The 72,089-nt window shown below is 45.3% G+C and overlaps 1 protein-coding gene across 1 annotated transcript; it reads right to left on the bottom strand.

The window, feature by feature from the left end:
* Window positions 1-1,736: 1,736 nt before the first annotated feature.
* Window positions 1,737-53,293, bottom strand: LOC137523108 (phospholipase A2 inhibitor and Ly6/PLAUR domain-containing protein-like). The gene is made up of 8 exons (XM_068243326.1): window positions 53,203-53,293; window positions 43,608-43,751; window positions 34,459-34,648; window positions 29,141-29,281; window positions 18,365-18,484; window positions 17,343-17,489; window positions 13,414-13,557; window positions 1,737-2,051 (listed from the first exon to the last, which is right to left on the bottom strand). Exons 3-8 carry the CDS (start codon window positions 34,598-34,600, stop codon window positions 1,855-1,857), a joined length of 891 nt encoding a protein of 296 aa, XP_068099427.1. The 5' UTR covers window positions 34,601-34,648; window positions 43,608-43,751; window positions 53,203-53,293; the 3' UTR covers window positions 1,737-1,854.
* Between the last annotated feature and the right edge of the window lie 18,796 nt (window positions 53,294-72,089).

Raw genomic sequence — 72,089 nt, forward strand, 5'->3', positions numbered from 1 at the left:
TGTATATTCGATGTAACGGATAAGTCAAACAAAAGGATCTATTCGAAACTGATGTATTTGAAAAAAAATATATATATATTGTACCATGTATGGGCACCATAAGCCTATTCTCACGCAGAACCCTCCCCCTGAAGCCTAACCCTAATCACCCCTCCACAAACTACCTACCTGATGCCTAACCCTAAGACAATTACTACCTGATACCTAACCCCAACCCACCGCACAAACTACCTACATGAAGCCTAACCCCCCTTGCACAAACTACCTGCCTGATGTCTAACCCCATCCCTCTCCCCTCACAGACTACCTGCCACCTAACCCTAAACCCCTCCTCACAAACTTCCTTCCTGATGACTAACACACACACACACTTTCTCCACACAAATTACCTGTCTGTGGCTGATGCCTAACCTTAAAGGAGTCATCAGGGAAAAAGTCTAAAATAAGTGGTACTTACCGGGGGCTTCCTCCAGCTCCAAGCTCCCAGAACGTCCCTCGCCGCAACTCTGCCCGCAGCCATTCACCGCAGGTCCGTCCCGGTCCCTGGCGATGACGTCAGAGCGACCTCCAGGTCGCTCTGTACTGCGCCTGCGCGAGCGCCGCTGTGAATCACCGCCATGTGGGGCGGAGCGGACTGCTCAGTACTACTGCGCCTGTGCAGTCTGCTCCGGCCCATGTGACGGCGATTGACAGCGCCGCTCGCACAGGCGCAGTACAGAGCGACCTGGAGGTCGCTCTGACGTCATCGCCGGGGACCGGGACGGACCTGCTGTGAGCGGCTGCGAGCAGAGTTGCGGCGAGGGACATGCTGGGAGCATGGGGCTGGAGGAAGCCCCCGGTAAGTACCACTTATTCTAGACTTTTTCCCCGATGACTCCTTTAAACAGCGCACACACACAGCTGATGCCTAACCTTCCCCCCCCCCTCCTTCTCACCCATACAAAAACTACTGGTTGACACCTAACTGCCTGCCTTGGTGCCTCCCCCTCCCCTGTGGCCAATCACACCACCAGAAAAAAACATTCCCTTGGGCTGGCCCGGATCAGAACTGCATTATGTGGGGGTGGCAACATCAACAAGTACACAATCAAAATTTATAAAAAAAAACCTCCTCTGGCGAGTGGCGACCTGGACCCGACCTGATCCCTCTGAGTCCGACTCCAACTCCAATCAGCCCAGCAGAAGGCTCCCTCTGACAGCCAGGCTTCTCCTCAGCAGATAAGTGAGCTGAGCTGGAATGGCTGAGGCTCCAGGCGGGGCCCGGGGGGCGGAGTCAAGTGAGGTGAAGTCCCGACTCCTAACTCCCGGCCAAATAGCGTGAACACGCTCACGCTGCCTGCACGCAGCCACGCACCAGGGCACACACGCCACGGCCAGGCCGCCTCAGCCCAGCCCCGATTGGATACTTGAATTACAAGGGGAGGAATTAGGATGGGGAGGCAGACTGGATCGCGTGCAAGCCGTGCAACTTTATTCATCAGCCTCTGCTCCGCGGAGCCTCCGCCCACACAGTAAGTCTGGCTGACTATTACAGGGGGTGGGCTGGCTTAGTGAGTGCCTGTGGTAATTGGTAAACATCGCGCGAGGCTGCGTGCGTACAGCTCGCTACTGTAGTCACTGCGGTCTGCACAACTGTCCTGTGTCCGTACGCCGGCCCTAAGGACTTGGTATTTGAACGGCCCGGGGGGCAATTGCCTCCCGTCCCCCCGGGTCAGTCCGCGCCTGCACACCACAACCTTCTCTACAAGCAAGCTTTCATAAGACAGAGAACTGGGACGAGCAGGATGAATAAGCTGTAACTATAGCTATAACTCCATGAAATGTCGCACTATGGCTCACACACCACAACCTTCTCTACAAGCAAGCTTTCATAAGACAGAGAACTGGGACGAGCAGGATGAATAAGCTGTAAATTGCGCTCCTCCATGTGTTTGAACTGTTGCAGGTAATATTGTGTATTATGCTCTTCTTGTAACGTCCTGTTAATTTTACAGTTCTAGAACCCACTTCACAGATCTTCTCCGTAGTGCAGCCGTGCAAGCTCTCTGTCACTGCAAAACATAATATAATAATAATCATAACAAGAATAATAATAATGACTGAGGCTTAAAGAGGAACTCCAGTGAAAATAATGTATTAAAGAAGTGCTTCATTTTCACAATAATTATGTATAAATGATTCAGTCAGTGTTTGCCCATTGTAAATCTTTTAAATTCCTGATTTACATTCTGACATTTATCACATGGTGAAATTTTTACTGCTGGCAGGTGATGTAGATGCTGCTTGCTTTTTTGGCAGTTGGAAACAGCTGTAAACAGCTATTTCCCACAATGCAGCAAGGTTCACAGACAGGAAACTGCCAGGACCATGGTCCTCAAAGTTTCATTCAAAGTTTCACCACAATATCAGCCATACAGAGTCCCCTGATGATCCATTTATAAAAAGGAAAAGATTTCTCATGGGAAAGGGGGTATCAGCTACTGATTGGGATGAAGTTCAATTCTTGGTCACAGTTTCTCTTTAAAGTGACGCTGAACAGAATAATCCTACTAATATAATAAATGGGAAAGTTTGGATGTTTGGATGTTCGGATGTTTGTTACTCGATCACGCAAAAATGGCTGAACGGATTTGAATGAAATTTGGCACACACATAGTACATTACCTGGAATAAAGTATAGGATACTATTTATTCCCATAACCAAAAAGGGGGCGGAGACAAATACACATTTCACTGGAAAATGTAAACTGCAGCCATTCTTACACTGTTACAGGACTTCCGAGGCCAAAATGAAGAAAATCACACGGTACCTTTTTATTAGCAGAATCCACGGAGGACGTCCTGCCCGTCCTCCGCTCCGTTCCGCCATCAATGCAGGTCTTTCCGTTCCCCTATGGCTTGGCCCGACCCCACCGAACAGGTCGCATCGATTCCACCTCTAAGATGGCCGCCCCCAGGCTCCGCGGCTGCGCAGTGCGCTTTGCACTTGGGGAGCATGCCGGGACCTAATACGCGGCGGGAGGCGGGCAATAGGCTGCGCAGTTGCGCTAGCGGCAAAGCGTACTGCGCAGCCGCGGAGCCTGGGGGCGGCCATCTTAGAGGTGGAATCGATGCGACCCGTTCGGTGGGGTCGGGCCAAGCCATAGGGGAACGGAAAGACCTGCATTGATGGCGGAACGGAGCGGAGGATGGGCAGGACGTCCTCTGTGGATTCTGCTAATAAAAAGGTACAGTGTGATTTTCTTCATTTTGGCCTCGGAAGTCCTTTAATGGTAGGGTTCTCAAACTTTGCACAGCTGGTCGCTGGGTGACTGGGATTAATATTCAGAAAAGTGGGTGGAGTCATTAAAAGCCAATCAAAATTAACCTATTGATTTTCAAGGGGAATATTTACATTGCTGCCATTCTTGCACTGTTAATGGCAGAAGCCTCAAACCTGGTACAGTTGATCATTGGGTGACTGGGGTTCAATTTCAGAAAGGGGGTGGAGCCACAAATAGCCAATTAAATTTGTTTCATTTTAATGCAAATTATTGATGCCAAACATCGCAAAATCACAAACTTGGTAATTGATTAATTGTGTGTTAGGGTTAGAAAAGTAGGCACAGCCAACACCAGCCAAATACATAAATGGGCAACGCCGGGTCATAAGTGGGCGGAGACAAATACAAATTTTACTGGGAAATTGTAAACAGCAGCCATTCTTACACTGTTAATGGTAGGGTTCTCAAACTTTGCACAGTTGGTTACTGGGTGACTGGGATTAAAATTAAGAAAAGTGGGTGGAGTCTATAAAAGCCAATCAAAATTAACCTATTGATTTTCAAGGGGAATATTTACATTGCTGCCATTCTTGGACTGTTAATGGCACAAGCCTCAAACCTGATACAGTTGATCATTGGGTGACTAGGGTGCAATTTCAGAAAGGGGGTGGAGCCACAAACAGCCAATTAGATTTGTTATATTCCAATGCAAATTATTGATGTCAAACACCGCAAAGCTCGCAAACTTGGTAATTGAGTAATTGATTAATTGTGCGTTAGGGTTAGAAAAACGGGCACAGCCAACACCAGCCAAATACATAAGTGGGCAACGCTGGGTCATAAGTGGGTGGAGACAAATACAAATTTTACTGGGAAAATGTAAACAGCAGCCATTCTTACACTTTTAATGGTAGGGTTCTCAAACTTTGCACAGTTGGTTACTGGGTGACTTGGGTTAATATTCAGAAAAGTGGGTGGAGCCTACAAAAGGCAATCAAAAATTACCTATTGATTTTTCAGGGGAATATTTCATTGCTGCCATTCTTGCACTGTTAATGGCACAAGCCTCAAACCTGGTACAGTTGATCATTGGGTGACTGGGGTTTAAATTTATAAAAGGGGTGGAGCCACAAACAGCCCATATGAGTTGTTTAATTTTAATGCAGGTTATTGATGCCAAAGACAGCAAAGCTCACAAACTTGGTCATTGAGTAATTGATTAATTGTGTGTTAGGGTTAGGAAAAGTGGGCGCAGCCAGCACCTGCAAAATACATAATCGGGCAATGCTGGGTCATCAGTAGGCGGAGACAAATGCAACTTTCACTGAGAAAATGTAAACTGCAGCAATTCTTACACTTTTAATGGTAGGGTTCTCAAACTTTGCACAATTGGTCACTGGGTGACTGGGATTAATATTCAGAGAAGTGGGTGGAGCCTACAAAAGCCACTCAAAATTCACCTATTGATTTTCAAGAGGGAACATGTAATTGCTACCATTCTTGCACTGTTAACCACCCTGGCGTTCTGATTAAATCGCCAGGGTGGCTGCGGGAGGGTTTTTTTTAAATAAAAAAAAAACTATTTCATGCAGCCTTCCTTGTTTTGCTTATATCGTCGCCATAGCGACGAGCGGAGTGACGTCATCGACGTCAGCCGACGTCCTGACGTCAGCCGCCTCCGATCCAGCCCTTAGCGCTGGCCGGAACTTTTTGTTCCGGCTACGCTGGGCTCAGGCGGCTGGGGGGACCCTCTTTCGCCGCTGCTCGCGGCGGATCGCCGCAGAGCGGCGGCGATCAGGCAGCACACGCGGCTGGCAAAGTGCCGGCTGCGTGTGCTGCTTTTTATTTGATGTAAATCGGCCCAGCAGGGCCTGAGCGGCAGCCTCCGGCGGTGTTGGACGAGCTGAGCTCGTCCAGACCGCTCAGGTGGTTAATGGCACAAGCCTTAAACCTGGTACAGTTGGTCATTGGGTGACTGGGGTTAAATTCAGACAAAGGGGTGGAGCCACAAACAGCCAATCAGATTTGTTTAATCTCAATGCAAATTATTGATGCCAAAAACTGCAAAGCTCACAAACTTGGTTATTGAGTAATTGTGTGTTAGGGTTAGAAATAGTAGGCGGAGCGAACACCAGCCAAATACATACCCGAACAATGTCAGGAAATCAGTGGGTGGAGAAAAATACAAATTTCATTGCGCAAATGTAAACTGCAGCCATTCTTACACTGTTAATGGTAGGGTTCTCAAACTTTGCACAGTTGGGCACTGGGTGACTGGGATTAATATTCAGAAAAGTGGGTGGAGCCTATAAAAAGCCAATCAAAATCTACCTATTGATTTTTAAGGGGAATATTTAATCGCTGCCATTCTTGCACTGTTAATCACCTGTACTTGGTACAGTTGGCCATTGGGTGATTGGGGTTCAAATTCAGAAAAGGGGTGGAGCCACATCCAATCAGATTAATTTTATTTCATTGCAAATTATTGATGCCAAAGACAGCAAAGCTCACATACTTGGTCATTAAGTAATTGTGTGTTAGGGTTAGGAAAAGTGGGTAGAGCCAACACTAGCCAAATACATACCCGGGCAATGCTGGGCGTCCAGCTAGTTAGAAATAAAATAGTGTTTTAGCATTGGCAGTGATGTTGTAACCGGTATGGACTCTTTCCTGCCTGGCCAAGAAGAATCCACCAGACACTGACGTAACGGAAAAATAGCAATAGTTTTATTGTGACCAAAGCAACTGGTCCAAAAGGTAGGTTATCCAACTGAAACAATGAATGCAAGATATGTATTTCTTACACACTAAACATATTTCATAAATCTTCTATTCTTTACAGCCGGTGCACCGGTAAGGCTAATGGTCGCCACTTATGATCCAATCTTTTTCATCCAATCTTACCATTTCTATCTAATATAAAGCCGCATCTACACACGTAGATGCGGCCGCGAAGCTCCTTATCAATCGAGCCGCTGATGCGGCTCGATTGATAAGATCCAACAGGACGGATCCGCGAGGGGACAATGGCAGGGAATCGAGTGGAAGATAAGTAGCGCTGGCGGGGACGAGCGGGGAATCCATTGCGGTGCACACGCGGCGAGCGGGGACGCGGCGGGCACGCGCGGGTACGCCGAAGAGGCGATCCGGCGGCTCGCAGCCTCATCTACGCGTGTAGATGAGGCTTAAGGGAACTGCCTAGTATCCAATTAACATATTCAATCAGTTTACTCTTCTACTACATAGATTTGGTAAGATTGGATGAAAAAGATTGGATCGTTAGTGACCACCCTAAGGAGGAAAGCCAAGTTAAGTACATTTTACAAGCAAGTACTTTAAATGACACTAGTTCTATCGTAAGCAATTAATAACCAATACATTCATGCAATAACTCTATAATCTTTCAGCTGAGGCAATAGGTAAGGATAGGTCTACTGAGCAATTCAGTTCTAACCAGTTTCTGTCCCTTGCTACCAAGTCCAAGCTACAGTGGTGTGAAAAACTATTTGCCCCCTTCCTGATTTCTTATTCTTTTGCATGTTTGTCACACTTAAATGTTTCTGCTCATCAAAAAAAGTTAACTAGCGCATAACAAAGAACCGCTGGTGAATCAGAATTTGTATTCTGATTCACCAGCGGTTCTTTGTTATGCGTTCGTACGTGAGCCGGCTCACCAGCGGCTCCTCAGTGACTCTCTGCTCAATATGAGCCAGCGGCTCTTCAGTGACTGCATGTCAGCATGCCAGAATTCCTCCGAAAAAGGGGGTATAGTAGATGTGCTGGCTGCTCGGCGGGTGTGGGAAGGGAGGCCGCGGCGTGTGAATGGATGATACCGGCAGGGCTGCCTACTATAGCAGCGGCTCCCTCCTAGCAGCGACTCACAGCTGGGGAGGGAGCCGCTATGTGGCGGCCACGAGTGTAACACATTGCTGTTTAAAGCGGCAATTCTTATCTCATCAGTTCAGGCGACCCTGCAGAGGGGCCTGTAATGAATCCTGGATTTAGATAACAGAGCACCTGAAACTGACAGGGGAGGCACTGATCATCTGCCCTGAGGTCTGATATTGCAATAAGGTAACTAACATTTTTTTCTAATATTCGCCTCGTAAGTCCTTTAACTGTGGTTAATCACACCTGAGTTCAATTTCTGTAGTCACCCCCAGGCCTGATTACTGCCACACCTGTTTCAATCAAGAAATCACTTAAATAGGAGCTATCTGACACAGAGAAGTAGACCAAAAGCACCTCCAAAGCTAGACATCATGCCAAGATCCAAAGAAATTCAGGAACAAATGAGAACAAAGTACTGTAATTGAGATCTATCAGTCTGGTAAAGGTTATAAAGCCATTTCTAAAGCTTTGGGACTCCAGTGAACCACAGTGAGAGCCATTATCCACAAATGGCAAAAACATGGAACAGTGATGAACCTTCCCAGGAGTGGCCGGCCGACCAAAATTACCCAAAGAGCGCAGATAAAACTCATCCGAGAGGCCACAAAAGACCCCAGGACAACATCTAAAGAACTGCAGGCCTCACTTGCCTCAGTTAAGGTCATTGTTCACGACTCCACCATAAGAAAGAGACTGGGCAAAAACGGCCTGCATGGCAGATATCCAAGGCACAAACCACTTTTAAGCAAAAAGAACATTAAGGCTCATCTCAATTTTGCTAAAAAAAACATCTCAATGATTGGCAAGACTTTTGGGAAAATACCTTGTGGACCGACGAGACAAAAGTTGAACTTTTTGGAAGGTGCGTGTCCCGTTACATCTGGCGTAGAAGTAAAACAGCATTTCAGCAAAAGAACATCATACCAACAGTAAAATATGGTGGTGGTAGTGTGATGGTCTGGGGTTGTTTTGCTGCTTCAGGACCTGGAAGGCTTGCTGTAATAGATGGAACCATGAATTCTAATCTACTGTCTACCAAAAAATCCTGAAAGAGAATGTCCGGCCATCTGTTTGTCAACTCAAGCTGAAGCGATCTTGGGTGCTGCAGCAGGACAATGACCCAAAACACACCAGCAAATCCACCTCTGAATGTCTGAAGAAAAACAAAATGAAGACTTTGGAGTGGCCTAGTCAAAGTCCTGACCTGAATCCTATTGAGATGTTGTGACATGACCTTAAAAAGGCGGTTCATGCTGGAAAACCCTCAAATAAAGCTGAATTACAACAATTCTGCAAAGATGAGTGGGCCAAAATTCCTCCAGAGCGCTGTAAAAGACTTGTTGCAAGTTATCGCAAACGCTTGATTGCAGTTATTGCTGCTAAGGGTGGCCCAACCAGTTATTAGGTTCAGGGGGCAATTTCTTTTTTCACACAGGGCCATGTAGGTTTTGAGTTATTTTTCTCACTAAATAATAAAAACCATCATTTAAAACTGCATTTTGTGTTCAATTATGTTATCTTTGACTAATAGTTAACGGTTTTTGATGAGCAGAAACATTTAAGTGTGACAAACATGCAAAAGAATAAGAAATCAGGAAGGGGGCAAATAGTTTTTCACACCACTGTATATTGCTCAGCAAAATCCATTTTTGTAGTAATATGTTTTTGGTCATAAACAACTTTCCGTCTGGTTACGGAATATCTCTGACTCCTATTAATTCAGCTGTATTCCTAGTTGGAGATTCTTCAGAAGATGGTGACGTAAAATCAAATAAATAAAAAAGAAAAAAACTAACATAATAAATAAATATAAATAAATAAGCAAAATAAATAAATAATTAATAATAAATATTGTTTGTCGAATAAACACAGCCTCTTGGGTCTGCTTACGGGAGGTAAGTCCACCACTGCCTCCAAAGCATTTTTTTAAATTTTTAATATTTTGATTTTATACTTTTGGCGCCTCTGTCCTATATTCGTTTGAAAATAAATAAATAGAATAGGTTAGGGACAAATTATATCACTGCTCTGGTGACTAACGGCTCCTTCTCTCTTTCCTTAGGTTCAACATACAGTGGCGTTCTACAGAGGTGAGTATGAGAACTGGTTTAAAGGGACTCCGAGCTCAAAATAAAAACAAAATTAGTACTCACCTTGGGCTTTCTGTAGCCCAGTGTAGGTCGGGAGGTCCCCCGGCAACGTCCTGGCTCTTCTCCCAAGGCCTGTGTTGAAATGGCTGCCCGGGTGGCTCCCGGCCGCCAGCCAGGGGTCATGGGCAGACCAGGCCTGATAACAAGACATAGTGATCATTCCAGTTGATGATCATTATGTACAGCGGCCAGCAATCAATAATGCTTGGGCATCAGGGGTCATTAAGGATCCGTCCTGTAAGATCTTTCACGAACCCTGATGCCCGAGCATTACTGATCACAGTGCTCTTTCCCCCCCCACCCGGGACCCATTGAAGACGCTCTGTCATCCACCAATCGTCATTCCTTCACTCTCTCTCCATAGCAACAGAACACATTGCTTGCCTTAAGGCTAGAGATGTGTCTGTACAGCATCATTCCCCGAATTGACGCCCAAGGAATTATTTCCCAATCCTCGATGGCCAACAATTCTTGCATTTGTGTACTTAGTTTGGTGCCTGTACAGCTTATGCTGTAACGCACAATGCATATGGGCACAGACCCCCCATGCATAGGTGCCCGGCGGAGTACACCAAGGCGTCTACAGCTATCCGCTTGTGCCAGCCAGCTTACCTGTACAGGTAATTTACCATGACATGAAGCCTCACATCAACCTCTTAACCTCCCTGGTGTTCTATTAAGATCGCCAGGGAGGCTGCGGGAGGGTTTTTGAACTGAAAGTTGGCTGCATGAAAGCCCACTAGAGGGCGCTCCGGAGGCGTTCTTCCGATCGCCTCCGGCGCCCAGAATAAACAAGGAAGGCCGCAATGAGCAGCCTTCCGTGTTTCGCTTACCTCGTCGCCATAGCGACGAGCGGAGTAACGTCATGGACGTCAGCCGACGTCCTGACGTCAGCCGCCTCCGATCCAGCCCTTAGCGCTGGCCGGAACTTTTGTTCCGGCTGCACAGGGCTCGGGCGGCTGGGGGGGTCCCTCTTTCGCCGCTGCTCACGGCGGATCGCCGCAGAGCAGCGGCGATCAGGCAGCACACGCAGCTGGCAAAGTGCCGGCTGCGTGTGCTGCTTTTTAGTTTGTAAAAATCGGCCCAGCAGGGCCTGAGCGGCGACCTCCGGCGGTGATGGACGTGTATAGTCGTCCATACCGCCGAGGAGGTTAAGGACCACAGGCTTTAACCCCCAGTGACCAGGCTATTTTTTTTTTTTTTAAATCATTGCTCTGCAGGTTTAATGGCTTGCTGCAGAGCCACACATCTGTGGACACAAATTAGTCCCCCCCCCCTTTTCTGCCCACCAACAGACCTTTCTGTTGGTGGGCTCTGATCAAGCAGGGATGCGCGTGAATTTGAAAACAGCTTGGGTAATGTATGTGGTGCACACCAGAGCGGGTCATTTTTCCCCCCAAACACAAACTCGGGGGCTGCAGCATTTTTTAGATTTCTGAGGCATTTCTGCCTCAATGTAAAGTATAGGAAAGTGGAAAACCGCTCTGAGAAACACTAGATCACAGCGGTTTTCCAGGCGTTTTTGTTACAGAAGCTGTTCAGTAACAGCTTTACTGTAACAATATATGAAATCTGCTACACAAAAATGCTCCAAACACCGCTGCCATGATTAGAAAACCTCTCTATGTCTAGAATCGCTCTGAAATCTGCTTCAAAAACCTCTAGCATTTTGCAGATCTGCTAGAGGTTTTTGGTGTGCACTGGCCCAATATCTTGTTTTTTCCGCCACCAATAAGGCTTTCTTTGGGTGGTACATTTTGCTAAGAATTATTTTTCTCTAAATGCATTTTAACGGGAATATTACGAAAAAATGGAAACAATTCATTATTTCTCAGTTTTTCGGCCATTATAGCTTTAAAATAATACATGCTACCATAATTAAAACCCACGTATTTTATTTGCCCAGTTGTCCCGGTTATTATACCATTTAAATTATGTCCTGATCCAAATGTATGGCGCCGATATTTTATTCGGAAATAAAAGGTGCATTTTTTTCCGTTTTGCATCCATCAATATTTACAAGCTCATAATTAAAAAAAAATATACCCTCTTGACATGCATATTAAAAAAGTTCAGACCCTTAGTTAACTATTTATGTTTTCATTTTGTTTTTAATTGTAATTTTTTTAGTTAAACATTTTATTTGTTGTTTTTTTTAAGGTGTGGGAGGTAAACAGTTAATTTTAAATGTAATTGAATGTGTATATTTAAAAAAAATAAATTATGTAGATGTAGTTTTACAATTTGGCCACAAGATGGCCTCAGTCATTTTTTTTTCGTCCTGTAAGCGAGCGCTCTGACTTACAGGAAATGAAGGGAGGACATGAAACTTTTTTTTTTTTACTTTAGAAAGATTGCAGCTACTCATAGAAGCTGTCCGCCTTTCTAACGGGGACTTAGATCAATGAATGGGGACTACATTTTCATTCATTGATCTCCGGGCTAACGGATATGAACGAATAAGAAAAATCGATACTTACCCGGGGCTTCCTCCAGTCCCATAAACACGTGTGAGTCCCTCGCCATCCTCCCACAGTCCTCCGTTCAGCCCCAGTAACAGGCTCAATCGCGGCCTTCTGCGCATGCCTGGGAGCTCCATGCATGCGCAGGCGGCCAAGACTGACGTGACTGAGCCTGTTACTGGGGCTGATTGCCGCTGAACGGCAGACTGCGGGAATATGGCGAGGGACTCAGACGTGCTTATGGAGCTGGAGGAAGCCCCGGGTAAGTATCGATTTTTCATATTCACTCAGCTTTGGTACACTTTAAAGGATACCAGAGCTTAAACGGGGGGAGCCAGCATATATGGGGAAATGTCCTGATGGCCACTGCTCCCCCCATTCTTCTGTGTCCCCCTTCTTTCTTACCTAAAGCCCCCCCCCCCCCCCCCCGGCAGATTGCTAATCGCAATTGCTCCAGTGTAATTTGGCCCAGCCAGTAACATTAGCTGAGCGTTTAGGGAAATCGCTAGCGCTTCTGAATCGCTCCCTAAATGCTCAAAAAAATCACACTAGTGGATTCCAGCCCTGAGAGAGATTTGTCTCAGGGTCGATGTGCCCATACATTACTGGATGTATTAGAACCTTAAAGAGGAACTCCAGTGAAAATAATGTAATAAAAAACGTTCTTCATTTTTACAATAATTATGTATAGATGATTTAGTCAGTGTTTGCCCATTGTAAAATCTTTTAAATCCATGATTTACACTCTGACATTTATCACATGGTGACATTTTTACTGCTGGTAGGTGATGTAGCTGCTGCTTGCTGTTTTGGCCGTTGGAAACAGCTGTAAACCGTTACGTATTTCCCACAATGCAACAAGGTTCACAGTCCGGAAACTGCCAGGAGTACCACGGTCCTCAGAGCTTCTTGTGGGAGGGGTTTCACCACAATATCAGCCATACAGCGCCCCCTGATGATCAGTTTGTGAAAAGGAATAGATTTCTCATGGGAAAGGGGGTATCAGCTACTGATTGGGATGAAGTTCAATTCTTAGTCACGGTTTCGCTTTAAAGAGGAACTCCAGTGAAAATAATGTAATAAAAAAAGTGCTTCATTTTTACAATAATTATGTATAAATGATTTAGTCAGTGTTTGCTCATTGTAAAATCTTTCCTCTGCCTGATTTACATTCTGACATTTATCACATGGTGACATTTTTACTGTGGGCAGGTTATGTAGCTCTTTCTAGCTGTTCTGGCTGTTACAGACAGCTGTAAACAGCCATTTCCTGTCTGTGAACATTGTTACATTGTGGCAGTTTGCCCAGAGTACCGCGGTACCAGAGCTTCTTGTGGGAGTGGTTTCAGCATAAAATCAGTCATACAGCGCCCCCTGATGGTCTGTTTGTGAAATGCAATAGATTTGTCATGTAAAAGGGGGTATCAGCTACTAATTGGGATAAAGTTCAATTCTTGGTCGGAGTTTCTCTTTAAGCGTTCGTAATGGGAATGAAACTCCTAATAACATTATACTGATGACACCGGACGGTCTGGTAAATACATATTTGCCACTTGCATTTGTCACAAACTTGCCACACATTATGACACATCAAACTGCGCCATCACATGACAGTTCTGTTAAACCTCACGCGGCAAATGGACTTACCAAACTTCTCGGTCTTCACATAGCTCATGCAGCGCGTCTCATCGCCCGTACATTTTATATTGTTAAAATGTTTACATCGGTCAGACTTCTTGGCAAAGCAATCCGGACAGATCAGCCCATTGTCCTCATCACTGATAGATGGCACTAGAAGGAAGGGCGAGAAAAGTAACAATTGCTATAATAGGTCTATAATATGTTAAAAAAAAAACTCTAAACATCAATTAACCTCTTTGGCGTTATGATTATTTCTGGATTTTAGGGACTAAAAGAGGTGCAATTTTTACTTGCAAGTTGCACCCTTTCAGACCCTAAAATCTGGAAAAAATCATGCTGCCCGGGAGATCTGCAGCAGTTCCAGTAACCACTCACCTTCCTGGCTCCAACACTGCAGTTTTCCCTCCTTCCTCCTGGTGGCACTGCAACTCTAAAGTTAGCATCCTTATTACTTGTTTACCGGATAAAAATAAGAAGTTTTAAATCAGGATGATACCATTTATTGGCTAACTACAAATGAATAAAAACAAGCAAGCTTTCGGCCTTGCAGCCTTCGTCGGGCTTATATCCTGTTAGTTTGCAGGCACAGGTACAGACAGCTTTATACATGCAACATCAAAATGGAAAACAGATATTTTGTTCAAGCATAAATACATGTCATTAAGATGCCTTAATTCAAACAGACCATCTAAATGGGGTTAGAGGTTGTTAGCTGAGATAAGGATCCTTGTTTACACCATGCTCACAGACCTGGGAGTTGGACTGAGACAGAGGTATCGTAAATTCTTAGTTCACAAGTTCATCTGTAATGGCTTAGAAAGTTCAAATATCATCAGTCTCATACCAATATAGAAAGTTGTTGTCCTTATTCAAACCGTTCTGCACAGCTTTGAACCAATTTATAAATTTTGTTTCTGCTAAGTTTGCAAACTAACAGGATATAAGCCAGACGAAGGCTGCAAGGCCGAAAGCCTGCTTATTTTTATTCATTTTTAGTTAGCCAATAAATGGTATCATCCTGGTTTAAAACTTCTTGCTTTTACTGATGGCTAACACGGTACAATACCCTACTGCTACTACTATGGATAAAAATAAAGAATTGATTTTTTTTTTCTTGCCGAACAGTTACACTTCAAAGTGGTATTGGGTATTAGGTATGTATAAACCCTCCCTCGCCCACCCGCCCGGCTGCTGCACCCTCCCCTCACCCTCCCATCGCTAGACTTGCGTCCCCCGTGGAACGGTCCGATTCTTCACTAGTGTGAAGAAACGTTCCGTTTCCCATTGCCTCCAATGCTGCTGCATTGTTTGTCCTGATCCGTTCCACTGGGCAGAACGGTCCGAAAATTAGGGCCTGCAGCAATTTTTCGATCCGCAGACCGGAATGTACGGAACGTATCCGTACCAACGGACGCATGTAAATGGAACCATAGGTTAACATTGGATCCATTCACATCCGTTCCGTTTGTACAGTATACATTTCGGTTCTTATCTGCAAAAAAACGCTAATGTGAACCAGGCCTCAGACTTTAGCAGATTCAAACACAACAGCATAATTCTAGAAACACAGGTAGAAAACAATAGTAGGCCTAAAGATGGCCGAAATTGCTTCTTACGTCCTTTTTAATACTGCATCCATTTTCCTGTCTAATGAGCCTTTTAGAGTGCCCAGGTCCTCAAATGCTAGCTCGTCATCTTTAAAAAGGTGGGTTTTAAGAATGCTATTAGGACACAGAGGCTAGTTCTGCATACTATTACCAGCCTCTGTGTCTGTATTGTGCCTCCCTGCCCCCCCCCCCCCCCCTGCGTTCTGTGCAGTGGCGTAGCTATGGAGCTATGGGCCCCGGTGCGAGTTTTACATTGGGCCCGCCCAACCACTCTATACATAAAAATTGGTATGGCATACCAAAACCTGCCAAGGTCATCCACAGTATTAGAAGCAAGCCCCCCCACTGTCCTGAATCCTGCGGGACTGTTCCGCTTTGGGGGGGCTCTCCCGTTATCTGGTTATGGCCCCCCAGTGTCCTGGCAGGCTGGGCAGAGGGGGAAAAATTATCGAGGCGCCAATGCGGTATGCGGGATGGGTGGCCACCATTATATTCCTCCCTCCCTTCCTCCTAATGTGCCCCCAGTACCCCCCCTGCTTGCAGAGTATAGTGCGCAGTGGAGCGGGCTGTCATCTAATCTTACCATTGATCCTCGCGTACCGGCATCTGGCTTCACTCTACTTCCTGTGACGTCACAGGAAGCAGAGAAGAGCAAGATGCTGGTAGGCGAGGATGGACGGTAAGATGACAGCCCGTTCTGCTGTGCACTTTACTCTGCAAGCAGGGGGACACTGGGGGGCACATTAGGAGGAAGGGAGGGAGGAATGTAATGCCGACCCGCATCCCACATCGGCGCGGCTAGCACCTTGATCATTTTAATTTCACCTCCTCCCCACCCACAGGCACCCTTACCCTCCTCCCCCCACCCACGGGCACCCTCACCCTCCTCCCCACCCACGGCCACCCTCACCCACCTTCTGACCCACGGGCACCCTCACCCTCCTCCCCACATTAGTTATTTAGTTTGAGGGAGTAATGATTTAAAAAATGTTTCTTAAAAAAATCTTTTTGGTGGGCGTGACTAGGGTGTGTGTTGGGGGTGTGGTTAGGTGTGTGGCCTGTGTCCCGCTTTCTGATGTGAAAAGTTGGGAGGTATGTTAGAAGTGCAAGAAAGGGATGGGGAACAGTTTGTTAATGATTACTACTACTCAAAACATCTACAGAAGTGATTATTACCACCACAGGAAATAAACAGCTAATAATGTGGTTGAGGAAGGGCCCCTCTGTAAAAAGGGTGTATCTAGCCGAGGGCATTTCCCCCAAAACCTAGCTTCATCCTCACCAAAGGAAAATCTTCTCTTCAAACTTCAAACTGTGCACAACAATCGTAATTAATTTTCGTCTGTAATTGTACTCATTCAAAATTTTGTGTAATTTTCTCATAAGCCTTGCATCAAAAAGATCTTGACAATTTTGAGAAAATCGATTTTAAAAAATGCAAAGGAAAAATGGTTTTTAAACTGTCCTTTTTTTTTAGTTTAAAAAATATTTTCCTTCCATTTTTACAATTTACTTTCTCAAAACTAAAAGGCCTTTTTGAAAAATTTGAAGTTTCTTGTTTTGACTTTGACTTTTGACTCACCACTATTTTTCTTAACACATGTAGCAGTTTTGGTGAGAATAGCATGTGTGGGGGCTTTTCTATTCACTCGTAAAAAAATATCTTTTGTCAGTACGTTTTTTATATCTTTCTTAGTAAAAAAATAATGTGAAAGGTTGGCAACACTAGTCTGCCCTGCGCCGCAGACCCAGCGGACCTCCTAGACTAGAGGACCCCTGGGCTACTAACCAAAACCCAGTTACCTCTGGAAATGAATTTGCGTATCCTCCCTTAGCCCGCATAGGAAGTATTTGAACTGAGGTAGGAGTAATGCTGCCCTTTCTTGTATGTGATACAGAAGAATGGAGATGACCGGCACTAGATGCTAGAATGGCAGGCTTTTGGGGGGTAGAGTGATAATCACTCACTGTGGCTCCGGCCAAAGTTCAATTGTGCATAAAGCAGAAAAGGATCCGGGCACCAGATGAGCTGCAAGGTTTCACCGTTTTATTTCATCCCACCACAAACAGATACACACATCAGGCAAAGGCCTGACAGCTGTTTCGCAAGAACAGACGCTTGCTTCCTCAAAGACCAATTCTGATCCCTTTTCTCCTTTATGCGCCCTTTCTTTTATAGAGGAAGAATTGAAATATCACCTGAGTAGGTGGGGGCATCTAGGAGTCTTGTCCCAGAGGATTACTGGATAAAAATATGGTAGTTTGGCTGCAAAGCTGATTCTGAATAATAGACAGATAAAGAAATGAGGTTCTTTAACAGATACGTACAGGTTGTTGCCGGCGGCTCACAGTTACTGCCATAACAGCAGGAGGTGTTCACCAGCATGGTCTTCTCTGTACTTCTTATGCTTCCAACTCGACCACATTCTATAGACTTTCCACATCGCCTGGTGATTTCGGTCACATCCCACCCATCTGTAACAGAAAACTGATGAGCCAAAGTTCATCTAATGACACTATACATATAGGAGGGGGCTATCACTTGACAAAGAACAGTTGATCCGTTCGAAACGGCGACTGTCCGTTGTGTGGGCAGATTGGGCTGCAATGAAGGCGTAACCTATGTCTGAGGAGACCTCCATCCATTTGTATGCAGCAAAGAGCTATTATTACAACTGAGCTATAGTTACATTCTGGAAGTTTCTGGCAATGATTTGTTCACATTTTTGATGAATAAACAATCTGCTTTTTTAAGAAACGGCCAGTGCTGGTCATTTTTTCTTGTGACATTTAAGGTGGGGTGTGTGTGTGTGTGTGTGGGGGGGGGGGGGGGGTCTGTGTTTGGTGGCTCTTGGGCTCTGTGCACAGTCAAATACAAAGAGGCCTAATGCTGCTTCCAGGGGTAGTCAGAAACAAAAGTACCTAATGCTGCTTAACGAGGGTGGAAGGGGAAGTAAGAGGGGCCCCATGTCATTGCTACCCAGGGCCCCATCAAGCCTAGCACTGGCCCTGAAAATAGTGCTATGGTTAAAAGTGTAGGGGCATAACAATAGACCCTGCAAGGGATGCAGCCGCAGGGGGGCCAGAAGCCACAGGGGGTCCCGCCTTGAGAGACTGACAACTAAGGGCAAGGAGAGAAAAATCTTTCTGCTCTATTTACAATTGTTCTAATGACTACATCTGGTCAGCCACTGATAATGAATCATTCAAAGTTTTGTAGACAAAGATTTGTTGACAGTCCCTATTCAGTGTGCAGGGGGAGGTGGCCTCATAAAAAGTTTTGCAAGGGGGGGGGGGGCAGTGATTTCTAGTTATGCCCCTGTAAAAATGTATAATAAAAGCAAACGTACCATGAATAGTCCTTAAATATTCACGAACACAAACATCCTCCCCGGGAGAACACATTATTTCATCGCCCAAGCAGTGATCCTCGGTATAGCTGAAGCAAGTAAGGCACCAGAGGAAATTACCTGAAAGGGAGGAGTTTACACAACAACATTCATCAACCAGTTTAAAACTAGTCCAAAAGAATGGCAAGATAGTACTGCAGTTACCACTTTACATCTGTCTTAGGACTGTCTTAGGCATACATTTGAAATCGGCGCCGGTAGACTTGGGCGCAGGATACAGCCGGTATATGGCTGACCTGCTGCTGCACAAGTCCCGGCTGTATTAAATACTATTCCCCCTCCAGGCCGCCATGGATAGTGGTGAAATTATATCATTCGGCTTCCACCGACTGCTGGAGGCCATATTTTTGTGTTTTAGAAGCAACTTTGGCTCTGTCTTCTGACGGCGCCGACTTTACTCACTGAGCGTCGCTATGGTTGTAATTCCTATTACACTCTATGATCGTGCCAGCTGCGTCCAAATCTACCTGCGCTGAAAAGCGTTGCTCCGTGTCTTAGACCCACTAGGGCGTTTTTTTGAGCGTGTAGGGAGCGCTTTAAATTGCTAGCGATTTCCCTAAACGCTCCCCCAATGTAAATAAATGTAGCAAATTCCACAGTAGCGATTGCGATTAGCAAAATCAAAATCGTAGGACATGCAGCATTTTGGGAGCGTTTGTGCTTAAATGTAAAGTATTGAAGTGCTGGCAAATCGCTCATGAATCGCTACACATTGTGTACGATTTTAAATTACTACAAACTGTAAAATAAATTATAATAAATAGAAAGGACCAATAAAAATTAAAATCGCTAAATCGCAAATCGCTATCAAAATCGCTGGCAAAAAGCTTACACTTTTTAAAATCGCTACCGAAATCGCTGGAAAACGCTCATGAAATTGCTTAAAAACGCTAATTAACCACTTTTGTGCCAGGGGGGTATTTTTCTGATCGGTGCTGCGTGGGCTCGCCAGCCCGCAGCACCGATCAGATAGCAGCCAGGGCGATCAGACTTCCCCCCTTTTTTCCCCACTAGGGGGATGTCCTGCTGGGGGGGTCTGATCGCCGCCGGCTGCTTGCGCTTGCGGGGGGGGGCTCTTCAAAGCCCCCCTCCGCAGCGCTTCCTGGCCTCCTTCCCCTTCCCTCCCTCTCCCTCCCCCTGTGAGCGGCGCAGGACTGATTTCCGTCCTGCGCCTGATGGGATAGGCTTTAGCCTATCAGATGCCGGCGATCTCCGGCCAATCAGAGGCCGGGGATCGCCAATCTCCTCCATGGCGCTGCTGCGCAGCAGCGCCGTATATATGTAAACACCGGGGAAGATCTTCCCCGCGTGTTTACATTTACCCTGCGAGCCGCGATCGGCGGCTCGCAGGGTGTTCACGGAGACACCCTCCGTGAACTGACATGGAACGGCCGCTCGTTCCATGGAATCCACTTCAGGATTCAGGGGCGTACTTAAGCGTACGCAGAATCCTGAAGTGGTTAAAAATGCTAACGATGGCACTAGCGATTTGCGATTTGTAGTGGGTTCCAGGACTCAACCAATGCAGTCACTTGCATACAAATGTGCTTCTATCCTCGATGTCTCCAGCATGTCTATTTCTAAGGGCAGGCGGGGCATGGCCTGGGTCGCAGTGGCATGAGGGGAGGAGCATATGCAGAGAGTGTGCAGCGGGAGCATTTAAGATAACGTACCCAGCTGGGATCCAGCACAGCATCGTCTTCCTGGTCTTCAGTGTTCTGTCACACTGGTAACAGCACGCCCTGTAATGTCATCATTGGGGTGCGCTGCTACCAGAGTAACAGGACGCCGAAGACTAGGCAGGAAGTACTTGCAGCACCTGTGGATCCCGGCTAGGTGAGTTATCCTAACACTCTCATTCTGCACTCTCTGCACATGCCTCCCCCCAGGGCCCACTAGCTATCTTACAGGGGGGCACTCTGGCTACCTACATGGCGGGGGGCTCATAAGCTAGGTTATGGGGGGGCACTCTGGCTACTTTATGGGGGACACTCTAGCTATCTACAGGGTGGAGGGACACTCTGGCTACCTAATACTCTTATACGGAGGGAGGAGGGAATGACTACCTTACATTGGGCACCTGTGGCTAACTGTGCTGGGGGGCTGCATCTGGCTAATTCATACTGGGGCACCTCTGGCTACCTATGCAGGGCGGGGATCTATCTCTGGCTAACTTAAGCTGGCCACTAACGGTCCAATTTCTAGCGAAAAATCGTTCGAGCGATCAGAAATTCTGATCGGATTGGTTGTAAATAATCTCCATTGGTGGACACCATAGATTATGAACGAGTGAAAAAAATGTCGCCCGAATGAATTTTCGTCGAACGAAAATTTGGATTTTCTTGGTGGTCGTGATAGATGGGAAGCAATGATTGGTTAGTTGATGGTGTAGTGAACGATTTTTCGTCCGATCAGAATTTATGATCGCTCGAACGATTTTTTGCTAGAAATTGGACCGTTAGTGGCCAGCTTAATAATGGGGGCTCCTCTGGCTACTGCATCACAATAGTGTGTACATATCTACAGGGGGAGGGGTGCAATTTATAGACTCTCGCCCCTTACCCTGTAAACTACCTTATTCTGCAGCAGTGCTGGGCGTAATGGAAAAAACTACGCTTACGGATCATTACGCGTAATTTTACGCTATTACGCATTACGGAATTACGCTTACGGCGTAGACATTCATTTACGGTACATGTCTGTAATTACGCATAGCCCTTACGCAATTACGCGTAAGAATACCGTAATTCAGGTTGTTACGTTATTGGCTTACGCGTAAAATCCTACTAGCAATTAATGCGTAAGGTCATGCTGCCAAGCGGAAAAGTTGACGCATGGATCAATGTTAGGTAGCCGCCGACTTTAAGGGTTAATAGCAAAGCCCCCTTAAGTGCTAAGAGCCTCAAATTTGGAGCATATATTAAGGAGATCATGAGGAATAAGAGGAAAATTTTTTTTTCAAAAAGACCTTATAGTTTTTGAGAAAATCGATGTTAAAGTTTCAAAGGAAAAATATATACATTTAAAAACCCGCCGACTTTAACGGTTAATAGCAAAGCCTGCTTAAAATTTAGGAACACCAAATTCCCAGGGTATATTAAGGGGATCAGTGGGAATAAGAGGAAACAATTTTTTTCAAAAAGACCTTATAGTTTTTGAGAAAATCGATTTTTAATTTTCAAGGGCAAAAATGTCTTTTAAATGCGGAAAATGTCAGTTTTTTTTGCACAGGTAACAATAGTGTTTTATTTTCATAGATTCCCCCAAGTGGGAAGAGTTTTACTTACTTCGTTCTGAGTGTGGGAAATATTAAAAAAAAACGACGTGGGGTCCCCCCTCCCAGACCTCTTTAACCCCTTGTCCCCCATGCAGACTGGGATAGCCAGAATGCGGAGCACCGGCCGCGTGGGGCTCCGCACCCTGACTATACCAGCCCGCATGGTGCATGGATTGGGGGGTCTCGGAAGGGAAGGAGCAGCCAAGCTTTCCCCTCCCCCTCCGAGCCCTTGTCCAATCCAAGGACAAGGGGCTCTTCTCCACCTCCGATGGGCGGTGGAGGTGGAGGCCGCGATTTCCTGGGGGGGGGTTCATGGTGGCATCTGGGAGTCCCCTTTAAAAAGGGGTCCCCCAGATGCCCACCCCCCCTTCCAGGAGAAATGAGTATAGAGGTACTTGTACCCCTTACCCATTTCCTTTAAGAGTTAAAAGTAAATAAACACACAAACACATAGAAAAAGTATTTTAATTAAACAAAAAACATAACCACGAAAAAAGTCTTTTAATATTCTTAATTAACCATTAATACTTACCTGTCCCTTTAAAAGCCAGTTCCCACGCAATATCCTCGGAAATATACTAATCAGTTACAATGTAACAAAGTTGTTACAATGTAACAACTTTGTTACTTTGTAACTCCACCGCACCCGACGTCACTCGCCGCTCACCCGCCGGCCGCCGCATACACGCTAAGTCCCCGCCGGCTCCCGCCGTCCACTCCGCTCACACCTGTCACCCATATACATGCTGGCACCCATGGGTGCCAGCATGTATATAGGTGACATGTGGGAGAGGCGGGGAGGGCAGCCTTCTGATCTCCTTAATATATGCTCCAAATTTGAGGCTCTTAGCACTTAAGGGGGCTTTGCTATTAACCCTTAAAGTCGGTGGCTTTTTTGTATTATACGGGAGCGTAATATTACGCGATTACGGCAGACTGTGTAATTTCAATGGGAGTTTACTGTCTTACGCGTAATTTGTTACGCGTAATAACGTAACCTACGGTCTACGCGTAATTAATTACGTGTAATACCGTAACCTTACACGTAACGCTTACGGTGCATTTGTAGTGAATTACGATGCGTAATTACGCTAATGCGTAATTTCGGCCCAGCACTGTTCTGCAGTGTTCTCGAATGGTCCTCCAGTGTTTTCCAATGGTCTCAGTATGAGCCTTTTGCTGTTACCCCTCTGTGTTGATCCCTTTTCATTTTGGACTCTCGATTGATCAAAACAACTGATACAAAATGGTAATTTGAGTGACAGCTGGACAATCTATGTGCATATGGCCACTTTGAGGGAGAGATCACACTTGTGTCTACGAGACCGCAGATGAAAAGTAGTGCAGCTTGTACCTTTTTGTGTGTGTGAAAAACAAAAGTAAACCAAAATTGACCATCACAAAGCAATCCTCCAGTTCCCTGCGTGGCCCCGGTCTCGCGCCTCTCGAAAGCACTCTACACTTGCGCAGTATGAAAAAATATCTACTGTGCATGGGAGAGGATCACTTAGTGATAGCGTTGGCACAGGGTGGCCGCAGGGGGCTGGTAGAAGACCCAGGTAAGTTATACTCATTTTTATGCTATACAGCATTGCAGATGGCTCCTGAATACGCAGCAGCCCCATAGGAAAGCATTATTTGCATTTTCATATCTGATTTTCAATATGTGTCCCCTTCCTTAGAGAAGTTGTGATTTTGAAATGCCAGCGCAGACCACCTGGTGAGTAAAATGGGAACTGAGTGCTTAGTTTCTCCCAACCATCTAATGAATACAACATTATTTAAAGGACACCTAAAGAGAAAGATAAACGGATATGTATGGATATATTCCTTTTAAAGGATACCCGAAGTGACATGTGACATGATGAGATAGACATGTGTATGTACAGTGCCAAGCACACAAATAACTATGCTGTGTTCCTTTTTTCTTTCTCTGCCTGAAAGAGTTAAATATCAGGTATGTAAGTGGCTGTCTCAGTCCTGACTCAGACAGGAAGTAACTACAGTGTGACCCTCACTGATAAGAAATTCCAACTACAAAACACTTTCCTAGCAGAAAATGGCTTCTGAGAGCAAGAAAGAGGTAAAAAGGGGAATTTCGTATCAGTGAGGGTCACACTGTAGTCACTTCCTGTCTGAGTCAGGACTGAGTCAGCCACTTACATACCTGATATTTAACTCTTTCAGGCAAAGAAAGAAAAAAGGAACACAGCCTAGTTGTCTGTGTGCTAGGCACTGTACATACACATGTCTATCTCATCATGTCGCATGTCACTTTGGGTATCCATTAAACAATACCAGTTGCTTGGCAGTCCTGCTGATCACTCAGGTATCAGCAGTACACACCTGAAACAAGCATGCCGCTAATCTTTGGATCTGCTGCATGCTTGTCCAGGGTTTTTGGCTAAAAGTACTTGAGGCAGAGGATCAGCAGGACAGCCAGGCAACTGGTATTGTTTAAAATTAAATAAATATGTCAGCCTCCATATCCTGCTCACTTCAGATTCCCTGAAGTTCAAAGCAACTCACTGGTTCTTTAGCCAAACTGTTGCCTAGCTCCTATTACTAAGTTCCAAGGCTCCAGTTTCTGGTTAAAGGGGCATTATGGTGAAAAACTGTAAAATATGTGCAAACATAGACAAATAAGAAGTACATTTTTTTCTAGAGTAAAATAGGCTATAAATTACTTTTCTCCTATGTTGCTGTCACTTACAGTAGCAGAAATCCGACAGAAGTGACAGGTTTTGAACTAGTCCATCTCTTTGTAGGGGATTCTCAGCAAGGCTTTTATTCTTTACTAGCTGATTGCCCGGCGTTGCCCGGGGATGTATTTGGCTGGTGTTGGCTCCACCCACTTTTTCTAACCCTACAATTACTCAGTGACCAAGTTTGTGAGCTTTGGCCTCAACAATTTGCATGAAAATGAAAAAATCTGATTGGCTGTTTGTGGCTCCACCCCCTTTTCTGAATTTGAACCCCAGTCACCCAATGACCAACTGTACCAGGTTTGAGGCTTGTGCCATTAACAGTGCAAGAATGGCAGCTATTTTAATGTGCCCCTTGAAAATCAACAGGTGAATTTTGATTGGCTTTTCTAGGCTCCACCCACTTTTCTGAATATTAATCCCAGTCACCCAGTAACCAGCTGTGCAAAGTTTGAGAACTCTGCCATTAACAGTGAAGAAGGGCTGCAGTTTACAATTCCCCCCCACTTTTTGTAACCTTTAGTCACTACTCAATGACCAAGTTTGTGAGCTTTCGGGTTCCTGGCATCAAAATTGTGCTAATGGAAGCAGTTTATCCAGTTAAGAAATCTGGCTGTTTGTGGCTCTTCCCCTTTAGTGAATTTGAACCCCAAACACTTAACGCCCGACTGTAGCAGGTTTGAGGCCTCTGCCATTAACCGTGTAAGAATGGCAGCAGTTTCAATATTCCCCTTGAAAATCAATAAGTGAATTTTGATTGGCTCTTGTAGGCTCCACCTACTTTTCTGAATATTAATCCCAGTCCCAGGGACCAACTGTGTCAAGTTTGAGAACCCTGCCATTAACAGTGTAAGAATGGCTGCAGTTTATATTTTCCCATGTAAAAAGTTAGTTGTTTTCGGCTCCACCCACTTTTTCTAACCTTGACATACTGTCATTTAATGACCAAGTTTATGAGCTGTGGGGTCTTTGGCATCAATAAGTTGCATTTTACCAAATCTGATTGGCTGTTTTTGGCCCGCTCCCTTTTCAGAATTTAAACCCCAGTTTCCCAGTGACTGACTGTATCAGATTTAAAGGGGTTCTGTAGGGGTTCCAGAGGAGAAAAACTGCCACTTACCTTGGGCTTCTATCAGCCCCGTGCAGCGGTAATGTCCCACGCCGTCCTCCTCCCATCCGCCGTTCCCCGCAGCCGGCACCGGGCTATTATTCGTCTGTCACACAGACGAATAATGCACGTTGCCATGCCTCCGCTCGCGTCATCTGAGGCTTACTGCGCAGGCGCAGTACAACGGAGCCTTGTACTGCGCTTGCGCAGTAAGCTTCCGATGACACAGGCGGAAGCGAGCGGGTGCGCGGCCACTGTAGCGCAGCCGCAGTTCGATCCCATGTCGCTTAGACCGGGGCCGGCGGCGGAGAGCAGCAGATGGGAGGAGGACGGCGTGGGACATTACCGCTGCACGGGGCTGATAGAAGCCCAAGGTAAGGGTCTGTTTTTCTCCTCAGAAACCCCTAACAGAACCCCTTTAAGGCCTCTGCCATTAAGATTGTATGAATGGCAATAATGTAAATATTCCCCTTGAAAAACAAAAGGTGAATTTTGATTGGCTGCTTTAGGCTTCACCCATTTTCCTGAATATTAGTCCCAGTCACCCAGTGGCCAACTGTGTCAAGTTTGAGAACCCTGCCAATAACAGAATGGCTGAAATCAATCTAACAAATCTGATTGGCTGTTTGTGGCTCCACCCCTTTAGTGAATTTGAACCCCAGTCACCCAATGACTGGCTGTATCAGGGTTGAGGCCTCTGCCATTAACAGTGTAAGAATGGTAGCAATGTAAATATTCCCCTTGAAAATCAATTGGTGAATTTTGAGTGGCTGTTGTAGGCTCCACCTACATTTCTGGATATTAATCCCAGTAACCCAGTGGCCAATTGTGTCAAGTTTGAGAACCCTGCCATGTAAAAAATTAAGTTGTTGGCGCTGCCCACTTTTTCTAACCTTGACATACAGTCACTCAGTTATCAAGTTTATCAGCTTTGGGGTCCTTGGTATCAATACTTTGTTTACTCCTATTGTAAAATAAACAAATCTCATTGGCTGTTTGTGGCTCCGCCCCTTTCTGAATTTGAACCCTAGTCCCCCAGTGACCAACTGTACCAGGTTTGAGGCATCTGCTATTAACAGTATAAGAATGGTAGCAGCTTAAATATTCCCTTTGAAAATCAAAAGGTGAATTTTGATTGGCTGTTGTAGGCTGGTTGGTTTTGGCTCCACCCACTTTTTGTTAACTGAACACACAGTCACTCAATGACCAAGTTTGTGAGCTTTCAGGTTCCCGGCATCAAAAAATGTGTGAATGGAAGCAGTTTATGCACCAAGGAAATCTGATTGGCTGTTTGTGGCTCCGCAGCTTTAGTGAATTTGGACCCCAGTCACCCAATGACCGACTGTAGCAAGTTTGAAGCCTCTGCCATTAACAGTGTAAGAATGGCAGCAGTTTAAATATTCCCCTTGAAAATCAACAGGTGAATTTTGATTGGCTATTGTAGGCTCTACCCACTTTCTTAAATCTTAATCTCATTCACCCAGTGACCAAGTGTGGCAAGTTTGAGAACCCTGCCATTAACAGTATGGCCCAGTGCACACCGAGCGGTTTTTGGAGCGATCCGCCGGCCGCATCCGCCTCTAAAAACGCTTGTCTAATGTATTGCAATTGGATGGTGCACACCGGCGGTTTGCGTTTTTTGCCAAGCCGCAAACGCGCCTCCTGCTGCGCGTTTGCGGTTTTCGGAAGCGTTTCGTCCTCAATGTAAAGTATAGGAAAACCGCAAACCGCTCTGAAAAACGCTAGTTCAGAGCGGTTTGCCAGGCATTTTTGTTACAGTAGCTGTTCTGTAACAGCTTTTACTGTAACAATATGTGTAATCTGCTACACAAAAACGCACCAAAAACCGCTAGGTATGTTTAGAAAACCTCTCTAAACATACCTGGAATCGCTCTGAAATCAGCTCCCAAAACCGCTAGCATATTGCGGATCTGCTAGCGGTTTTGGTGTGCACTGGGCCTTAGGCCTGGTGCACACCAGAGGAGTTTTTCTGAGCGTTTTGAGTTTTTAAATCTGCTGCTAATGTTATCCTATGTGTCTATGCACACTGGAGCAATGAGGTTTTGTAAAAAATACCCATAGCATTACATTGGGAAGAGCTTTTGAAACCTCTAAAAGCTCTTCCCAATATAATGCTATGGGGTTTTTTTACAAAACCTCATTGCTCCAGTGTGCACAGACACATAGGATAACATTAGCAGCAGATTTAAAAACTCAAAACGCTCAGAAAAACTCCTCTGGTGTGCACCAGGCCTATAAGAATGGCTGCAGTTTACATTTTTTCATTTAAAATGAATGGCTGAAATTTGATTGGCTGTTTTATGCTCCTCCCACTTTTCCTGGATTTGTAACCTCGCTCACCAAGTGACCAACTGTGCCAAGTGTGGGGACTCTGGCTTGATTACTGTGAGAAGGGCAGCCTTTTCCATTTTTTTCCATTGACTTGAATGGGTGAAATCTGATGGCTCATTTTACTCTGGAAAAAACATACTTCTTATTTGTATATGTTGGCACATATTTAAAATGTTAAAACATTTTCTCCACAGTACACAGCTCTCTGGTGTCTCCCGTCTGACTCAACCATTTGTTCCCCCTTAATTCCTGGTGCTTCACCTTCAGCTCTGCCTGTCACTTTGGTTGTATCCAAGGGCTACAGCCTGGGAGTTTTGCCTAAAAAGTCCATTAGGCCGGTTACACATTAAATGCATACAGGAGAACGGCTCCTGCAGGAGTTGCGGCGTGTCGTCGGGAATCTGCGGTGCGACGCTGAGTTGCGGTGGCAGTAGTTAATTAACCCGAAGGGGAAACGCCGATTCCCGACGATAAAATGCGCCCGGGTGCGTCGTACTGCAACGTATCGAAACGCAGCGTCGAGTGTGAAAGGTAAAATGAAAGTCTATGGACCTTCCTTTTACCTTGGTTAACGCAAAGTATACACTTTGCGTTAAAACGCAGAAAAAGGTCTCTGGTGTGAAAGAGCCCTTATTCCTTGCAGGTAGCAATGAGCTCGCAAGTTTCCCAAACTCAATCTCGTAGTGAACCAGCCCCAATCTTGCTTTCACAAAATCGGCAGTCGAGTTTGCCATATGGGCACCTCAGAAGAGAAAAAAACCTCCCCCTGCTAATGTCCCAGGTGCAGCACAGCAATCATTCTCTCTACTCACCCTGCTGCTCTGCACATTCACTCGCTGCAGGCTCTGTGTAGATAGCGAGGAGACACATTGCCCACGGGACAGGAAGGGGGAGGGGTGCTACATCTAGTGCAGGAAGTAGTACAGTCCCCTGCACTGCCTGCTGCTATTTTGCCCAAACTTTGTTGCCCAAACTTTGCCCAAACTTTGAAAAAAGTCCCAGGTGGAAGAATACAGTGACTAAGCACCACAGCGGCACCCCTAGCCATGGCTTCACCCGGGGCTGTGAGCACCTGCAGCCTTATGGTAGATACACCAGTGCTGTAAACTATCCTTCTAAATTGAAATGCTTCAGCAGGCCCTGACTTTTTGTTTTTGGTGCAATCGAGTCCTCAGTTGCATCTCCAGTATGGAGCCATACACATTGGGAAAGCTTCTTCTATCAGCTTGTCTGTACAATAAGGTCTCGCCATTAAAAACATTAACTTATCTCACCGGGTTTAAGATCTGTGCTGTTCGCTGGAGCGCAGAGTATATTGCTTTCAGAGTACACATTGGGTAAAACGGACATGGATCGAGCTTGACCACACACATTCTTAGTGGCACAACCACTTGAGTAAGATCTAGGAGGTTCATCTGTGATTAAAAATAAAAACAAAAACAGTAGGTAATAAAAAAAAAAACATATGAGGATTCATCAGCATGTCAAAATCATCAAGGATTGGTCTACACAGCTCATTTTTTTACAGGTGTGCGAGAAACAGTGCTCCCTCTATTTACAGGTTAAGAACACCCGTTGCTCATGGACTAAAGTGCTATAGAATGTTATGGAGAGTTATAAGTTCTGCAGGCAAAGACATCATGGGAATTTGGTATGTAGTCTTCACCCACCACGCTCGTAACCCTTGATAACATTCTACATAACGAAACCAGTCGGGTCTGCCTTGCTACTGCATTCAACAACACTTGTGATCTTTGCAGATGAGTGGCAGAGATTACTGGACATCTGATAGTGTAATGGTTAAGGGCTCTGCCTCTGACACAGGAGACCTGGGTTCAAATCTCGGCTCTGCCTGTTCAGTAAACCAGCACCTATTGAGTAAGGAGTTTCTTGGGCAAGTCTTCTTAACACTGCTACTGCCTATAGAGCGCGCCCTAGTGGCTGCCTCGCAAGCGCTTTGAGTCAGACAGGAGAAAGGCGCTATACAAATACTGCAATTATTATATATATATATATATATATCTATATATATATATATATATATATATAATCGGATGTATGTATGTGTGTGTGTGTGTGTGTGTGTGTGTGTGTGTGTGTGTGTGTGTGTGTGTATGTGCCGCGATCACGCGAAAATGGCTTGACCGATTTGAACGAAACTTGGTATACAGATCCCTTACTACCTGGGATGATATGTTCTGGGGGTCTCGGGGCCCCCCTGCATATGTGGGCGGAGTTACAAACAGCCAATAAGATTTTACCCACTCAAGTCAATGGAAAAAATGTAAAAGGCTGCCATTCTCACAGTAACCAAGCCAGAGTAACCACACTTGGCACAGTTGGTCTCTTGGTGACCGAGGTTACAAATCCAGGAAAAGTGGGCGGAGCATAGAACAGCCAATCAAATTTTAGCCGTTCATTTTAAATGGGAAAATGTAAACTGCAGCCATTCTTATACTGTTAATCGCAGGGGTCTCAAACTTGCCACACTTGGTCACTGGGTGAATGCAATTAAGGTTCAAGAAAATAGGTGGAGCCTACAACATCCAATCAAAATTCACCTATTGATTTTCAAGGGGGAATATTGAAACTACTGTTATTCTTACACTTTTAATGGCAGAGGCTTCAAACTTGCTACAGTCGGTCTTTGGGTGACTGGGGTCCAAATTCATTAAAGGGAACTGAGCACATTCTCTTTCAATGGAATCTCTCCTGGCATAGAAGCTACCATGTTCCCCCCTCCCCTTCTCACATTCCTTATTTACAGAAGTCAGAGATGCTATCTTGACACATTGACACAAACTCGGTCTTTGAAGAAACGGTCCTAATTACTAACCCCCTTTGTAGTCTAATAGCATTGTTTACCTCTTGGTAATTAGCCCAATAAAACAATTAGGGACCTGAAAGTTCTGCGGCCGGGGACGGCCGGGCAGCCCTGCTGAAACAGGGTAATTAATCTACTTTAAATGTAAAATACAAGGTAAAATGAAAGTTTATTTTAATAATGAAACAGATTGTCGGCATGCATTTTTCATGTGCTATAGAAATGTCCTGAATGATAAAAAAAGGTGCTCGGTTCACTTTAAAGAGACAGGGCCACATACAGCCAATCAGATTTCCTTGGTGGATAAACTGCTTCCATTCACACATTTTTGATGCCAGGAACCTGCAAGATCACAAACTTGGTCATTGAGTGACTGTGTGTCAAGGTTACAAAAAGTGGGCGGAGCCAAAACAACTTTTACTGGGAAAATATAAACTGCAGCCATTCTTACACCGTTAATGGCAGAGTTCTCAAACTTTGCACAGTTGGTCATTGGGTGACTGAGATTAAGATTTTGGAAGGTGGGTGGAGCCTACAACAGCCAATAAAAAATCACCTTTTGATTTTCAAAGGAAATATTTAAGCTGCTACCATTCTCTTATACTGTTAATAGCAGATGCCTCAAACCTGGTACAGTTGGTCACTGGGTGACTAGGGTCCAAATTCAGGAAGAGGGCGGAGCCACAAACAGCCAGATTTGTTTATTTTTCAATGGGAATATACAAAGTATTGATACCAAGGACCCCAAAGCTGATAAACTTGATAATTGAGTGACTGCATGTCAAAGGTAGAAAAAGTGGGCGGTGCCAATAACTACATTTTTTACATGGCAGGGTTCCCAAACTTTACACAATTGGCCACTGGGTGACTGGGATGAACATTCAGGAATGTGGGTGGAGCCTACAACAGCCAATCAAAATTTACCTATTGATTTTCAAGGGGAATATTCACATTGCTACCATTCTTACACTGTTAATGACAGAGGCCTCAAACCTGATACAGTCAGTCATTGGGTGACTAGGGTACAAATTCACTAAAGGGGTAGAGCCACAAACAGCCAATCAGATTTGTTAAATTGATTTCAGCCATTCTGTTATTGGCAGGGTTCTCAAATGTGACACAGTTGGCCACTGGGTAACTGGGACTAATATTCGGGAAAGTGGGTGGAGCCTACAGCAGCCAATCAAAATTCACCGTTTGATTTTCAAGGGGAATATTTACATTGCTGCCATTCTTACACTCTTAATGGCAGAGGTCTAAAATCTGGCACAGTCAGTCACTGGGAGACTGGGGTTTAAATTCTGAAGGGAGCGGGCCAATAACAGCCAATCAGATTTGTTTAATTTCAATGGTAAAATGCAACTTATTGATGCCAAGGACCCCAAAGCTCATAAACTTGGTCATTAAGTGGCTGTATGTCAAGGTTAGAAATAGTGGGCGGAGCCAAAAACAACTAACTTTTTACATGGGAAAATGTAAATTGCAGCTTTTCTTACACTGTTAATGGCAGGGTTTTCAAACTTCACACAGTTGGTCACTGGGTGACTAGGATTAATATTCGGGAAAGTGGGTGGAGCCTAAAAGAGCCAATCAAAATTCACCTATTGATTTTCAAGGGGAATATTGAAACTGCAGCCATTCTTACACTGTTAATAGCAGAGGCCTCAAACCTGCTACAGTCGGTCGTTAAGTGTCTGGGGTTCAAATTCAGTAAAGGGGCTGATCTAAAAACAGCCAGATTTCTTTGCTGGATAAACTGCTTCCATTAGCACAATTTTGATGCCAGGAACCCCAACGCTTACAAACTTGGTCATTGAGTAGTGACTGTGTGTCCAGGTTACAAAAAATGCTTGGAGTTAAAAAACGATTTTTCAGGGAAATTGTAAACTGCAGCCCTTTTTCACTTTTAATGGCAGGGTTCTCAAACTTAGCATAGCTGGTTCCTGGGTGACTGAGATTAATATTTACAAAAGTGGGTGGAGCCTAAAAATGCCAATCAAAAATCACATGTAGCTTTTCAAGGAGAATATTAAAATTGCTGCCATTCTTGCACTGTTAATGGCACAAGCCTCAAACCTGGTACAGTTGGTCATTTGGTCACTGGGGTTCAAATTCAGAAAAGGGGACAGAGCCACAAACAGTGAATCAGATTTGTTTCATTTCATGGGAAAATACAAATTATTTATGCCAAGGACCCCAAAGCTCTTGGTCATTGAGTTGTGACTTTGTGTCCAGGTTACAAAAAGTGGGCGGAGCCAAAAACAAATGTCACTGGGAAAGTGTAAACTGCAGCCCTTCTTACACTGTTTATGGCAGGGTTCCCAAACTTTGCCCAGATGGTCACTGAGTGACTGAGATTAATATTCAGGGAAGTGGGTGGAGCCTATAATAGCCAATCAAAATTCACCTGTTGATTTTTAAGTGGAATATTTAAATTGCTGCCATTTTTACACTGCAGATGCCTCAAACCTGCTACAGTTGGTCATTGGGTGACTGGGGTTCAAATGCTGGAGAGGGGCGGAGCCACAAACAGCAAATCAGATTTGTTTAATTTCTATGGGAATATACAAATTATTGTTGCCAAGGACCCCACAGCTCACAAACTCGGTCATTGAGTGTTTGTGCGTTAGGGTTAAAAAGTGGGCAGAGGCAACACCAGTCAAATGCATACACAGGCAACGCCGGGTCATCAGTGGGTGGAGACAAATACAAATTTCACTGGGAAAATGTAAACTGCAGCCATTCCTACAGTGTTAATGGCAGGGTTTTTAAACTTTGCACAGTTGGTCACTGGGTGACTGGGATTAATATTCAGAAAAGTGGGTGGAGCCTACAAAAGTGGATCAAACTTCACCTATTGCTTTTCAAGGGGAATATTTAATTGCTACCATTCTTGCACTGTTTCAGAAAAGGGGTGGAGCCACAAACAGCCAATCAGATTTTTTTCATTTCAATGCAAATTATTGATACCAAAGACGGCAAAGCTCACAAACTTGGTTATTGAGTAATTATGTGTTAGGGTTAGAAAAAGTAGGTGGAGCCGACACCAGCCAGATACATACCCGGGCAACGCCGGGCAATCAGCTAGTATATATATTATTATTTTTATTATTATTTAGTATTTATATAGTGCCGACATATTACGCAGCGCTGTACAGTATATATACATATATATATATATATATATATATATATATATATATATATATATATATATATCTTATCACTAGCTGTCCCTCAAGGAGCTCACAATCTAATCCCTACCATTGCCATATGTCTATATTATGTAGTGTAAGTACTAGGGCCAATTTTTAGGGGGAGCCAATTAGCTTATCCGTATGTTTTTGGAATGTGGGAGGAAACCGAAGTGCCCGGAGGAAACCCACACAGACACGGAGAGAATATACAAACTCTTTGCAGATAGTGCCCTGGCTGGGATTCGAACCAGGGACCCAGCGCTGCAAGGCGAGAGAGCTAACCACTACGCCACCGTGCTGCCCATATATATATACAGTACAGACCAAAAGTTTGGACACACCTTCTCATTCAAAGAGTTTTCTTTATTTTCATGACTATGAACATTGTAGATTCACACTGAAGGCATCCAAACTATGAATTAACACATGTGGAAGTATAGTACATAACCAAAAATTGTGAAACAACTGAAAATATGTCATATTTTAGGTTCTTCAAAGTAGCCACCTTTTGCTTTGATTACCGCTTTGCACACTCTTGGCATTCTCTTGATGAGCTTCAAGAAGTAGTCACCTGAAATGGTCTTCCAACAGTCTTGAAGAAGTTCCCAGAGATGCTTAGCACTTGTTGGCCCTTTTGCCTTCACTCTGCGGTCCAGCTCACCCCAAACCATCTCAAGTGGGTTCAGTTCTGGTGACTGTGGAGGCCAGGTCATCTGGCGCAGCACCCCATCACTCTCCTTCCTGGTCAAATAGTCATTGTCCTGTTGAAAAATAAATAATAGTCCAACTAAACGCAAACCGGATAGAATAGCATGCCGCTGCAAGATGCTGTGGTAGCCATGCTGGCTCAGTACACCTTCAATTTTGAATAAATCCCAACAGTGTCACCAGCAAAGCACCCCCACACCATCACACCTCCTCCTCCATGCTTCACGGGGGGAACCAGGCATGTAGCATCACCTTTTCTGCGTCGCACAAAGACACGGTGGTTGGAACCAAAAATCTCAAATTTGGACTCAGCAGGGTTGCTCGAATGCACCCAAATTCGATTCGAGTACATTCGAATCCAGGTCCGGGTCAAATTTGGATTCGGCCGTGATCAAGACCATAGAATTCGATTAAAATTCGAGCCGTGATAACGAATTGAATCTGAATTCGAGTCGTGATCACGAATGGCCTTAAAGCATATTGTTGTTGCTTTTTAAAGAGAAACCACAATTAAATATATGTGGAGGTGTAATTTAAATAAAAAAAAATTGATGGAAAACCTTCTTCTTCTCCTTCTTCTCCTCCTCCTCCTCCTCCTCCTCCTCCTCCTCCTCCTTCATTTTTTTTTGTTCATATTCTTCCTCTTGTACCCAACTTAATGTTTTTTCCCTTACAGAATTGGTTTAAAAATTTTTCTCCAACAGCATAGCTAAATTTGTGGCGTAATAGCTAGTGGAGCATGGCAGCAGCGCATAACTCTGTGGACCCTGGTGGTGGTAGGAGCACAGACAGCAGGAGGTTAAAGCAGCAGCAGATGCAGGAGCAGCAGGAGGAGGAGGAGGAGTGACGTGTGGCAGGCAGCATACAACGTAACAGGCCATGAACCTAGCGTTGGTACCACGGCTGTAATAAACACCATACAGCAGGAGGTTCCGGACAGCAGTCGTGAAGCCCACATTGTGTCCAATACACAACTGGGACAGCACAGTTTTCAACCCAGACATCTCAGATTTTTTTTACCACCAAAGAAAGCTATTGTAGTGGCGTAATAGCTAGTGGCGCATAACTCTGTGGACCCTGGCGATGGGAGCACAGACAGCAGGAGGTTAAATCAACAGCAGGAGGAGGAGGAGGAGGAGGAGTGTCATGTGGCAGCAGGCAATGTAACAGGCCATGGCACCTAGCCTTGGTACCACAGCTGTAATAAATACCATACAGCAGGAGGTTCTGGACAGCAGTCATGAAGCCCACATTGTGTCCAATACACAACTGGGACAGCACAGTTTTCAACCCAGACACCTCAGATTTTTTTTTTTTTTGTACAAGAAAAGAAAGCTATTGTAGTGGCGTAATAGCTAGTGGCGTATAACTCTGTGGACCCTGGTGCTGGGAGCACAGACAGCAGGAGGTTAAAGCAGCAGCAGCAGGAGGAGGAGGAGGAGACAGGAGAGTAACGTGTGGCAGCAGGCACTGTGACAGGCCATGGCACCTAGCGGCGATACCACAGCACAAACAAAAATAAACAACCGTGAGGTTCAGGAAGTGGTCATACAGCCACAGTTGGGTTCTCCCCACAACTCGGACAGCACAGCTTGCATCCCAGACACCTCAATTTTTTTTTACACAAGAACACTACTAGCTGTTTTGAAGGTCTGTAAAATAGCTAGTGGCAGAAGCGCATAACGGAGTGGACCTTGGTGGTGCTGGAAACACAGATAGCAGGAGGTTTAATGCAGCAGCAGCAGGAAATACATGGCAGCAGGCAGCCTAGGCCGTGGTACCACAGCACATAAAGAAAAGCCTGGCCAAATTAGCAGGGGACTGAAGGTTGATGTTCTCCAAAAATAATTCCCAGGCACCTCATGTCCTCCTCTCGCCGACAACAGGGACTTGGAACGTGCCTTCAATCCAGGCCTGGTTAATCTTCAGGAATGTGAGTCTGTCCACGGACTCTGGGGACAGACGAGAGCACTTCTCGGTGACCACGCCACCGGCCGCACTAAAGGACCTTTTGGACCGCATGCTGGAAGGGGGGCAAGACAGGACTTTCAGGGCGTACTGCGCCAGCTCAATACAGATCCGCAAGGGGTCGACCCAGTACTCCAAGGGTTCCACAGGCTCCTCGCCGGTGTCAAGCCCGCTGAAGGACCCCATGTAGTCGGCCACCATCCGGGTCAGGCGCTGGCTGTGACTTTGAGAGAAGGATGCTGCTGCACGCACCGCCTCTCTCGGCTGCTCTACCGTCATGTAGAGTGCCTTAGTCAGTGACAGCAGGTCTCCTGGGTGCCTGATGCTACTTCTGGTTCTGGCCGCAGGCACGGGCTGCTGTGCTGGCTGACCAAGGACAGAGGGGGTGGAGGGCTGGGCAGAGCCCGCACTACCATTCAGGCAAACTAGGCATTTGACCTAGGGCCTCCACCACTTCAAAGGCCCCTGCTGACAGAGTTATTGTCCCCACTGCTGTTTATTTGTTTTTACTAAAGAGGCTTGAAAGTTCAAGCCAAGTGTATGCAGGCTGCCCCGCCTACCAGCACACTTCAGGAAGTTCCGCTGCCCACCCCCAGGCATTCAGGGGCTGCTGATCTGTGAGGTATAGTGATAGTGTCTGTGTGTACAAGCAGGGGGGGGCAGACTGTGAAGCAGAAGCAGCCCAGAGCATGAACACATCTCAGTGAGTCTGTGTTACTCACTGCACTGGGAGAGTTGAGGGCAGGGCCGAGGCAGAGGCTGGAGAGGCTCCAGCCTCAGGGCGCAGTTTAGGAGGGGGCACACAAATCACTCAGCTATCATTCCCAATTGTGTTTGAAGCAGAAAGAAATAAGAAAAGGGGATACATGACAGTGACTGCAAGCCAGATAACTAGAGATTAAGGTGTTGGGGAGGTTGGGGGCCCTGGGGCACCTATTAGTCTAATAGCAATCAGTGTGTGACAGCTGGGGCGGGAGGGATGGAGGGGCACACTTTGGTGTCTCAGCCTTGGGTGCTGACGGACCTTGTCCCGGCTCTGGTTGAGGGAGGGTGACATGCTGTGTCTGTGTGTGCTGACAAGGCTGGAAGCAGCCAGGAACACTACACATCATTGTGAGTCTAAGGGCCTGTACACACTGAAAAACGCAAGCAAAATCGCAAGCGCATGCGTTTTTAAAGTGCATGTAGTTTTAAAAACGCATGTTTTTTGTGCGTTTGCGTTTTTCTTGTAATTGCTAATTGGCTAAAGAATCCTTTGTTTTTTTTCTAGTTTACATTTCAACAGGAATCAGGAGATTGCAGAGTCTTCTGGGATACTGACTTCTGAAAAACGCAGGCAAAAACGCAAGCGCATGCGTTTTTAATGCGTTTTTCATGCGCTGCGCTTAAAAAAGCGCAGCAGGCACTGCGTTTGCGTTTTTCTAAAAACGCATCGCACCAGTGTGTACAAGTCATCACGATTTTCATTCTTTTTCAAAAGACCTTGCGTTTTTAAAAACGCATGCGTTTTTAAAAACGCAACGCAAGCGCAGCAGTGTGTACAGGCCCTAACTCACTGTGCATTGCATCTTATCTTTCAGCCTGCAGATGTCCCCTGATCTCCTGGGAGAGGGGGCTGAGGGATAGAGACATGCTGTGACTGTGTGCAAGAAAAGGTGAATGGCTAGCTGGATGTCTGGAATACCTCCTGTACCCTTTAAAAAAAAAATCCCTGAAATCACTGAAGCAGCTGGCAAGCTGGTAACTGTACAGACGCTTGCCTCCTCCTGCAGGGTCTGTGGGAAAAACTCAGCTCTCTCACTATTGTAAAGACTGATGTGGACAGCTACATAAGGTATTTCACAGGTTGAAAAGTTTTTGACAGTCCCTAGACTCCAGGAGGGCTGCTTTCTGACTTGAGTGAGAGACTGGCAGGGACAGGAGACACATTACAGGCAACTAGCCTCTGTGTGATGTGGGATTGCAATACAGATATGCTCTCTGCTCTATGGCCCAGACAATGCACACCAAACACCTCTAGCAGATCTGCAAAATGCTAGAGGTTTTTGAACCAGATTTCAGAGCGATTCTAGGCATGTTTAGAGAGGTTTTCTAAACATGCCTGGCGTTTTTTGGAGCGTTTTTGTGTAGCAGATTTCATATATTGTTCCAGTAAAGCTCTTACTGAACAGCTTCTGTAACAAAAACGCCTGGAAAACCGCTCTGATCTAGCATTTTTCAGAGCGGTTTTCCACTTTCCTATACTTTATATTGAGGCAGAAATGCCTCAGAAATCTCAAAAATGCTGCAGCCCCTGAGTTTGCATTTGCGGAAAAAACGAGCCGCTCTGGTGTGCACCATCCCATTCACTTTCATTAGCCAAGCGGTTTCCCCCCTGCAAACGTTTTAAAAAACGCTCCAGAACCGCTCTGGTGTGCACCAGCCCTATCTCAAGCTCTCCACTTCTCATCTCTCCCACATTTACCCTTGTTTTCTCTAGTGCTGCGGGAAGGGGGGCAATCTCCCCCCAGGCTGCCTTTTATTCAGTGATTTAGGGCTGGTCCAGTGCCTGGTGTATTCAGGTTTGATGTTGTAAGGCAATGTGAAACACTAGACTAGCAGATAAAAGTGCAATTCCAGGGCAGGCAAGCTGGTAAATATACACAGCATGATGAAGAGCTTGCCTGGAGGGTCTGTGGGAAAATATCTGTCTGGTCTCTCCCCATTGTTATAATGACTGCATTTGTGGATAAGGTGTTAAACAAGTTGAAAAGTTTTTGACAGTCCCTAGACTCCAGGAGGGCTGCTTTCTGACTTGTGTGAGAGACTGGCAGGGACAGGAGTCATATTACAGGCAAATAGCCTCTGTGTGATGTGGGACTGCAATACAGATAAGCTCTCTGCTCCATCTCAGGCTATACTCAATTTCTCTCCACTCCCAAATCACAATAGCAATCACTTGCAATTTGTGAGTGCGATTTTGTGAAGTGATTTTTTTTTTCAGAGCGATTTTTGAATGAATCGCTCAGAAACATGCTATATGCTGTGTGTTTGTAATTTTGAAAAAATCACAATGCTGCTGCCTGCTGTGAGAACACCGTCATAGGGTAACATCAGCCAGGCGCTTTTCAAATCACTGTCAATATGAAAAATGCTCAGAAGCCCTCTTGGTGTGCAGCAGCCCTCCCTCATGCGCCCTTGTTTCCCTCTTTCCCTAGTGTTGGGTGTCTTCTTGGCATACAGGAAAGTTAAATAAAAGTGCAATGCTGGTGAGGCAAATTATTATTATTAGTGGTCAGGAGGAAACTGTGGGGGGGAAAGAGGGCCCCACAGATTAAGTTTGCCCTGGGGCCCCTTAATCCGGCCCTGGCAGTAAAGAGGCCCTGTAGTGACATATAGCAGAATGCAGTAAAGAGGCCCTGTAGTGACATATAGCAGAATGCAGTAAAGAGGCCCTGTAGTGACATCTAGCAGAATGCAGTACAGAGGTCCCGTAGTGACATATAGCAGAATGCAGTAAAGAGGCCCTGTAGTGACATATAGTAGAATGCAGTAAAGAGGCCCTGTAGTGACATATAGCAGAATGCAGTAAAGAGGCCATGTAGTGACATATAGTAGAATGCAGTAAAGAGGCCCTGTAGTGACATATTGGAGAATGCAGTAAAGAGGCCCTGTAGTGACATATAGTATAATGCAGTAAAGAGGCCCTGTAGTGACATATAGCAGAATGCAGTAAAGAGGCCCTGTAGTGACATATAGCAGAATGCAGTAAAGAGGCCCTGTAGTGACATATAGCAGAATGCAGTAAATAGGCCCTGTAGTGACATATAGCAGAATGCAGTAAAGAGGCCCTGTAGTGACATATAGCAGAATGCAGTAAAGAGGCCCTGTAGTAACATATAGCAGAATGCAGTAAAGAGGCCCTGTGGTGACATATAGCAGAATACAGTAAAGAGGCCCTGTAGTGACATATAGCAGAATGCAGTAAAGAGGCCCTGTAGTGACATATAGCAGAATGCAGTAAAGAGGCTCTGTAGTGACCTATAGCAGAATGCAGTAAAGAGGCCCTGTAGTGACATATAGCAGAATGCAGTAAAGAGGCCCTGTAGTGACATATAGCAGAATGCAGTAAAGAGGACCTGTAGTGACATATAGCAGAATGCAGTAAAGAGGCCATGTAGTGACATATAGCAGAATGCAGTAAAGAGGCCCTGTAGTGACATATAGCAGGATGCAGTAAAAAAGGCCCTGTAGTGACATATAGCAGAATGCAGTAAAGGGGCCCTGTAGTGACATATAGCAGAATGCAGTAAAGAGGCCCTGTAGTGACATATAGTAGAATGCAGTAAAGAGGCCCTGTAGTGACATATAGCAGAATGCAGTAAAGAGGCCATGTAGTGACATATAGTAGAATGCAGTAAAGAGGCCCTGTAGTGACATATTGGAGAATGCAGTAAAGAGGCCCTGTAGTGACATATAGTATAATGCAGTAAAGAGGCCCTGTAGTGACATATAGCAGAATGCAGTAAAGAGGCCCTGTAGTGACATATAGCAGAATGCAGTAAAGAGGCCCTGTAGTGACATATAGCAGAATGCAGTAAATAGGCCCTGTAGTGACATATAGCAGAATGCAGTAAAGAGGCCCTGTAGTGACATATAGCAGAATGCAGTAAAGAGGCCCTGTAGTAACATATAGCAGAATGCAGTAAAGAGGCCCTGTGGTGACATATAGCAGAATACAGTAAAGAGGCCCTGTAGTGACATATAGCAGAATGCAGTAAAGAGGCCCTGTAGTGACATATAGCAGAATGCAGTAAAGAGGCTCTGTAGTGACCTATAGCAGAATGCAGTAAAGAGGCCCTGTAGTGACATATAGCAGAATGCAGTAAAGAGGCCCTGTAGTGACATATAGCAGAATGCAGTAAAGAGGACCTGTAGTGACATATAGCAGAATGCAGTAAAGAGGCCATGTAGTGACATATAGCAGAATGCAGTAAAGAGGCCCTGTAGTGACATATAGCAGGATGCAGTAAAAAAGGCCCTGTAGTGACATATAGCAGAATGCAGTAAAGGGGCCCTGTAGTGACATATAGCAGAATGCAGTAAAGAGGCCCTGTAGTGACATATAGTAGAATGCAGTAAAGAGGCCCTGTAGTGACATATAGCAGAATGCAATAAAGAGGCCCTGTAGTGACATATAGCAGAATGCAGTAAAGAGGCCCTGTAGTGACATATAGCAGAATGCAGTAAATAGGCCCTGTAGTGACATATAGCAGAATGCAGTAAAGAGGCCCTGTAGTGACATATAGCAGAATGCAGTAAAGAGGCCCTGTAGTGACATATAGCAGAATGCAGTACAGAGGCCATGTAGGGACATATAGCAGAATGCAGTAAAGAGGCCATGTAGTGACATATAGCAGAATGCAGCAAAGAGGCCCTGTAGTGACATATAGCAGAATGCAGTAAAGAGGCCCTGTAGTGACATATAGCAGAATGCAGTATAGAGGCCCTGTAGTAACATATAGCAGAATGCAGTAAAAAGGCCCTGTAGTAACATATAGCAGAATGCAGTAAAGAGGCCCTGTAGTGACATATAGCAGAATGCAGTAAAGAGGCCTTGTAGTGACATATAGCAGAATGCAGTAAAGAGGCCCTATAGCAGAATGTGGTATAGAGGCCCTGTAGTGACATATAGCAGAATGCAGTAAAGAGGCCCTGTAGTGACATATAGCAGAATGCAGTAAAGAGGCCCTGTAGTGACATATAGCAGAATGCAGTAAAGAGGCCCTATAGCAGAATGTGGTATAGAGGCCCTGTAGTGACATATAGCAGAATGCAGTAAAGAGGCCCTGTAGTGACATATAGCAGAATGCAGTAAAGAGGCCTTGTAGTGACATATAGCAGAATGCGGTATAGAGGCCCTGTAGTGACATATAGCAGAATGCAGTAAAGAGGCCCTGTACTGACATATAGTAGAATGCAGTAAAGATGCACTGTAGTGACATATAGCAAAATGCAGTAAAGAGGCCCTGTAGTGACATATAGTAGAATGCAGTAAAGAGGCCCTGTACTGGCATATAGTAGAATGCAGTAAAGAGGCACTGTAGTGACATATAGCAGAATGCAGTAAAGAGGCCCTGTAGTGACATATAGCAGAATGCAGTAAAGAGGTCCTGTACTGACATATAGCAGAATGCAGTAAAGAGGCACTGTAGTGACATATTGGGCTTGATTCAGTAAACCGTGCTAAGTGTTAGCAGTGAAGCACGCCTGTGAAAAGCCCTATATCAAACCTAAAGTTAGTTTAGGTGTGATAAATTAACATCACGTGCAAAGTCCCGCACACAGCACGGTGGGCGTAAAATGGCGCTTCACGGTGCGACTAAAAACGGCGCACCTAATGCGCCTATAAGGTCGCATTCGGTGCAAGCTTAAAGTCGCACCATGCGACGTTAAGTCACACCCAAGGCGACCTTATAGGCACATCGGGTGCGCCGTTTTTAGTCGCACCGCAATGCGATGTTTGCGCATGCAAAGTTTTGTGCACGGGACTTTGCGCACGACGTGAATTTAGTGAACGGTGCTAGCCCAGTTAGTACCCTAGTTATTACGCCCAACGTCTTTAGGCATGCTAAGTGGGTTAGCACCTTCAGAGGCAAGGGGAGGAGAGGGGAAGGGAGTAGAGTTTTCACAGGCTGAGGGGTGGAGATGCACAGCTGATTACCTGTGTAATGATTACAGGACCAACATGGCTGCTGTCATTGTATCACAGGAATAAATAATTATATACTGCTGAAGCTGTTTGCAGCTAGATTTACTGCGCAAACCATCCACCCTTTAGATAAGTTATGTGTTTTAGTTCGTTTTTCACCTCGCATCCGCTATAATTTTGACTCGTTATTTTGAATACTCCGCATAATTCCCTTTTGTAATCAAAGTCAAATTGTAAATGCGATACCATTCATCATTTTGATTGCGGTTAAATCTGAATCGAATGACGTCGTAATCAAAACCACTCGAAGTCGAAAACGGCCATTACAAGCATCACTATTTGCATCTACTCACCCAATAGATAGCCAATTTCAAAAGTCAGGCAGTACGTCTCCTCCCCGGTGCACTCTATGGAACGGGTGGCCGTACAATTCTCGTTTCTGGAGAAGCAAGCTGGGCACAAAATGCCATTCCTGGTTGTGCTCTTCTTCGGTGGCACTTAGAGTAACACCATACAAGAAAACAGACTGTTAGCTCATGAACACTATGTGGAGGAGGTGCAGCTATTAGCAAGAGTATCACATGGCAAGCAGTGGTGTAAGTACAATTCATGCCCCCCCCCCACCAACACCAGCAAAACATTGATGCCCCCCCCCCCACAATGTACACACTTCTTTCCTCACCTTGGTGCCCTTCAAGGCCTTGGGGCCAGGCCCGGCCCTAGACCATTTGCCGCCTGAGGCAAATTTTAAAGAAGCCGCCGCCCCCCCCCCCCCCCCCCCAGCCGTGGGTGTGCGAGGGCCGCCCGAGCTGGAGGGGATAGCAGGCAGGAAGGGGGTATTGGGCCTAGCGGCGGGGAGGGGGGTCGGACCCCCCCCCCCTCCCTCGCCTGGGTCCCCCGTCCTCCGCTCCCCTCCAGCTTGTTAGGTCGCTGGCTGGCTGCAGCTATAAGAGGCAATGGGCGGGGATCACTCACCTTCCTCGTTCCAGCCTGCGCTCCACTGACGTCACTTCCTGCTACGCAGCAGGAAGTGACGTCAGTGGAGCGCATGCTGGAACAAGTTCGGTGAGTGATCCCTGCCCGTTGCCTCTTATAGCTGCAGCCAGCCAGCGACCTAACAAGCTGGAGGGGAGCAGAGGACGGGGGACCCAGGCGATGGAGGGGGGGGTCCAACCCCCCTCCCCGCCGCTAGGCCCAATACCCCCTTCCTGCCTGCTATCCCCTCCAGCTCGGGCGGCCCTCCCCACCCACGGACAGGCGGGTGCCGCCCCCCAGAAGTGCCGCCTGAGGCAAACGTTTCACCCCGCCTCATGGGCGGCCCGGCCCTGCTTGGGGCCCATCTCACAAGGGTCATATAACAAGTGTGGCCATCAGGATCTTCATACCCGTAACAAGTGTAGCCATAAAGAACACCAGATCTGAAGTATAGTCCCCTGTATCGGAGGAAAGGAAGGTTGGTAGGTGCCCCGCCCCCTCCTTAGCCCCTCCTGCTATTTTAGGGGCTGCTTCCTTCTAGTTACGCCCCTGGTGGCAAGTACATTTTAGAGTCCATCTACCCAAAACACTGAATGTGAGGTACTGTTCTGTAGTGCTGGTCGTAATTGGAAAATCTACGCTTACGGATCATTACGCGTAATTGTACGCTATTACGCAATTACGGTTACGGTGTAGGAAATTATCTACGGGTCATAACTGTAATTACGCCTTACCTTACGCAGTTACGCGTCAGGATACCGTAATGCAGGTGCTTACGCTACGATGTTACGCTTAGCGTCGTAATACCCATCAACGCGTACGTTTTGACGCATGCACGGCTGATGTGTACGCAATAGCCGTCACTGTGACAGCTATTGCGTACGCATCCTCCGCATGCGTCAAAACGTACGCGTGCGTATGCGTCCCGGGCACGGTCAGCTTATATACTGAAGGGCAGGAGAAGCTACTATTGGTTGCTTAGGATGTAGCTCCCAACCAAACATGTTGACTGATTGGCTACTCTTAGAAAAGGGGAGTTGTACGTTAGTAATTACGCGTAAAATTACGCATACCTACACAATTACGGTAGACGGCGTAATTAGGATACCGCTTTACGGCTTATGCGTACATACTTACGCGTCAGACCGTAAGTTACGCGTAACGCTTATGCGTAAAATAATGGTAAATGACGATGTGTAATTACGCGCATGCGTAATTTCGGCCAAGCACTGATGTCAACACCTACAGTATATGTCTTTTGTTGCACTTTATAACATTTATTGATTCAACCCCAATTATACAGCGCTCTGATGTTATATGTGTACTACAATCAATATGATCAATATACTTAGGATGTATCCAATTAATCAATATGATAAAAATTCAATACAATCAATTTGATCTATACCACATATACTGTCCTATCCAGATACACTTTGTTTCTATCAAATCTGTGAGGGAAAAATTCCCACAGTCCACAGTCTTATGGGTGCGCTTCTGTCACAAAAGGCTTGAGTCAATCCTTCTCTTTCAGCTGTTATCCTAACTCCAGAACAGCGCTCCAACCATAAATCCTCTATATGTAGACTGCAACCACCACCAGGAACACCCTAAAGGATCCACACTCACCAGACTTGATGGGCCAGTAATTATAGTGGCCTTGAAACGCCTTTGGGGTACTTGCCAGGCTCCCCACACCTTATGGCTATTGCCAACCGACCAAAACCTCTTGCTTTCTTCTTGGGTCACGCATTTACCTCAATATAAACAAATACTCTCATTGTGCAGATATCTCTTAAAAACAGACGGTTTATTAAAAAGGTTCCACTCACATGTGCCAAGCAGTTGGTAAGCCTGTGGAGTATTGGAACGGGCTCCACCCCGTGCGGCCTCCCGGGCTGACCGCCGTTCAGATGTTGTACTGGGTTTCTGCTCGTCCCTCCACGCCACCGCATCCACCGCTTCCACGTGTCTCACTTCCGCATGTAGCTCCTCCCGATCGATTTCGTCATCAAATGACTCATTCATCCCCTGAATGAGTCATTTGATGACGAAATCGATCGGGAGGAGCCACATGCGGAAGTGAGACACGTGGAAGCGGTGGATGCGGTGGCGTGGAGGGACGAGCAGAAACCCAGTACAACATCTGAACGGCGGTCAGCCCGGGAGGCCGCACGGGGTGGAGCCCGTTCCAATACTCCACAGGCTTACCAACTGCTTGGCACATGTGAGTGGAACCTTTTTAATAAACCGTCTGTTTTTAAGAGATATCTGCGCAATGAGAGTATTTGTTTATATTGAGGTAAATGCGTGACCCAAGAAGAAAGCAAGAGGTTTTGGTCGGTTGGCAATAGCCATAAGGTGTGGGGAGCCTGGCAAGTACCCCAAAGGCGTTTCAAGGCCACTATAATTACTGGTCCATCAAGTCTGGTGAGTGTGGATCCTTTAGGGTGTTCCTGGTGGTGGTTGCAGTCTACATATAGAGGATTTATGGTTGGAGCGCTGTTCTGGAGTTAGGATAACATTTATTGATTATTTCCTTTTTTCCCCCCTCAACTCAGCTCTTGTATCATATGCCCAACCATTTAATACAGGCTTCACCGCAGCCCTCCTGGGTCGAGATGTTATTGTGCATCATTGGTGGGTCACCACTATAAATGAAACCTTTATTTTTTCATCAACTTTAAAGGAAGAAAGTATAATAATGCAAATTAAGAGAAAAAAAATGTAGCAATAGTCTACTCTAATGAATTAATAAAGTTGTAAAAAATTCGGCCTACATAATATTCCTAAGCCTAGCAGTTAGACAGGCCTTTCAGTTGTTCCATGACCCCTTCAAGTACAATATATATGATACGAAAATTTGAGTTAGAACCATCCATACTCCACCTCTTTATACCTTACATTCATAATTGCCTTAAAGGGGAACTGAAGAGAGAGGTATATGGAGGCTGTCATGTTTATTTTCTTTTAATCAACACCAGTTGCCTGGCAGCCCTGCTGGTCTATTTCTCTGCAGTAGTATCTGATTAAAACCAGAAACAAGCATGCAGCTAGTCTTGTCAGATCAGACTTATAAGTCTGAACCACTGAAACACCTGATCTGCTGCATGCTTGCTCAGGGGCTATGGCTAATAGTATTAGAGGCAGAGGATCAGCAGGGCTGCCAGGCAACTGGTATTGTCTAAAAGGAAATAAACATGACAGCCTCCATATACCTCTCTCTTCAGTTCCCCTTTAAAGAGAAACTCCATCCTAGAATTGAACTTTATCCCAATCAGTAGCTGATACCCCCTTTTACATGAGAAATATATTGCTTTTCACAAACAGACCATCAGGGGGCGCTGTATGACTGATTTTGTGCTGAAACCCCTCCCACAAGAAGCTCTGGGACCGCGGTACTTTTGACAGTATGTTACAATGTAACAAGGCTCACAGACAGGAAATAGCTGTTTACAGTTGTCTCTAACAGCCAAAACAGCTAGGAGCAGCTACATAACCTGCCCACAGTAAAAATTTCACAATGTAATAAATGTCAGAATGTAAATCGGGGAGAGGAAAGATTTTACAATGAGCAAACACTGACTAAATCATTTATACATAATTATGGTAAAAATGAAGCACTTTTTTTTTACTACATTATTTTCACTGGAGTTCCTCTCTAAAGGAGTTATCAGCAAAAAAATTAAAAATTAGGTTTACTCACCTGAGGCTTTCTTCTGCCCCTTGCAGCTGACTATCCCATGCCGACCGATCCGCTCTCCGTCGGCACAGTAAGCCCCGTACAACATGGGCTTGATTGACAGCGGCGGTTCACGCAGGCGCAATGAGGACGACCCCGGGGTCAGCCTCTGCCCCGTGCACGTAGACCGGAGCGGTCGGCAAGGGACAGTCGGCTGCAAGGGGCTGGAGAAAGCCCCAGTTGAGTAAACCTCATTTTTTAATTTTTCGCTGATAACTCCTTTAAAACAAACACTTCTGAAGATACATACTCACTCTGTTCGTTCATTATACTCCACCACATTCCGTTAGTTCTTATCCTCATTCTCCCCTATAACTGTCCCCGAATCACGTTGTCATGCTTAGTATATTGTCCCAAGAGGATATTTATTTGTTTTAAATGACGAACCCTCTTCCATAGACCCAGCACATTCTTCAAGGGTATAGGACATCCCAGCAATCCAGTCCTCCAAAATGAAACAGCAACTTCTCTCCATCTCAACACAATCAGTTTCTTGGCCACCGAAACCCCTATTTCTTATCGAGGGGCTACCATCACTTTACCCCCTAACGTAAGAATTAGGGATGGTCGGAAATGACAATTTCCACTTCCACGGAAAATCTGCTTTATGCCATGGCCTATTACTGCTACCGATTCTGCTTTCCACTGCTGATTTCTGCATTCCGATGTGGATTTTTGCAGACATTTCCGCCATTTCTGCCAATCGATTTTCTCAAAAACTACAAGGTCTTTTTGAAAAAAAATTTTCCTCTTGTTCCCACTCTATGCTATCCCACTCTATGGCTCCCTAGGCTAATCAGGTTTTTTTCATTTGGCACTGTTATTGGCCTGAGGAAGCCGGTTTAGACCCGTGAAACGTGTTGCCTGTGCTTAATAATAAAAATCTTTTGTTCTTACAAATATTTTGTTATTTGAGGTAAGCTACCTCCCTTTCATTTGTTTTTATACACACCAGGGTGCCTCTTTCACCAATAGCCGCTGGGCCAGATAATTGATACAGCCTTGTGTATCTCCAACACTGATTGCCTGATGAAGCAGGCATTTGACCCGTGAAACGCGTTGCATGCCTGGAGATTCTATAATAAATTATATTGTTTATATATAACGACTCATTGGCTGGTCTTTATATATCTGAGGGTGGATTGTGAACAGAAAAACATAGGAAATCCCGTTTGCAGTTTGCCACAAGCCATGTGGGGGACACAGCAAACATGTGGAAGAAGGTGCTCTGGTCAGATGAGCCCAAAATGGAACTTTTTGGTAAAAATGCATAACGCTATGTGTGATGGTAAAATAACACTGCACATCACTCAGAACACACCATCCCCACTGTCAAATATGGTGGTGGCAGCATCATGCTCTGGTGGTGCTTCTCTTCAGCAGGGACAGGGAAGCTGGTCAGAGTTGATGGGAAGATGGATATAAATATATATATATAGATGGATGCAAATACAGGTCAATCTTGGAAGAAAACCTCTTGGAGTCTGCAAAAGACTTGAGACTGGGGCGGAGGTTCACCTTCCAGCAGGACAACGACCCTAAACATAAAGCCAGGGCAACAATGGAATGGTTTAAAACAAAACTTATCTATGTTTTAGAACGGCCCAGTCAAAGTCCAGATCTAAATCCAATCGAGAATCTGTGGCAAGATCTGAAAACTGCTGTTCACAAACGCTGTCCATCTAATCTGACTGAGCTGGAGCTGTTTTGCAAAGAAGAATGGGCAAGGATTTCAGTCTCTAGATGTGCAAAGCTGGTAGAGACATACCCTAAAAGACTGGCAGCTGTAATTGCAGCAAAAGGTGGTTCTACAAAGTATTGACTCAGGGGGCTGAATAATTACGCACACCCCACTTTGCAGTTATTTATTTGTAAAAAATGATTGGAATCATGTATGATTTCCGTTCCACTTCTCACGTGTACACCACTTTGTATTGGTGTTTCACGTGGAATTCCAATAAAATTGATTCATGTTTGTGGCAGTAATGTGACAAGGAGGCCGAATACTTTTGCAAGCCACTATATATTAAAAAATATTGGGGATAGGGGGCACATCTGTCTCATGCCATTTTTAAAGTTTCAAAATAAAAAAGTATACATTTAAATACGGTAAATACATTAACTGTCATTTACCGCGTTTGAGAAAATTGTCTTGCGCAGACTAGCCGTGACTGGCTGAAATTGCGGGACCGGTCACCTGGTACCGGAGCAGGAGAAGGCTGAGGACGGCCGCGAGGGAGCAATCACTGCCAACGGGGAGGAAGCCCCAGGTATGTATAACACTTTTATTAATTGTCAGCTCTCGTTTCCTTACAACTACCTTACAACTGTCCCACGCCAATGGGCCTGGCCACGGAGGCAGCCCCAGGACCGCCTAACGCCAATTGGCGTCAAGTTCTGGGGCCGGCTACTGCAGGAGATCGCGCGTAGGCTGAACGTGCATCTCTTGCCTGAGGGGCGGAGCTCCGCCCTCTGTATGTCTCTGAGCGGAGATCGCAACTCGGGAAACTATTAGACGACGCCGTCATTTCACTAAGTACAGTGCTGCGATCCACAGCAGCGCTGTACTGGGGACACGAGTGACACGGCTGTCCGCCTGGCACACAGGACAGCAATCGGCTCTCATAGGCTGAAGCCTATGACAGACGATCATGTCATTGGCTGGCTAAGGGGAAGGAGGGTTGTCAGGGGAAAGAAAAAAAATTAAAATAGTACATGTATTAAAAATAAAACACAACATAAATATTTATAAAAAAAATAAAAATAAACACGGGGGGGGGGGGGGGGGGGGGGGCGATCAGGCCCCACCAAAGGAGAGCTCTGTTGGTGGGGAGAAAAGGGAAGGGGGGATTCTTGTGCGGCCTGCAGCGAGGCCTTAAAGTGCACCTAAACTGAGAGGGATACAGATGTTTCCTTTTAAACGATACCAGTTGCCTGGCTGTCCTGCTGATCTCTTTGGATGCAGTAGTGCCTGAATCACACACCTGAAACAAGCATGCAGCTAATCCAGTCTGACTTCAGTCAGAGCACCTGATCTGCATGCTTGTTCAGGGGCTGTGGTTGAAAGTATTAGAGACACAGGATCAGCAGGAGGGTCAGGCAACTGGTATTATTTTAAAAGGAAAATTCCATATCCTTCTCAGTTCAGGTTCCCTTTAAAGCTGCAGTGGCCAATTTAGTGAAAATTCCCCTGGTCTTTAGGAGGGTTTAACACTGCGGTCCTCAAGAGGTTAAATCAGTCAAAATATTGAATTTACACTATGTACTGAAAGGTCAGAGGGTGTTACTACTTGTACTATTCAGAGGATTGGTGGCAGTGGGTTGAAAGAGTGTCTTGAATAACAAAGGACCCTAGTGCCACTTCGGAAAAATAGATGTTAGAGTCAAGTCAGAGTTTAATGAAAGGCTGAACTGAAACACTTAAAGAGGACCTGTAACCCAGGATTGAACTTAATCTCAATCAGTAGCTGATACCTCCTCTCCCAGGAGAAATCTTTATGGTATCTCGAATAGATCATCACTGCGGTCTGTGTGGCTGATATTGTGGTGAAACCCCTCCCACAGTGTGATGTCATGGCACTGGCCCTGACAGTTTCCTGACTGTGAACCTCATTGCATTGTGGGAAATAATATATATGAAACAACCGTACAGCTTATTAGTTAATGGGTGTGTTTAAAGGACACCCGAGAGGTGAAAATAAACTAATGAAATAAACAATTGTATCTATCTCCCTTCTCCTAAAAATGACTTTGTAAGATACGCCACAGTTTTATTTTTATATTCAAATCTACTTTTTACGTTTTTACTGTTTCATTGCGTTTGCTCAATGACACATTTATTGAAGTATGCCAGAGCTAAAATCTATGAACTATTGACCCCTTTTATCTCTTTCTTGCTCTCAGAAGCCATTTTCTGCTAGGAATGTGTTTGAAAGTTGTAATTTCTTATCAGTGAGGGTCCTGCCACTTACATACCTGATGTTTAACTCTTTCAGGCAGATAAAGAAAAAAAGGAACACATCCTAGTTATTTGTGTGCTTGGCACTGTACATACCCATGTCTATCTCATCATGTCACATGTCACCTCGGTTGTACTTTAGGGCTGTTTCACACCAGGACGTTGCGTTAGAGGGGACGTTAAGGTCGCATAACGTGCCCCTATCGCAACGCATGGTGGTGCGGGAGAGGACGTTAGAGTGAGCCGCGTAGGCGCCTCTATCCGCATAAGGTCTACCAGAGTGGCGCTGATTGGCCGGTGGGACCACGTGATGCGGAGCGAGACACTCCGCATCACGTGGTCCCGCCGGCCAATCAGCAGCCGCCAGTGCAGTGCATATTAAGTAGCCATGTGCGCGGCTACTGCAGCGGCATTTCCCCGCCTCCTCTCGCCCCCCACTGAGCATGTGCAAACAGTCTAACACGCCTTAACCGCTCAGAACGCACAGTATGCTGCACTTTGCCCGAACGTGCAGCATTACTGTGTAACGCAACGTGGGCAGTGTGAACAGCCTCATTGACTTTGTAGTGCTGTGCGGTGGGGGTGTATTACAGGCTGCTCTATCGTGCGCCTGTAACGTCCCACTGTGAAACCAGCCTTAAAGATAATGGGAGTTGGTGTCTTTTTTTTATGTCTGCCAGCAGTAGGGATGATCATGATATGCAAATACTTCCAAGTTTATGTAAATGTATGCAATTTTTTAAGCAAATATATGCAGCTTGAAAATAGACCAATCAAATCCCACACAGGTTTAAATTGATTAGTCCATTTCCACGCTGCATATATTTGGATAAAAATGTGCATAAACTCAGAAATATCTGCATCTCATTGATCATCCCCAGCCAGCAGTAATGATGATGACCTGCAGGCCCATGGTGGACCAAACAACAGTGCAGTGTATAAACTACTATCTTTTGGTGACATTCATCCTTCAGGGCCCGTTTCCACTATCGCGGAAACGGCCGCGAATCCGCAGAGTTTCCCCGCAGGCAAATCGCGCGGGGAAACTCTGCCATAGGGGATAACGGCGCCTCCGGCCGAATCGCTTGCAGTAGCGATTCGGCCGGAACCCCCCACAGAATTCGCGGCGGAGGCTACGATTCCCATAGCCGTGCATGGCACGGCTCATGGGATTCGCCTGCGATCCCGCCCACCCGCTCAGTGTCGGCGTGCGTCTACGAGACGCACGCTGCACAAGTGGAAACGAGCCTTAATGCTTGATAAATGCCCTTACATAATGGTTGAAGCGGCAAGCACATATCATGATTGCAACAAGAAGTACTGTAGGAAATATTCATTCTCGGAGTTGAAAGACTTCCAGTCGTGTTGCATTCCTCGGAACGCAAGGCCTTTCGGACGAAATAATACCTGTCTGTGCCGTCATCTATGGAGAAAAAAAGAAAAGTTAATGATTTTAAAAAATGTCTAGATTCTTTGAAACGACCCTAAAGTGAGAATAAAACTTATGAGATAGCGAATTGCTAACTGCGACTGTAACACTAATCCTAAATAGGGAAGGCAGCACGCGTTCATAGGTGAACGAATCCTGGGAAACGGTTGCTGCTCGCCTGTTCATAATGCAAACTACACAGGGGAAAGTGAAGCATTCACACAGCAGGGGCACAGGGCTGTGCTTATACCTGGCTCTGTTAAGTTCCCTAGAGCTGATCCATGCTCTGTACACACATTGCTGCTTTATGCTCTGTACATGCACTGCTGCTCCATGCTCTGTACACACACTGCTGCTCCATGCTCTGTACACACACTGCTGCTCCATGCTCTGTACACACACTGCTGCTCCATGCTCTGCACACACACTGCTGCTTCATGCTCTGTACACACTGCTGCTCCATGCTCCGTACACACGCTGCTGCTCCATGCTCTGTACACACGCTGCTGCTCCATGCTCTGTACACACACTGCTGCACCATGCTCTGTACATACACTGCTGCTCCATGCTCTGTACACACGCTGCTGCTCCATGCTCTGTATACACACTGCTGCTCCATGCTCTGTACACACCCTGCTGCTCCATGCTCTGTACACACGCTGCTGCTCCATGCTCTGTGCACACAGTGCTGCTCCCTGCTCTGTACACACACTGCTGCTCCATGCTCTGTACACGCACTGCTGCTCCATGCTCTGTACATACACTGCTGCTCCATGCTCTGTACACACGCTGCTGCTCCATGCTCTGTACATGCACTGCTGCTCCATGCTCTGTACACACGCTGCTGCTCCATGCTCTGTACACACGCTGCTGCTCCATGCTCTGTACACACGCTGCTTCTCCATGCTCTGTACACACGCTGCTGCTCCATGCTCTGTACACACACTGCTGCTCCATGCTCTGTACACACGCTGCTGCTCCATGCTCTGTACACACGCTGCAGCTCCATGCTCTGTACACACACTGCTGCTCCATGCTCTGTACATACACTGCTGCTCCATGCTCTGTACACACGCTGCTGCTCTATGCTCTGTACACACGCTGCTGCTCCATGCTCTGTACACACGCTGCTGCTCCATCCAAAGTCAACTGTAGCCAGTAAAGAAAGAGGGCACTGTGAGGTGCAGGATGCCTGCAGATATTCTGTTGTCTTAACTTGTGCCTGTCCCCAGACACTGCACCGGCCCTGGGCTGAGAGGGGATTCCAGGCAGCTGTAATCCCTCCCTGCGTTTGCCTATGATATAGGCTGTATAAGTGTGTTTTACTGCTATTATGGTGTGTTCCAGTCAAGAGCCTATAGGCCAAACCGCACCGCCAAAGCACACCCCAATTGTGCTGGCTGACCAGCTGACACGTCTCCCTTACTCCCTTTGCTTGTCATAGGTAGGTGTCCCCCCTTAGTATTAGGTAGGTCAGCTGGGTCAGCCAGCACAGGTACCCTCAGTATTAAGTTGCCCCAAATGGAAAGGAGATCTCGTCAGTGGAATGCGGAGAGCAGAGTAAGTAACCTCTCATCTACACTCATCAGGACTCTGCATAGGGAAGGAGGGAGGGTGGCATTCCAGGAGGGGAGTAAACCGCACTCCCATCATCAGGCGCCTGTAGGCACCAACCTACAGTGCCTTATGGTAAATCCAGCCGTGGTCATGAAGTTTTCACCAAAGTACGCTGTGATTATATATTTATCATCATATGCTCAGATTATATTGCTGAATATCCTGAGCCGGACAATAGGCTGGTGGGAGACTTTGAGGTATATTTGTTTTGATGGACAAATAAATGTGACCTGCGAAGGCAGACCTGAGTTAAGACTTCTCGGCAGCTTACATGCCTGGATCTGCTCATGATCTCTTGGGGTGTGACACCAATACATACACAGCACAGGCGGCAGCTGTCACTTGTGTTTGTCACCTGAGCAGTGACAACATAAACATGTGCACCTGATGTACTGCAGCGGAGCAGTGACTAAGATCAGAAGTCATGCTTCGCTGAGAACAAGGATTTTGCCAAAATCTGACTTTCACAGTTTTGAGTTGACAGAGAATTCAGAACTGCAACATGTAAATTCCGAAGGGTGTACAAAATGACATGTAATGCAGGGCCTTTTGTTTCTCCATGAATAACAAGAAATGGCTACTCAATATCAGTGTTGCTTGCAAAATTTCGCCCAAGTCATTTTCGCATCGAAAATCCCGTTTTCGAATTCGCCAAATCTTCAGAAATATTTGCGTTTTTGACCAGTAGCAAAATTTAAAGGGGACGTGCGAAATTTCAAAAATAACTGTTATATTCAACATGTGCTTAGCATGAAAAATCTAAATTGATGGGATGTAATGTCTTCTCTCCCCATATTAGGCCTCCCATGATCCTTAGCAGCACAATTGACCCAGGAACCATAGAACTACAACCAATCAGACAACAGACAGTCCCCTGAGAACAGGGCCGGGCCGAGGCATAGGCTGGAGAGGCTCCAGCCTCAGGGCGCAGTGTAGGAGGGGGCGCAAAATTCATTCAGCTGTCATTCCTAATTGTGTATGAAGCAGAAAGAAATAACAAAAGGGGATACATAGCAGTGACTGCAAGCCAGATAACTAGATATTAAGGTGTTGGGGAGGTTGTGGGCCCTGTGGCCCTCTTAGTCTAATAGCAATCAGTGTGTGACAGCTGGGGTGGGAGGGATGGAGGGGCGCACTTTGGTGTCTCAGCCTTGGGTGCTGGAGGACCTTGTCCCTGCTCTGCCTGAGAATAACACTAGTTCTCTGACATACAGGATCTATCTGCAACAAGTCTGGCCCTGCTCTCACTAACAGTCAGCAGAGCAGCCAGCAGAGAATTGATCCAATATGGCCACTGCAACTGCTTTTGATAGGAGGGTGGGGGGGTCCGGGAAGGGGTGCTAGCTGATTGGCTGCCATGTGTCTGCTGACTGTGAGGTAAGGGGTCAAAGTTTAGCTCAATGATGATGTATAGGGGTGAATTGAAGACGCCAAATGTTTGCTGTTCGCTACAAATGCAATCAGCCGATGTTCGCAGAATACTGCTCGCCGGGGGGGGGTTGGGTTAATTAGAGGGTGTTATGGTTGTACACTGTAGTCTGTACGAGTTATTACAGGGAATACTCACATTTTGTGACAAGCACAAACATAGATGCGCAGTGGTGATCTTCACCATAACGATTCCCGCCGAAATTACTGCAGTTCGCCTTCTGTCCCATTTCCTCCATTGTTGCGTACATTTGCTTTTTTTCATCTTTTAAAATTTCTTCACAGGCTTTGCACACAGTAGATAAGGCTGAAACAACACAAAAAACAATGAAGATATGGTAATGAAAGAGTCCATTTGATTGCACTGATGTCTGATAGCATTCATATTTGGCTATCCGTGGTATTAGGGCAGGGATGAGCAGAAACTATGCCGGTGCGAATCTACGCATCGTAGTTCACATCTACGCATCCTAGTTCGTAGGTGAAGTTTCAAAACTACCCTTAGGGTACGTTTCCACTAACGCGAATTCGCATGCGTTCGTCGCATGCAAATTCGCATAACCAATAAAAGTGAAGGAGCCTGTGTCCACTTGTCAGGAAAACGTTGCGTTTTCTTGTGCAGGAAAAATCTGCACAACAGAGTTATCCGAATTTGCACGCCGCACACCCGCACGCGAATCGTCGGTAATGTAACTAAATAGGAAAACCGCAACCGCGTTTCCACGTGCGATTTCGTCTAAAAACCAATGTCAATGCTTGCCGGCATTGACATGGTTAAAATCGCGTCGCTAAAACCGCGGAGTGAAAATCCGCATGGACACGTCAACGAATCCGCAACCGCAAGCGGATTCGTTGATGCGGTTTTCGCGAGCAAATCGCGCCGCTCAAGTGGAAACGTACCCTTAGGCATTTACATATAGTAAAGTACCGCTATGCGTAGTTTACGCCTGCTACCCGGATCTAATGTTCGCTTGCGCATGCCCAGAAATATTATTGCTAATTGTATGCGTACCAAATTATGCATTGAAAAGGGGGAGTTCCCGATAGCAACATTTAAAGGGGAATTCATGCGGAAATGTATCCGCATAAGGGCATATGCGTCCACATACAATATGCTTCGCACTATGCGTAATTATGTATTTTAACACATAGTCCACGAAACGCATACGTAGCGAATATTTGTTTTCGAAGCCGTAGTTTGGCGAAGCGTAATTGCGGAAAACTACGCGTAGTTCCAGCATAGCGAAGTTGGCTGACTACGACCATCCCTGTATTAGGGGCCTCTGGTTTCTACTAAGTGATGTATTCAGTTTCTAAGCAAATCAAACAGGGCCCGCCATTAGTGAAGTACAAACCGATATTCTACTAACCGGTAAATCCATGCCCATTTTAACCACTTCCCCTCCCCCGGGATAAGTAACTACGTCTCTGCAAAATGCCATAACTGCTTGCAGGGGCGTAGCTACTACGTCCCTCCCCACCGCGCATTCCCGCTTGCCCCCCGCACCCACCTGCCGATCGTTAGCCGCTAGTTCAATGAATAAGCCATATGAAATAAGATAATAATAATAATAATGTCACATGAATACTCCGGATATTGTCATCAAATTCATATAATTTTATTAGTCAACAAGCGACACATAAAAACAATTAAAATACAACTCCCCTGGTCCGTGTCAGTGGTAACTGGCACAATCCCTCACTGGCAATCAATACATAAATATTATGATATAAATATGAAACCAATAGGTCAATCCCACTGGTATCGCAGGAACCCTGTACAAATCTATATAGTGCAATACATCATACTCCCTGCGTAAAAATACACTTAGGCCTAGTGCACACCAGAGCGGTTCGGCTGCGGTTTGCGATCTGCTTGCGGGTGCGGATCCGCTTGGGTAATGTATCTCAATGGGGTGGTGCACACCAGAGCGGGAGGCGTTTTGCAGAAACGCATACTCCCAGGCTGCTGCAGATTTTGGATTGCGGAGCTGTTTCTGCCTCAATGTTAAGTATAGGAAAAACGCAAACCGCTCTGAAAAACGGCACTTCAGAGCGGTTTGCCAGGCGTTTTTTGTTACAGTAGCTGTTCAGTAACAGCTTTACTGTAACAATACATGAAATCTACTACACCAAAAACGCTACACAAAACCGCAAAACGCTAGCTGAAACGCTGCAGAAAAATAAGAAAAAGCGTTTCAAAATCTGCTAGCATTTTGCGGATCTGCTACCTATCTCCTATACAAAAGTGCATAAATGTTGAACATCAAGGTGTCCCTAAATTGTATAAATCCTGTAAAATACCAACAACACAAACAATACAAATACTAAATTGGAATTTCACCAAAACAGTAAAAAGTTGATAGCGAAAAAAGTGCTCAGTGCAAACCTATTAGAGATAAACTCACAATAAGGCAACCACACTTTGGGAATCTTGTCCCCATTCAATGGCACGAATCACCTCTCTGGTTGCCTTATTGTGAGTTTAGAAGATCTACAGGTTGGATTTTATTGATAATACACACGTCATGAGGTTCTTGTTTGTGTTACTTAGTTCAATGAATAGGAACGTAGTTCCCATCCATTGACGTAAGTCCCCGTGTAAATGACCGCAGCCGTCTATAAGACCACGCCGTCATTCACAAAACCCGTCCATGCAGTGCTTCCTGTTTGCATAGTAATACTACGCATACGGAGGACACCTGCGAGGACATCTTGTGGCCAAATAGTAAAATTACATCTGCATTTTTTTTTAAATAAAGGACCTAAGTTTTACCTCATTTTTTTTTCTTTTTAAGTTAACCCCTGACTGGGGGGGTTTGGGGGGGTGGGGGAGGGGGGCAATAAAAAATGTACAAATAAACAAAAATACATAAATGGTATACAGCCAAGCCTCTGTTGCTATTCAGATCCCCCATATGCCCCCCCCCCCCGCGCTCTGCTATGCCCCATAAATCACAGCCACACTGTCGACACACAGCGTGTCGCAGCGGGCTGTGTTTACCTTTGTACTGTCAGTCTGCTGCTCCCCCCGCCTCCTGCATGGCTCCGGTCCCCGCTCGCGTCCCTTCCCTCCCCGCTGATTGGAGGGAAGGGACGCGGGCGGGGACTGGAGCTATGCAGGAGGCGGGGGAGTGCTGAGACTGACAGTCCAAAGGTAAACACAGCCCACACAGCACGGCTGTGATTCATGGGGGATAGCAGAGCGCAGGGGTAACTTAGGGGGGATCTGAATAGCAACAGAGGCTGTGCTGTATAGGCAGACCCAGCCTCTGTGTGCAGCTAGCATTGTCAGAACCCCACCTTGGGTTCTCTTTAAGGCTCCAGGACGTAGATTGTATGTCCTAATTAGTCCCCCTGTGTGTTCTAGGATGTAGAATCTACATGTTGCATTAAATCCCGCTGTATGCCACCACACGTGCACGTGTGTGCTCCCGTACGTGCATGTGACCGTGCACACTCCTGCACAGTCACGTGAATGGTCCTGTGAATGATTGTTACTGTTAATTAGAAACAATCGTTCAATAAAGTTAGAAAAAAAAAATTGTAAAAGTTAATTAAAAAAAAAACATGTAAAGTGACATGGGCCAAATAAACTAAAAAGTATTTTCTTTTTAATTCCTCATTAGTTTTTAACTCAAACCTAGCCTATTAACCCATTATTAACCCCTACAATACCTAAACCTGTTTATAAACGTTTAATGACTGCCGCCAGTAGCGATCGGATGCAATCGCTAGGGCGAAAGTTTCAGGCCCCAATGCTCTACAAATGTAACGCTCTGCCACTGCCTAGTGATGCATCTGTACAGCTCTATGGCCCCTGAACTGTCGCCCTAGCGAACGCATTAGGTCGCCACAGACTCGCAGACTGGGGATAACGGTCCACCACATGCTCAGCTAGAAGTAAAACAGGGCATATGGGGTATCATTTTAATCGGAAAGGGCCAAATAATTTATTTGTAAATGTTTTATAACTGTGGGACGTTTGATGTGAAAATTAGGAAGGGTGAAAAATAAAAAAAAGTTTGTTTTCTGCATTTATGTCTAATTTTTCCCCATAAATGGACTATAAAACAAAATAGTTTCGGAAGAAAAATATTACCCAAAGAAAGCCTAGATTGTACTGAAAAAAACAAGATGTGTATCACTAAGATGGCATAGATAATTAAAAAGTTACTGCTGTATCAGAACGACACAGCTTAAGTGTCAAAAATGTCAGGAACTTTAAAGAGACTCTGTAACAAAATTTTCAGCCTTATTTCTTCTATCCTATAAGTTCCTATACCTGTTCTAATCTGGTCTGTCTTACTGTAGCCTTTCCTAGTTGCACAGTGGCTGTATTATCTCTGTTATATAATCTAATCTTCTTACCTATGACGGCTTTGTAGGCTCAGGCACCCAGGCAGGAATGTGCTGCTCTGCTTGTGATAGGATAGAAGCTATACACACCCTCTCCAGGCTCCCTCCAGGCTCTGTATGAGTCACAGAATGAGCTTCTCTCAGCCTATCACATGCTGGTTAGCAGCCATGTTTTTTGTTTGTAAACACTGCCTAAAACTGGCAATTACAAGCCAGGATCACAGCAGGGAGTGGCAGAAACAGCACAGAGGGGCCCAGGAGAACATAATGAATAGAATGGTAAGCTTTTTATTATTAGAATTTTAGAGTACAGATTCTCTTTAAGGTGTAAAAACCATGGAACACGAACCAGTTAATATGTATGTCAAGATGGTATATTACTATTACATTATAAATTATGGTCTTATAATCAGGGATGGTTGCAAAACTAAAAAAAAAATGCACCTTTATTTCCGAATGAAATATTGGCCCCATTCATTGTACTAGGGAAATATTTTTAAACGTTGCAATAACTGGGACAAATGGGCAAATAAAATGTGTGGGTTTTAATTACGGTAGCATGTACTTTTTTAAACTATAATGGCTGAAAATGGAGAAATAATGATTTTTTTTCCATTTTTGTCTTCTTCTGATAATACACCTTTAGAATGAAATAATTCTTAGCAAAAAGTACCCCCCAGAGAAAGCCTCATTGGTGGCAAAAAACAAACAAACAAGATATAGATTTTTTTTCTGTTGTGATAAGAAGTAATAAAGTTACAAGCAAATTAATGGAGTGCTGACAGGTGAAAATTGCTTTGGATTTTTACGGGGAAAACCCCTTTGAGGTGAAGTGGTTAATATGCACCTTTTTAAGATGTCTGCAGTAACTGGCCTTTACTGTGGCCCACCATCTAAATTTTACAGACAGACCATGATTAAAGTGGATCCGAGATGAAAAACTAACTATGACAAGTAACTTGTCTATATATCTTATCCAAAGTTTAGATAGTTTACACAGCAAATCTAGCTGCAAACAGCTTCAATAGTTTATGATTATTTATTCCTGTGATACAATGACAGAAGTCATGTTCTGTTTGTCACATTACACACAGGCAAGCTGCAACTACATCTCCAGCCCTCAGCTCACTTCCCTCTCCTGCTCCCTCCTCCCCTCTGCCTCTGAAATCTCTGGCTACTGGCTAGTACCCTCCTCCTCCTCCTGCCCAGACTGAGCTCCCATAAGCCCTTGCTACATGGAGTGCCAAGGCACTATGAGCTGTGGGCAATTATAGGGAATTAGAGTATTAAAACAAAGAAAAAAGTATTTGGCTTGAGGAATGCCCTATAAACAATAGGAAAGGAACACAATTATGCAATGAGTAAAAGTTTATCTCGGATCCACTTTACAAGTGAATTTAAACCACTTTGCATCCAGACCTTGTTCCCAGCTTATGGACCAGAGCAGTTTTTACATTTTAGCTATGTCCCTATTTAATCAGCGATAACGTTATCGATACTTATGACACTTAAAGCGGAATATAAACCTGCATTTCAACTTTGCTCTAAAACATTATTTACAGTATATTATATGCAACCAGCATTTTTTTTTTTACTAGACCAGCATTGGAAGGGTTACACAGGGCTTTAAAGTTCCTTTAGATTTCTGCAGACGCATCCGAAGCTGAAAAGAGATACATTTTGTTTACAGAAATGTATCTAAGTGTTGAATGACTCATCTCTCTGACTGAGAAGGAGCTTGGAGGACTGCCAAAGAGTGTGTAACTGTTTATCAATAGATACATAGAATGTAACAATCTGAACGTCTGCATATCTCTCCACGGAACTTGAAACGTCTGTGTTTAACCCTTCCAATGCTGGTCTAGTAAAAAAAAATGCTTTTTGCATATAATATGCTGTAAATAATATTTTAGAGCAAAGTTGAAATGCAGGGTTATATTCCGCTTTAAATGAAATAGATATAGTTTTTTTCAAGACTAGGCTTTCAATTGTATGGCATTTTTTCCCTCTAACAATTTTGTTTTCTAAGCATTTTAATAGGAGAAAGAGGAAAAAAAAAATAGAAAATAACACATTATTTCTCAGTTTTACCAATTCCAGTTTAAAAATAAACAGTGGCATTGTAGATCAAAAATGCAAATTTTGTTTGTATTTCTTTACTGTTTATCACAAAACTTAGATTACGTTCCAGTCACAATTTATGGCAAAGATATTTGATTCTGAAATAATGCTACAGTGTTTATTTTTCTCTATGAACTTAAAAAATAAAAGTATCTTTAATGGTAAAAATCAATCTTATTGGCTCAGAGAACACATATTCCCTTGCAGCAATTAGTGCTGCATCAGATAGTGCCGGAGGTTTTGCACAGGAGCAAGCCCAATCCTGCACAGCTGTGCTTCAGCTACAAGACTTATATCTACGTCCACCTGGCTTGGCTGAAGTCACAGAGGACGTAGATATACTGTAGTAGCGGAAAATGTGGTTAAAGGAAACCTTGGACTTAAAAAAGGTAGATACTTACCCACGTAAAGGGAAGCCTCTCAGGCACGTAACATGAGTGGGTACTGGGATGCCCCCCTTCCCCCCGACAAAACTCCACTGGCCAGGACCCACTGCTTAGGGGCTAAGGGGGCCTTTTCCTGTTCAATGTGCAGAGAAGGGGCAGCACAATACATCACTTTGTTCCAGAGAAGCAACAGGCCCTCACTTCTCTTTTTACTGCAGCCATCGTACAGTCTACCTCCTTGTGGCTCTTGATGTATGTCACATGACCTGCACAGACAGAAGCCACCAGGAGCTAGGCTGTGCAGTGGCTACAGCGCAGAGAGTAACGAGGACCTGTCACTCGACTGGAGCAGGGTAATGTATGATCCTGACAGTGTTGATTGTGAATTTTCGCATTGAAAATGCCATATTCGTTTTCAATATTTTTTTTCTCAAAAAATACGCTTAAAATATTATATAATTTCACTTTCGAAATTTCCTACGTAAATTTGCCCACATTTTTGCATTTTCGCCTAATGTTTACTGAGTTTTGTGGTTCATAGCAAAGCCCCCTTACAAGCTAGACTCACCAAATTTGCAGGGTATGTGAAGGATAAATGTGGGTAAGAAAACCATTTTTTTTTTTTCAAAAATACCTTAGTTTTGGAGAAAATCGATTTTAAACATGATAAGAAAAAGTACACAGCTAAATACGGTAAATGAGAGATAATACAGCAACCTAACAGTAGTGTAAATTTACATATATCAAAAGAAAGAGCAATTCATTTCATAACGGCATGTCCAGGGGGTCCAAACGCAGTGCATACGGACCCCTTGGAAATCCCGGGGAAGTGGCAATGCTTTGGCCAGGGATCGCTATACAGTCGCAAAATGGCTGTATAAGGATCCCTGGCAACTTTACCTATTTTTGTAAATATTTTTTTGTTCAGAGTGTGGGAAATAAAAAAAAAATGATATGGGTTCCCCCCTCCCAGGCCTGCAGGCTGGGATAGCCAGAATGCGAAGCCCCGGCTGCATAGGGCTTCGCACCCTGAGCTATACCAGCCCTTATGGGCTATGGTATGTGGAGGTTTGGAGGCCAAGCCTCCCCCTCTCCCTGGGAGCTCTTGTCCAATCCATGGACAAGGGGCTCTTCCCATCCTCCGGTGCTCCAAGAGGAGGTGGGAGCGACCTCAGAGTCCCCTTTGAGAAGCGGCCCCCCAGATACCAGCCCCCTCCCAGGAGAAATGAGTATAGGGGTACAAAGTAGCCCTTACCCATTTCCACAAAGGGTTAAATGAAATAAAAACACGACGATGAGAAAAGTCCTTTATTATTCTTAATTAACCATAAATACTTACCTCTATCTTTACAAAAAAAAAATGTTTCCATGCCAATATCCTCGTAAATGTCTCACGCCAATATCCTCTAATGTTGCGAGCTTGATTGAAGATCTCCGCGCACCCGCCGCCACACACCACCACTCCCCGTGCAGCTCTAGCTATACTAAGGGTAGCTAGAGCCAAAGCATCTTTGAATTTGGCTCCAAAGCTTCCCATTCTGAAGCTCCCCATTGTTAATAGACCAATGGAGAGCCTTGGAGCCAAATTTAAAGAAGCTTTGGCTTTAGTTACCTTTAGAATAGCTAGAGCTCTGTCCTCCGTGATTCCAACTCTTCTCCCCGCCTATTGCACCTACCGTCCCCCACCCACACTAGCACCCTGGAGCACCCTGCTGTTATCAGGGTGCTAGGGGTGCTCCAGGGTGCCAGAGTGGATGGGCGCGATAGGTGCAGTGGGTGAATAGGAGAGTGAAAAGCCATGCAGGAGGGACGGATGGAGCTATAGCTATACTAAATATAGCTAGAGCTGCACAGGGAGCGGCGGTGTGTGGCGGCGGGTGCGCAGAGATCTTCAATCAAGATTGCAACATTAGAGGATATTGGCGTGGGACATTTCTGAGGATATTGATGTGGAAACATTTTTAAAAAGGTACAAGTAAGTATTTCTGGTTAATTAGGAATATTAAAGGACTGTTTTCGTGGTTGTGTTTTTAATCCATTTAACCCTTTGTGCAAACCCTTCTTAAAGGAGACTCCCAGATGCCATCATGAAACCCACACCCCCAGGGCATTTTCGCCCCCACCTCCTCTTGGGGAACCAGAGGTGGGGAAGAGCCCCTTGCCCATGCATTGGGGAGAGGGGGGCTTTGCCATACCATACCATGGAACATGCGGGCTGGTGTAGCTCAGGGTGCGAAGCCCTACACTTTGCATTTTGGCTAGCCCAGCCTTCATGGGGGACAAAAGATTAAAGAGGCTTGGGTGGGGAAACCACTCATTTTTGTTTTTTATAATACTTTCCCAAGTTTGCTTATAATTTTGAAAATGTATTTTCTGTTGGATTGAGTTTGTCCCTACCCATTTCTTATGTGATGTGGGTCCAAGCTTTAAAACCCACCAAAATGTATTCTACAACTCGTCCCAGATAAAATGAAACCACATGTGCCTCATTTAGTAAGAAACTGGTGGTGCACTCTCCACAATTACACTGGACGTCTATACACGTCCAGTTAGGCTGAAGTTTAAAATCCAGAATTCACAGAATTCCAAAAGTAATGCAAAAGTACAAAATGAAAAAGAAGTAGAATTCCAACTTCTGCCTTTGACTTCAATACAAAATTCAGTAAATATTCAGAGTTCTGCATTAAACTGGTAAAGCGAAATTGTAACATACTTAATTAATAATAATTAAATAATTAATTAAGAGCCAATCACTGAGATCGCTTCTCATAGGCATAAGATTGCGCGCCACTCCTGGGGACAGCTGAGTGACGTTGCTGTCCCCTGTACAGCGCTGCGCTAGATCGCAGCGCTGTACAAATCAAAATACCTGCTGTTTCTTTTTCTAACAGCCTGCCAGCTCTGATCGCGGCTGGCAGGCTGTTCACTGATGGCCGCTGATGTCACTGCAGGGAACGTGCACACACGTTCCCCGCTAATCTACGCCTCTGGGACCTGACTCCAATCGGCGTTAGGCGTTCCTGGCAGCACCACCCTCCCACTGCCCATCAGCATTAGGCAGTCGGGAGGGGATTAATAGAGTTAATGTGGAAACATATTACATCCCAATAAGTTCATGATTTTACAGTGCAAGCCTGGAATCTGCAAAATTCAGAATTTGTTTAAAATTCCATGTCAAAATTTCATAAATTTGGAGGAGGGTGTAGGCCCAAGGGGGGTTCACGTGCCCGCCTCCTCACCAGGTGAAATCGGTATAGGGGTACAACCAGATGTCTGAGTTCTGGATTACCACGACTCTACTGTAGCCTTCTTGCTTGAGGTGAGATTAAGATACCACTGATGCATGAAAGATCAGCAGGACTGCCAGGCAACTGGTATTATTTACAAGTAAATAAATATGGTAGCCTCCACATCCCTCTCACTTCAACTGTCCTTTCATAGTTCCCCTCTTAAAATAAGGTTTTCCCATAATGATAGAAGGCAGTGCAGCCTGTCACTCACCTGATGATAAGAAAGCAGAGAGGAGGCCCAGGGCAGGGAGTAATGCCTTCATGATGCTGCTTCGTCACAGAGAAGGATGCAGACTTCCAGCATCATATTACTGAGGACACCGACAAAGAGTGGCTGAACCAGCGTAACTCAGCTGAATGTATGACAGGTTCCTGGGGGACACCGACAAAGAGTGGCTAAACCAGCGTAACTCAGCTGAACGTGTGACAGGTCCCCGGGGAGAGGAGGGCATCAGCAGGGCCTACAGAAAGCACACCTATCATTTTACAGATTTACATACTGTATGTTCCTGGAAGATGTCGCTTTCACAGACATCAGATAATTGTTCTGGCTGCCCAGGCATGCAGAGACGGCCTGGTACACAACACACCGATGAACGGAAGCAGGAAATTTGGGCGCATGAGGCAGGTGGACAAAAAGGGCGCCGCCATTCACTCCCATAATAAATATCGTTTAATCGGCGCCCAACAGGAAAAAAGGGCGCCGTAGAAAAATAACGTTTTAAAAGCGGCGCCCGGAGACTTTTAATGTTTTATAACTGTTTCTCATGATTACACATTATTTAATGATTTATAATTTTTTAAACATTATTTTTAAACGAAAAACAGTACAATATTTTTTTAAAACATTACTTTTAAACGAAAAACCGTACAATTTTTTTTTTTTTACATTTTTAAACGAAAAACCGCACCATATTTTTTTAAAACGTTATTAATGCTTATCACAGGGGGGGTCTTAGGTTTAGGCACCAGCAGGGGGGTCTTAGGTTTAGGCAACAACAGGGGGGTCTTAGGGTTAGGCACCAACAGGGGGGTATAGGGGTTAGGGATAGGTACAGGGAGGGTTCTGTGTGAGAGTAGGGTTAGGTATAGCTTTAGTAAAATTCTTATTAATGTTTTATAAAACGTTATTATAAATTTCAATTTTTGAACAGGGAAGATTAACGATTTTAAAATTGCCGATTTTATACACATTATTTAATGATTTATAACTTTATAAAACGTTATTTTTAAACGAAATATAACACAATTTTTTTTTAAACGTTATTCATGATTATCTTTTAAAACCCTGCGCCCTTTTTTCCCGGCGCCCTTTTTTAACGTACGCCCGATGAACAGTGTTGCTTGCGTGTATTCACCAAAGTCATTTTCGCATTGAAAAAAGCTAGTTTCGATTTTTAGAAATTTTAGTGATAATAGAGCACTAATAGAGCAATCTTTTGGTGGTCTCTGATTGCTGCTGCAATTCTTGGGGTTTTTTTTATTTTTAAAAAAAGTGATTTTTTATTTTTTGCTTTTTCTTTTAATCGGTCTGTTAATAGACCAATGGGGAGCCTTGGAGACTAATTCAAAGATGCTTTGAGCTCTGTTACACTTAGTACAGTAGAGCTGTTATCGGGGAATGGCGGTGTGTGGCGGGGCCAGCGGAGATCTTCAATCAAGATGTAACAGAAGGTCGCAAGATAGAGGATATTGGCGTGGGACCTTTTCTAAGGATTTGGCGTGGGAACAATAAAGGACTTTTCTTGTGGTTGTGTTTTATTTCATTTAACCCTTTATGGAAATGGATAAGGGGTACTTTGTACCCCTATACTCATTTCTCCTGGGAGGGGGCTGGGCATCTGGGATTTCCCTTTTTAAAGGGGACTCCCAGGTGCCACCATGAACCCCCCCGTGGAGTCGGCTACCCCCACCTCCTCCTGGGGCACCGGAGGTGGGGAAGAGCCTCTTGTCCATGGATTGGACAAGGGCATCGGGGTTAGGGTAAGGCTTATCCACCCATACCATGGACCATGCAAGCTGGTGTAGCTTACGGTGCTAAGCACCACTAGGACGGGACTCTGCATTCTCACTATTTCAGCCTGCATGGGGGACAAGGGGGTTAAAAAGGCTCAGGAGGGGGGAGGCCTACGTCGTTTTTTTAATGTCCCACCCTTTGAACATAAAAAAAAGATTTAAAAAAATAGGGAAAGATGCCAGGGATCTTTATACAGCCATATTGCGGCTGCATAGCGAGCTCTGTCCAAAGCGCTGCAGCTCCGGCAGGGTAAACCTGGAAACGCCATCATGAAAGTCATTGCTCTTTCTTTTGATATATGTAAATTTACACTACCATTAGGTTTGCTACATTAACTGTCATTTACCACATTTAAATGTATACTTTTTTCTTTTGAAACTTTAAAATCGATTTTCTCAAAAAACTACCGTATAAGGTCCCACTGTTGCAAATTTGATGTTTCTAGCATGTAAGGGGGCTTTGCTATTAACTGCTAAAGTTGGTGGGTTTTTAATTACAAATACAGGCTCAGCATTAGAGATGTAGCGAACTGTTCGCCGGCAAACGGTTCCAGGCGAACTTCAGTGGTTCGCGTTCGCCATACAAAGGCAAACTTTTGCGGAAGTTCGATTCGCCCCATAATGCTCTATGGAGCAGAACTTTGACCCTCTACATCACAGTCAGCAGGCATATTGTTGCCAATCAGACTGCACTCACGCCTGGAGCCCCACCCCCCCTTATAAAAGGCAAGGTCCTTGTGCCGTTTTACTCACTCGTCTGCCTACACTAATTAGTTAAGGGACAGCTGCTACACACACTCTGCTAGGGAGAGTTTAATTAGGCTCTTGTATATTACTCACTCCCTCCTACCCTTCTACCTATCCCCTCCTATTGGAGGGAGGAGGGTCTCATCTGCCAGGGAATTATAGTATTTCAAAAGCCAGCTTACATACCATGGCTGGGAAGGAACCCAGGTCTCACTGTGTGGTGGGCAAGTACCTTAACTGCTGGAAACATCCATATCACTCTCAGTTAAGGTTCCCTTTAAGCAACCTAATGTTTCTCTTGGATTGAGCATAAATGGTAAATGCTAGGCTAGCTTCAGTTAGTAGTGTTGGTGGTACAGCGGTTAAGGTACTTGCCCACCACACAGTGAGACCTGGGTTCAATTCTCAGCCATGGTATGTAAGCTGGCTTTTGAAATACTATAATTCTCTGGCAGATGAGACCCTCCTCCCTCCGGTAGGAGGGAGGAGGGAACAGGTGGAAGGGGAGGAAGAAGGAGAGCAGAGTAGGCCTGTAATTGAAAATTGACCTTAAAATAGGGGTTTATGTAAAATCTAGATTTTTGCCTGGGACTTTTGATGTGTATTTCACTTAATCATGTCTGCCTCCAGGTATTAGATCCCTTGAAACATGTTTTCTATCATTTTTCCAGCGGGTAGAATTTTTACTATTTTTCAAAGTTCGCCTCCCCATTGAAGTCTATTGCGGTTCGCGAACTTTTTTGCGAACCGAACCTTTCGCGAACCGAATATCGGAGGTTTGCGACATCACTACTCAGCATTCATGATCGGCATTCATGATCGAGATCTGATCACGAATGCCGATTACGATCTCATGATCACAAAAAACGGCTTGTGATCACGAGTTACTCGTGAGGAGCATCCTTGATACCTTAGCCTGAAAGGGATCATTTGGACCTGAAGACTTTCTAAGCATTTCAACAGTGTTGATTCCTCTTACACGTAGGAATTGGGTTGGCTTCACACCACATCGTAAGGCTCCTGACAATAGTAGGTGTCAGGATGACGGATCTTACCTCCGTCGCTGCTGCTGGTAGCGTGTCTGCGACCTCCGGGTCAGCTGGCTGCGCCAGCGGCACTCCAGCTGGTGTCCGTGCGTGAGACGCGCAGGCGGTGAATGAGGGTGGACGCACATGCTGTCAGCGTCGCACTCTTTATGCTCTAAGGAAGCGTGTCAGCTGATCGTCAATAAGCTGACACGCATGGCTCCACCTCCGGATTGTGATTGCTGGGCTGGTTAGCGTGGTTATCCTTCCATCCCGGGCTTCTTAAGCTCCTTCTGCTCACTCTCTCATTGTCTGCTCTAGCTAACACATCTGTGAGGCTTCAGACCATAGTCAGTTCCGTGTGTGTTTTGATCCGGCAGGACCCCGGAGATTGCACACTAGCCCAGGCTATGTTATTATTATTATTATTGTGTTTGAATTATATTGACCTTTGCCTGTTCTCGACCTCTCTTCTGTCTGCCAATTTTTGTACCTCTGCCAATCTGATCTGTTGCCGACCTCTACCTGTTTACTTACCTTGATCCTGCCTGTTGATTTTGTACCTTTGCCCATCTGATTTGTTGCCAACCTCTGCCTGTTTACTCACTTTGATCTTGCCTGCTGATTTTGTACCTCTGCCGTCTGATCTGTTGCCGATTCGATCTGTCTGACTCTTCCTTATATGTTACGCAGTGTCAGTAGCTGCCTCCTACTGTTCACTGTCTTATTACGTGGCGTATCCCCTCCTGGGAGTGTCAGCTGGTTGTCTGTCTGCTAGGGTATCCCTACACTAGCAGATCGTTACAGTAGGCAAGTTGCTGCATATAGTTAACAAGAAACACAGATGGCCCTGGCGTCGCTTGATAGGCCATACATTATGTATAAATGATTCAGTCAGTGTTTGCCCATTGTAAAATCTTTTCTCTCCCTGATTTACATTCTGACATGTATCACACGGTGGCAGGTGATATCAGTGGAAGGAGATGCTGCTTGCTTTTTTGGCAGTTGGAAACAGCTGTAAACAGCTGTTATTTCCGACAATGCAACAAGGCTCCCACAGTGTGAAGTCAGATCCATGGTCCTGACATCACACTGTGGGAGGGGTTTCACCACAATATCAGCCATACAGAGCCCCTGATGATCCGTTTGAGAAAAGGAATAGATTTCTCATGGGAAAGGGGGTATCAGCTACTGATTGGGATGAAGTTCAGTCCTTGATTACGGTTTCTCTTTAAAATCTCCTCCCCTTTATGAGTCTCATAGGGATTCAATGGGGTACATGTCAGGATTTCCCCCTTTCCTAAGCAATATTTGCCTTGGTCATAGAGCCCTTGGCAGATAGGATCCAAAATTCCCCAGACACTCAAGAGGTTTTCTTAGTTGGCAACAAGTACAAGGCCAATCTTTTCACAGATGTTCTGCTCTTTACTCCCACGTCCTCGCACATGCCACAGAAACAAGCGGAACCATAGAAGTTACTTCACTCCCAGTGGTCACCGTCAAATATGGAGGCCACTAATGTCCCTGCCTTTACAGCCAGAAGTGATGTACATTGTGGATACAGAAGATACGAGGCCTATTTATTTATTTGAGCTGTTCATTATAGAGACACTAGCTGATAGCCCGGCGTTGCTCGGGTTTGTATTTGACTGCTGTTGTGTCAGAATTCTAGCGCTTTTATTTATGCAGGAAAAACTGTCATATGTGTATGTATATATAAACATTAATAATCAATACAGTCC

This window comes from Hyperolius riggenbachi, chromosome 6 (assembly GCF_040937935.1).
Source record: "Hyperolius riggenbachi isolate aHypRig1 chromosome 6, aHypRig1.pri, whole genome shotgun sequence".
Classification (NCBI taxonomy): Eukaryota; Metazoa; Chordata; class Amphibia; order Anura; family Hyperoliidae; genus Hyperolius; species Hyperolius riggenbachi.

What these genes read in the sequence shown, in the direction of transcription:
- LOC137523108 (XM_068243326.1), bottom strand. Translation starts at nt 34,600, where the DNA reads ATGACCTGGCCTCCACAGTCACCAGAACTGAACCCACTTGAGATGGTT. An exon ending in CAGCACAGATCTTAAACCCG is followed by an intron (nt 18,485 to 29,140) that starts GTGAGATAAGTT and finishes CCTCCCTTTCAG; the next exon opens with GTAATTTCCTCTGGTGCCTT. An exon ending in TGAGCCGCCGGCAACAACCT is followed by an intron (nt 13,558 to 17,342) that starts GTACGTATCTGT and finishes CCTTCCTTCTAG; the next exon opens with TGCCATCTATCAGTGATGAG.